This window comes from Blastomyces dermatitidis (genome assembly GCF_000003525.1).
Source record: "Blastomyces dermatitidis ER-3 genomic scaffold supercont1.6, whole genome shotgun sequence".
Taxonomy (NCBI): Eukaryota; Fungi; Ascomycota; class Eurotiomycetes; order Onygenales; family Ajellomycetaceae; genus Blastomyces; species Blastomyces dermatitidis.
In genome coordinates, this window is record NW_025544779.1 from 4,719,263 (window position 1) to 4,789,670 (window position 70,408).

General features: G+C 41.1%; 10 protein-coding genes across 11 annotated transcripts; 3 read left to right on the plus strand and 7 right to left on the minus strand.

Moving 5' to 3' along the window:
• Positions 1–8,410: 8,410 nt before the first annotated feature.
• Positions 8,411–10,263, minus strand: BDCG_06430 (uncharacterized protein; the record flags this gene model as incomplete). Its single annotated transcript, XM_045422164.1, has 4 exons — positions 10,094–10,263; positions 9,343–9,885; positions 8,928–9,287; positions 8,411–8,838 (listed from the first exon to the last, which is right to left on the minus strand). Exons 1-4 carry the CDS (start codon positions 10,152–10,154, stop codon positions 8,411–8,413), a joined length of 1,392 nt encoding a protein of 463 aa, XP_045277867.1. The 5' UTR covers positions 10,155–10,263.
• A 707-nt stretch (positions 10,264–10,970) lies between these two features.
• Positions 10,971–13,585, plus strand: BDCG_06431 (uncharacterized protein; the record flags this gene model as incomplete). The annotated part of the gene is made up of 6 exons (XM_045422165.1): positions 10,971–11,046; positions 11,186–11,256; positions 11,335–11,807; positions 11,862–12,252; positions 12,510–12,740; positions 12,770–13,585. 6 exons carry the CDS (start codon positions 10,971–10,973, stop codon positions 13,583–13,585), a joined length of 2,058 nt encoding a protein of 685 aa, XP_045277868.1.
• Positions 13,586–13,756: 171 nt separating this feature from the next.
• On the minus strand, positions 13,757–14,304 carry BDCG_17313 (uncharacterized protein; the record flags this gene model as incomplete). The annotated part of the gene is made up of 2 exons (XM_045426455.1): positions 13,757–14,059; positions 14,137–14,304. The coding sequence occupies 2 exons, from the start codon at positions 14,302–14,304 to the stop codon at positions 13,757–13,759; spliced, it is 471 nt and encodes a 156-aa protein (XP_045281687.1).
• An 861-nt stretch (positions 14,305–15,165) lies between these two features.
• Positions 15,166–27,413, minus strand: BDCG_06432 (alpha-1,3-glucan synthase). The gene is made up of 8 exons (XM_045422166.1): positions 23,178–27,413; positions 22,939–23,114; positions 16,902–22,871; positions 16,609–16,814; positions 16,461–16,547; positions 16,348–16,410; positions 15,919–16,279; positions 15,166–15,834 (listed from the first exon to the last, which is right to left on the minus strand). The coding sequence occupies exons 1-8, from the start codon at positions 23,529–23,531 to the stop codon at positions 15,786–15,788; spliced, it is 7,266 nt and encodes a 2,421-aa protein (XP_045277869.1). The 5' UTR covers positions 23,532–27,413; the 3' UTR covers positions 15,166–15,785.
• On the plus strand, positions 26,610–26,861 carry BDCG_17314 (uncharacterized protein; the record flags this gene model as incomplete). Its single annotated transcript, XM_045426456.1, has 1 exon — positions 26,610–26,861. One exon carries the CDS (start codon positions 26,610–26,612, stop codon positions 26,859–26,861), a length of 252 nt encoding a protein of 83 aa, XP_045281688.1.
• Positions 27,414–27,893: 480 nt separating the features above from the next.
• On the minus strand, positions 27,894–31,821 carry BDCG_06433 (3-isopropylmalate dehydratase). The gene is made up of 4 exons (XM_045422167.1): positions 31,399–31,821; positions 31,298–31,329; positions 31,151–31,225; positions 27,894–31,086 (listed from the first exon to the last, which is right to left on the minus strand). Exons 1-4 carry the CDS (start codon positions 31,496–31,498, stop codon positions 28,972–28,974), a joined length of 2,322 nt encoding a protein of 773 aa, XP_045277870.1. The 5' UTR covers positions 31,499–31,821; the 3' UTR covers positions 27,894–28,971.
• A 9-nt stretch (positions 31,822–31,830) lies between these two features.
• BDCG_06434 (UDP-N-acetylglucosamine-dolichyl-phosphate N-acetylglucosaminephosphotransferase) lies at positions 31,831–33,677 on the minus strand. The gene is made up of 3 exons (XM_045422168.1): positions 33,295–33,677; positions 33,037–33,217; positions 31,831–32,966 (listed from the first exon to the last, which is right to left on the minus strand). The coding sequence occupies exons 1-3, from the start codon at positions 33,525–33,527 to the stop codon at positions 32,004–32,006; spliced, it is 1,377 nt and encodes a 458-aa protein (XP_045277871.1). The 5' UTR covers positions 33,528–33,677; the 3' UTR covers positions 31,831–32,003.
• Positions 33,376–36,127, plus strand: BDCG_06435 (nuclear pore protein). The gene is made up of 4 exons (XM_045422169.1): positions 33,376–34,092; positions 34,285–35,128; positions 35,234–35,336; positions 35,402–36,127. Exons 1-4 carry the CDS (start codon positions 33,802–33,804, stop codon positions 35,403–35,405), a joined length of 1,242 nt encoding a protein of 413 aa, XP_045277872.1. The 5' UTR covers positions 33,376–33,801; the 3' UTR covers positions 35,406–36,127.
• Positions 36,128–36,964: 837 nt separating this feature from the next.
• On the minus strand, positions 36,965–43,278 carry BDCG_06436. Of its 2 annotated transcripts, XM_045422171.1 has the most exons (5): positions 42,146–42,425; positions 39,109–42,055; positions 38,932–39,052; positions 37,854–38,873; positions 36,965–37,767 (listed from the first exon to the last, which is right to left on the minus strand). In XM_045422171.1, the coding sequence occupies exons 2-5, from the start codon at positions 39,985–39,987 to the stop codon at positions 37,592–37,594; spliced, it is 2,196 nt and encodes a 731-aa protein (XP_045281690.1). In that variant the 5' UTR covers positions 39,988–42,055; positions 42,146–42,425; the 3' UTR covers positions 36,965–37,591. The 2 variants fall into 2 exon arrangements, with proteins under 2 accessions (XP_045281690.1, XP_045281689.1); XM_045422170.1 differs by having other exon boundaries at positions 39,109–43,278.
• Positions 43,279–44,790: 1,512 nt separating this feature from the next.
• On the minus strand, positions 44,791–46,001 carry BDCG_17315 (uncharacterized protein; the record flags this gene model as incomplete). Its single annotated transcript, XM_045426457.1, has 2 exons — positions 44,791–44,940; positions 45,546–46,001. 2 exons carry the CDS (start codon positions 45,999–46,001, stop codon positions 44,791–44,793), a joined length of 606 nt encoding a protein of 201 aa, XP_045281691.1.
• Between the last annotated feature and the right edge of the window lie 24,407 nt (positions 46,002–70,408).

A 70,408-nucleotide genomic window follows, 5' to 3' on the forward strand; every position in this document is an offset into this window, starting at 1 on the left:
ACATAGAAAAAACCCTGAGAACTAAAGTTCTCAGGTAGATGTCATAGTCTCTAACTGCATACATCTATAATTGAAGAATAATAATAATAATAATAATAATAATAATAATAAAGATTAAATCATTTTCATCTATATCACTATCTTTGATAGTGTTATCTCTGTTCACATTCACAGTCTTCTTGAACTCTGACATACTTGTCTTAAATAGCAGATTGTCAGCATTTTTTCCAAATCTGTATCAGCTACAACAATTTAAAGAACAGCAGATACTCTTATTATCTTACTAGCAGTTGATATAAGTATCATATCTCTGCTGAGTTCAGTTGTTATCTGAAGAAGTAATTATACACTCTTTAAATCCCTCATAACTCACTGTACAAGACTGATAAGATATGAAGACTACTTCTCTACAAGTTTGAAGAATAATAACATTCTGATTGACTGAATCTTTGAAATTGACTATTCTCAGAATAATCAAGTCATCATTTATTATCTATCACTGCAACTTTCATTGTATGAGTATTCATCTCAGCTGTTTAATTAACTGCTGACTGAGTAGAATAAAAAATTTATAATTTATAAACAGCATTTTCTCACTATATTCTGTAAGTCTTTTAATAATTAATACAGTATCTGCAAGTTCTTCTACAGTCAGATTCTGTATTATTAATACACTCAGCTGAGCTGGCTTCTCATTCTTCTGAAAGTGTAGATCAGTTTTATCATCATAATGCAGACAGTATATACAAGTCATGTCTCACAGTCAAGATATCTGATTATCTTTAATAATTCTCTTTCACTCTGTTCTCTCTGATATATTATTCTCTAATATGCTATATTACTTCTGACTATTTCTTTATCACTGTTTATCTGCTTCAGTCAGCTTCAGTTTCTCTTTATCTTTCTTCTTATAAATATCTTTCATCACTGACTTCACTTTCACTTCTATCTAAGCTACTGACTTTATCTTATCTTCAGTCACTGTCTTCACATCTGTATCTCTGTCAGAGAACTCATATATATTTGAAGATTATAACTTCTTCAGCTTAGTGAATAATGTAATAAACTTCTGTTTAAATCTCTCTACAGTTATATCTGAATCTTTTAAGCTTTTACTCTCAGATTTCTTCACTAACTCATCTGCAGCTTTCTGATCATATAATCTAGCTGATCAATGACAAGATGCAACTGTCTTTTTCTCATCACTTCTTGAAACTATCTTAGATATTGAAGAATGAGATTCTGACTCTTCAATTTCATTTATCTTCTCTGCAGTCTCAAGAAGAGCATTACACTCTTTCTAACTCAATGACTGAAATAATCTTTTCAACACTCTTCTTATATCATTTCTGTCAAGATAATTGATCTGATCAATCACTTCTCTCACATCTGATGTTCTGAATATCTTTCTTGAACTCATTACTACAAGTTCTCTAGATTTCAATGAAAATTTTTTATAATAATAGAAATGATGATGAAAAGATAATAAGAAAGAGAAAAGAAAAATAAGAAGAGAGAGATAACTGATTACATTATATACTTATGAATTATTCACTTATATTACTTTCAGTCTTCTGATAGAAGATCTGTTTCTTTATTATTCTTAATTCTCTTATTCTCTTTCACTTATATTCACTTTGAATTTTACAGTTCTTCATCTTTCATCTATTTGTTCATTCTTATGACTTTTATTATCTTATTATCTCAGACTCTTTATCTCATTTATAGTTATTGTTTCATTATTATCTCATTGTATCTGTATAATATCTGTGAAAGACAAACATTCTCTATAATATCTATTATCTTATTATCTTAGATTCTTTATCATTGTGTTATTATTATCTTATTATTTCAACCTCTTTCTTTACCCGCTTCTCACACAAGAAGAATATTAATCTGCATCTGAAAAATGAGTTAGATTTAGCTTTTTTTTCCTGCTATCTCATTTTCAGATATCTGTCTCTTTTCAGACAGAGAGACTGTGATATTTACTCTTACTACTTCTCAAAGCTTTCACTTCTTTCTTTCTAAGACTTTTACTTCTTTCTTCTTTCACTCTATTCTTATTTCTCTATCTGATACTTCTCAGAGCTTTTATCTCTTTCTGAGACTTTTATCTCTTTCTTTCTGAGACTTCTATCTCTTTCTTTCTGAGACTTTCACTTCTTTCTTCTGTAAAAGTCAATCACAATAAACAAACAAGCATGTATATATATATATATAGAGGTGTCCGCTCATCTTCATCTTAAAGAATAAGACAAGATTTATCTTTTTACATGTATGATACGTAATCAGTGTGGTTCGGAAGAACGTACGACCGTCGGATAATAACGCGGCCGCTTCCGAACTACTAGCGTACGCGTACGAATGTAAAGGGGGCCCTAGCGGCCACTAATTAATTTAGCGTACGAGATTCAATATATAAGAAGCCGGCGTACGCCTGTAATCGTACGCTGGCTTAAGCAACCTTTGAATCACATCTGGTAGCATGTCTAAAAACCGGTGAGGAGCGCAGGCTCCTCCAGGGCGTGATAATTCCGCCTACGAAGTGATTCGTAGTTATCATGCCAGAGTGGTCCTAGAACGCCTCAAAAGATAGCGTACGAAGGGCGGTGAGCGGAAGAGCATCCGATTGATGCTGCTGCTTCGCTTGTTGGGGGAAAACTCCACGCCCAGGCGAATGCCACGTATGCGAACGGATGGGGTGTGAGAAAAGGGATGGGAGCGGTGAACCAGATTCAAAGGAGTCCGCTCCCTACCCAAAAGAAGGATAAAAGGGGGGGTGGCCACCACCGGAGTCGTACGATGATAACAGAAATCATATAACGATATAGCGATAGAACGATATAGCGATATAACGATACAGCGATATAGCGATATAATGATAGACATTGTACGATCAACCAGAAACCACCGAAATGGATACCTCCCCTAGCCGATACGAACAACACCCTTCTCTGCTACCTGAACCGGAAGGTATGCAGAACCTCCCAGAGGGTTTACTCGAAGCAGTAAGAAAAGCGGCTGAAACCGCTGAACTGGAATCGAAGCTCCGTACGCGTACAAGGATTCTAAACGAGATCAAGGCCTTGCGTACGCAGTGGCAGGCCGAGGCGGAGGTCAAACAACAATTGGCATTCGCTGCGGACCAAGCATCCACTATGAAGAGCTTCGCCGACGCAATCGCCACCATCAATAAGGATAGAGAAAACCAGATCTTAGGCCTGCAGCAGGAGATCGAATGTTTACGCAGACAGGCGACTACGCCGAACCTGGAGGTCCCACCACGATCGTTCACGACCTCTCCAGGAGCGTACACACCATCGGAGACCGCTGCGCAGGATGAGAATCCGAGCATGGGATATATCAAGCCGGGAGATCTGCCGGAGCCACCAAGCTTCAATGGCGACCGAAAAAATGATGCTGCAATCAGCTGGCTAAGTCAGATGCGATCATATTATTGGATCGAACGTGAACTCACAGGCAGGCAGCCAACAGAATTCCAACAAGTCTTAAGATCTGCCGCGTTCCTACGCGGAAAAGCGAAGTCATTATGGATGACTGGTGAAAAGATGAACCTCGCAGACCCGGAGCGATATCCATTCCCACGAACATGGAATGAGTTTTCCAAGTGGATCTTGCACAACTTTGAGGAAGTGAACACGCGAGACAAGCGTTATGAATGCTTCACTGGGTGTAGACAAGTGGGCGATCTTACATCGTACTTCACACACTTCAGCTTACACTATCTCGCGTTGGATGAAGAGCTTCCAACACCTTTCTGTTTACAGATCTTCATCCATGGTCTTACACCCGAGTTGAGAGCGGAATGGAAATGCTTAACCTCACAGCCAGGCACAGTGGAGGAAGCATACAACATCCTCATCGTACGGGAACAAGCGAGCCAATTGCGACAGAAAATACTGCAATCGAGTATGCCCCAGCGGAGAACGGGTAATCAGACTCCTACGACACAAGCCACACACCCGGACGCGATGGATCTAGATCTGAATGCCATCGCTAAAGCGCCGAATCCCCCGAAAAAGGGATCCCCTGGGTGGAAACCTTGGTGTCGCGAGCATCGAGCTTGCTTCAACTGCGGACGCCAAAATCATGGTGCAAAAGATTGCACCCAGCGTGCGCAGTCAAGAGAAGCAAGGGAGTCAAAAAACTAGCAGGATCAGTGAGCTCGGAGGCACTCGCTGATATCCTATGGAAAGCCTCCAAAGTGAAAGAGATGCCCGCGTTAGATGACCCTCTGGATCCTGTGAATGCAAAGAAGAAGCAGGCTCCTGAATGGGGTGCGGGCGAGGATGATGAAGTGGACGCCCACCTCAATGCCTTGGGGCCCGAAATGTTAATGTATAGGGGGCACTTGGGTAAGAATCGAGAGGTGGCTGCAAAAGTGTTAGCGGACACAGGAGCTTCTACGCAATATATTGGTGATCATATGATCTGAAGATTGAAAGGGATCCGCTGAGTGGAGGATCCCCGACGCATAAGATTACCTGATAACTGATATTTGATATCACCTGCAAGAGTAAGAGTTCCCTTGCACTTCGGAGGATGGTCTTGCTATATTTGGGCGCGAGAGCTGCAGAACGTGGAATACAACCTTATTCTCGGACTTGATTGGTTCCAAAGGTTCAACCCGCAGATCCAATGGCATACATGCCATATGCAGTTGACCGATAGGAAGAAAATGGTTCATACGATCCTACCAACTGATATGAGAAGGACATTCCACGCCCCTGGTATAGAAGGGTTAAATCTGCTTACGCACCAACAAGCGAAGAGAACGATTCGCAAGACCTCATCCGAAAGCATCCTGTATGTCATACGGGACCCGGAAGCGGAGGAAACCAAGATAAAAGATATGCGGGAGGATAAGCGTATGAAGGAGCTTCTGGAGAAGCATGGGAAGGTCTTCTGAACAGATCTTCCACCGGAATTGCCGCCGGAACGAGGATTCGTACATGAGATTGACACGGGGGACGCAAAACCAGTCAACCAGAACGCGTACCCCCTGTCACAAACGCACCTCGAAGAACAGAAGCGTCAGATCACCGACCTTCTAGAACGTGGTCTCATACGACCTTCATCAAGCGCGTGGGGCTTTCCAGTCCTATTCGTGAAAAAGGCGGGTGGAGAGTGGCGGATGTGTATCGATTATCAAGCACTCAACAAGCTTACGATCAAGAATGGATATCCACTGCCACGGATCCAACAACAGTTGGATACGGTCGGAAACGCCCGATATCTATCAAAGATCGATCTTCTCTCAGGATACTGGCAGATCCGCGTAGGCGAACTGTCAGTCCCGCGAACCGCGTTTAATACACAATGGGAGAAGTTCGAATTCCTAGCAATGCCATTCGGTCTGACAAATGCGCCCGCCACCTTCCAAACAATGATGAATACAATCCTTCATAAACAGAATGGAACCTCATGCCTCGTATACCTTGATGACATCCTAGTCTTTTCAAACTCATACGACGAACATCTGAAGCACCTCGATGAAGTGCTTACAACTCTGGCAGAGCATAAGCTCTACGCCAAACCAACCAAGTGTGTGTTTGGAACAGAAGAGTTGGAGTTCGTGGGACATGTAGTGGGTGGTGGCTGTATACGCCCCATCCCGGAGAAATTGGATGTCATAGCGAATTGGCCGCGGCCGAGGAACATACACCATGTACGACAGTTCCTTGGGTTGGCCTCATATTACCGCAGGTTCATCAAGGATTTCACACGAATATCTGCACCACTCTCGGATCTCTTAAGAGAAACAGATGCAAATCTGCGAAAGAAGAAGTTTCATTCAATCATCTGGAATGCCGCGTGCGAAGAGGCTTTTCTCACACTGAGAGAATGCGTAACAACATCCCCAGTGCTTATTCAACCAGATCGTGATAAACCTTTCTACATTGAGACGGACGCATCCGAATGGGCTATCGGAGGCGCCCTTCTACAGATGGGCAAGGACGGCAAGCTGCACCCGGTGGCGTACAATGGTAGGAAACTATCGGGCGCCGAGCTCAATTACCCAGTGCATGAAAAGGAATTGCTAGCGATCAAGCACGCGCTGGCGTTGTGAGATAGATATATCGACAACGGGCATACGACAACGGTGATCACGGATCACGAAAGCCTCGTCTACCTACAATCAACAACAAAACCTTCCAAACGTTTAGCACGTTGGATCTCGGAGTTCCAAGCGTACGATCTCCATATCAAATACCGAAAGGGATCGGACGCAGTGGTGCCGGACGCAATCAGTCACAGACCCGATTTCATGGGTGAGGGTCCTGCGAACCAGGCACAAGGGACATTCACATTAAACGCGCTGAGGGGATGCAAGGAATCAGAATGGGTGGACGCCATGATCTCTCGCTTGGAGGATGGCAAGGTGTCAGATGACAAGCGTCTCGCGAAAGTAGTAGAAGAGATGCTTCTGAACTTCAAGCTGGGGAAATTGGAAAACGACGTTGTGCTTTACCGCGATCTAGGATACGCAGAAGCTCCCTATCTAGAACCTCCATTTCGTCGCGACTTGATGGCTCACATGCACAAGGAATTCGGCCACTTAGGAAGCCCTGGACTCATGGGCGTACTCAAACCAAGAGCGTACTGGCCAAGCATGGCCGAGGACATCCAGGCGTACACTCACGAGTGCCCGAATTGCCAGGTCGCGAAAGGATCTAAGAAAGGGTTAGAACGCGAGAAAGCACAACATCAGGTGGAGTGTACGATACAACCATTCGAACGATGGGGGGTGGACCTCATAGGCATATTGCCGCGAACGCCAAATGGAAATCGATGGATAATCACTGCTATTGACTACGCTACTGGCTGGCCAGTCGCGAAAGCAGTTCCAGAGGCGACAGAGGAGGTGGTGGCGAAGTTCCTACATGATGAGATCTATGTCAACTATGGAATGCCGCGCGAGATCCTAACTGATAACAGTGCAAACCTCATGGGAGGAGCAGTGAGGCATTTCGTGGGCCAGTTACAGACAAGACATCGTAGAACAACGCCATATCATCCGCGGACGAACGGGAAGGTGGAACGCTTGAATGGAATCTTGGGCAACATGCTGACGAAATATCTAGTGGGCAAGCCTACGAGACTATGGGATGAATATCTCGGGCAGGCGCTGTTGGCCACGCAGATTCGACAGCATGCAGTCTCCAAGCATTCACCATTCTACCTGTTGTATGGATTGCATCCGCGCATCCCGGAGGATGCTTCAGAAAAGGTGGGGGAGGGAGCAGTTGCGGACGCAGCAGGAACAACAGTTGCGGACGCAGCAGGAATAGCAGTTGCGGACGCAACAGTCGCGGACGCGGAACCAAGATTGAAAGAGATCAGCCACACACGCGCAAAAGCTAACGAGTTACTCCTGAACCGAGCAATCCAATCGAAAAGAATACGAGACTCACTTGTTAAGGAATCGAGTCTCAAGGTGGGAACGTGGGTTCTCGTACGCAATGAGGGTCCTGAGAAGTTCCAACCTAGGTGGTTTGGGCCATATAAGATACTCAAATCACATCCTCTGGGAACGTACGCATTGGAAGAACCAGAGGGACGGGTCTTATGCAACTTAATCAATGATTCACAACTTGTGGAAGCAAAGGTGCAAGACCTGAGCGGATTATGGTCATCCGCAGCACTATTGTCAGTGTTGAAAAAGAAGGGGCTTACAATTGAAAAGCCTCACGAAGTAAGAGAAATCATAGACGCTTACGAACCAGATGATCTCACTTATTCCGACCTTTCCACGATTACAAGGAAAGAATGGGAAGAAATGGAGAAATCAGGCGAACGCCACACTCCAATAAGTGATGAGACTGTAGCCGGTCGTACGATAACGCGCCGCAGACAGCGGGTGCAACACGGCAAAGGGCAGTCTCAAAGTGGCAGACTTGCACGTGGGTCAGGTCGCAGAAGAAAAAGGAATCCAGAGTTGGATTCGACTGTTTACACCAGTTCAATCGCGGAGACCACAGAGGACGAACTATCTGAAACATCCGCGGACGCGTGGGACCAAGCCATCTCGACCCCTGGGGACGCTCAGAGGTCGGGCGAGGTTAGTTTCGATGGGCCGTTCGCTGTAGTGGTCTGAGCGGGCGAAGAGAGACAGTATAATGCGCGAGGCAGAATCACAAAGGTGGAAGCTGCCGAACCTAGTCACCGAACGCTGTACCATATAGAGGTCGCGTAAGAGTAGTGGCTAGCAGATAAAGGAAAAGCGTAAGAAAAAGGAAAGGGATAATGGATTGGTCACCAACCGTAAGGGTCGGCCGCAAAAAGACAAATGTTATCATACACACCCCATCCATTTTCATACGCCACACGTTTAATCTATTTCCAACACCACGCCACCCGAAAAACGCCAAAAACAAAGGAAATCTCAAAACTCGAGGTCCGCAAGGGATTCGAGGGCCGCAAGCCGCTCTCGCAACAACACCGCGCACGCCTCCGATTCCTCTACCGCTCTGCGTACGACATTAATGTCATTTATCGCAAGATTGGCTGGAATGCCAATATAGGAATGCGTACGCGTACGCGTAGAGAAATTGGAGGAGAGCGCGGGACCCGCAGGACCAGGAGCCAGGGCAGGGGGGGCGGAGGCGGAAGAAACAGAAGGAGGAGGCGCAGGACCGGACGAACGACGGCGGGAGCCACCCGGGGCCGAACGCTTACGACCCGGTGTGCGCACAACCTTCTCCGCAGGGGAGGGAGAGGAAGCGACGGGAGGAGCTTGGGGGCGGGAGGGGGTAGTCTCAGCGGCGTTGTCATCTTCGATTAAAATGGCCTCTGGCGCCGGAGCACTAATAACTATTGTTAGCGTACGAAACCGCAGAATCAGGGGTGGGAACAGTTACTGAACGAACACCCGCTGGCCTTAGTAGTGTACGCGCAATTACAACACGCACGAGGCTCCTCAGGAAGAGAGAGGGGGACACGGGGGAATGCAGGAAGCAGAACGCAGCGTGCGAACGGCCCATTCCCACGACGACATCCCAGACAAGGCGTACGAGCCTCACGCCCGCGGGTGTAAAAGAGAACGACATCCGCGTTCCCGTTCCCGAAAACACGGATATCTTTTGCCTGCACCACGAAGTCGGACGACAGACGCCAGAGGATAGGCCGATACGGATCTATCATCCCGAAAGAATTCGCCAGAGCGGATGTCCCCGCGATGTTGAACTTTACGGTCGTAAAAAGCTCCTTGGTGTCTGTGGACGCCACGACTTCGTGCACAGCAAAACCCATAACGATTTCCCCTAAGAACAGGAAAATCAGCGTCAGAAGAAAAAGATGAAAAATGAAAAGACTTACGATCTAGACGCTGTTGGGGGGGGGGGTGATTCTCTGGTACAAATGGACGATTGCCCCACCACGAATATTTAAAACGAACGTAATAATCGGCGTCCGCGACCGAGCTCCAGATAGTCGTGTCGTACGCCGCCTTCGTGCAATAAATCGTTCTAGGAGTCGGCAAGAAGGGCGGGAGCGTACGCGCTGGGAGACGTGGTTCACCGAGTCTACGCAACATCTCCTTGAAACGGGGAGAGCTAGTAACGAAGGCAGAGGCGGCAAAACCAGGAGTAGCGGGAGTAGGGGTCGCGGGAACAGGGGTAGCGGGAGCGGGAGAACCAGACACAGGGGCAAGTGTAGGAGATTGGGGAGCGGCAGAGGAAGGAACAGAGGGGGGAGCAGCAGAGGAAGGAGCGGCAGAAGGGGCAGGGGGGGACGCTGGAGACCCGGCCACACATGACACGGGCAATTCCTCCATTATCGCGTCCTCCAAGTTCTCGACCAATGATTCAACACTGGGTTCACTATCATCGGCGGACGCGGATCTGTCAACGCGTGAAGATTCTACGCGAATAAAAAAACAAACATCAGCATCTGCGTCCACGCAAAATCGTGCCAGGAAACACGATCAGAAACCCGCTGAGAAGAAGAAACGGTCGAGGGCGTACGAGGAGGTGGAGAAGGTGTGTCATCATCCATGGTAATACGTCGTTCTGGCGATCGTTAGAAGATAAACAAGTCCTGACCACGTTCCACAACGCGTTACACTTACTGCTAACGAACTGCCCGGTATGGGCACTACGATGACGCTTGTTGTGGGAACGGGGGGCCATTGTCAGGAACGCGTACGATGTGATAGGTGGACAGATGGAAAGAGTTGGACAGGAGGAGGGGTAGGAATCTTGGATGAGATAGTGGCGTTCGATGATGATGATGATGGAGAAGATGGTTGGAGGATGGGAAAAGTTAGTGGATGAGTGGTGTAATATAGTGGAAGTTTCTTTGTGAGGGCGTACGCGGGACGCTAGCCGAATCAGGGATAGGCCACACGATCGCGAAACGCTAGTGGCGAGCTAATCCGCATGAAGCTAGGGCGTACGACATGGTCACGTGGGCGTGACCGAATCTGGTGGGGGAGGATGTGGTTCGGAAGAACGTACGACCGTCGGATAATAACGCGGCCGCTTCCGAACTACTAGCGTACGCGTACGCTTCCGAACTACTAGCGTACGCGTACGAATGTAAAGGGGGCCCTAGCGGCCACTAATTAATTTAGCGTACGAGATTCAATATATAAGAAGCCGGCGTACGCCTGTAATCGTACGCTGGCTTAAGCAACCTTTGAATCACATCAGTATACACTACAGATAATATATACTGCAGTTTTAATAAAACTTATATTAAGAAATATATAAAATTAGATTAAATAAGATTAAATATGAAATTTATAATTCTATCAGTCAGTCTATACATGTTGACCACAGCAGGGCTGACACTTAACAGTCTTATAACCTGTAGAATAGTTAAAGGTTGTATTAATAGATCTATCTACAAAGAGCTTAATATAAGTGGTGGGTCACGTGATCTAGGGAGATCGCTAGCCGCAACGGCCGTAACGGCCAAAAGAAGGGAAGCCGCGCCAAGCCTTGATGACTAATCCAGGCCCCATGCTTCAATTCCGTGCAGGACAGCTGCGGGGCCTGCGACACACCGCGTCCAAGTCGGGTCCGAACTCCTCGCCCCCATAGACCGTTGGTGGACGGTGGACCTGTACCTGAACGGTGGACCTGTACCTTGGACGGTAGGATTTCTACCGCCCACTGGTTTCATCGCCTGTGACGCTGATCACTTCATCTGTATGCAGATGTCAGCGACGACCTCCAGACGGCCCTCATAGAGGAGTACGCGAACCAGAAAAAGCCCACAGACGGGGAGGTATACCGAAAGATCTGTCAGTATGAGGGGGAGCACAACGAAGTGTTTCAGCAGCGATAGATTGCATGTTTATCAAAGAGCAATCGAGAGCGCCTTGAGCAGCTGAACAGCCCCAGGAACCGCCAACTCCGTCAGGTGTTTGATGCGTTGCTGGTCATCCCGGGACTCTGGAATGGTGGAATGCGGATCAGTATGGTCCATCAGTTGGTTGCTATCAACTGCATTGAGATACGTCCCCATGACCTGGTGGTATCACCTTCTGACATTCGCCAGCATATAGTCGCCTACCTTGGATTCGTGAAGGAGACTTGGTCAGCTTGGGTCAACCATGACGTCGGCGCGATGGAAAAGATAAGCCAGGATGATGTGGAGAGACTAGAGTTGATGGCACCCGGCGCATCTCGCGTCGACGCGAAAGCGGCGTGTGAGCTTGTGCTGAGCAGCCAGGCCTTTGCAGGCTTCAGTGAAAGCGAGCGAATGGCCATCTGGACTCAAATGAAAGTGTTCGGTGGACTGGTGCCATCCCTGTACATGTTCTTTGAGGACTTCAAGTACTTGGAAAGCTGTGCCCACTGCGTGAAATAACTCTGCGGGCATCTGGAAAGCTCCATCTGGAGCATCATGCGGCATATGTTCATTACGCCCCCCGAGATGCAGGCGGATTGTCCCATTCAAACATCGGAGTTCATCTTCCGGCAAACGCGCACGGGAAGCAAGGAATGTCTTGATCTGGCATACCGACAGGTCTGGCTGTATGCGATGCCGCACTACCCTTTGATGCCGCCCGATCTAAAGAGTGAAGATGAGCTGTTAGCCAAACCAAACCGTGTCAAAGCTGACGAGTGTGCGGTCTATGAGATGGCTGAACTGGCATATCAGCTGGGATTCCGCTCTTCAGAGATCACAGTGTTGATGAACCAGTCTCCTGACCAGCAAATTGCGCGAGCCGCCCTGTTGCAGGCCAGGAAACCAGCACACTTCAAATATGCCGCTCGCGTTCTTGATACACTCATTGACTGAATTGTCAACTGCTTCTCAGCTGCAGTCCCTGACCAACCTGACCAGGCATGTGAGCTCCTCGCTGATAGTACTGTGAAACACCGGGCACGGTGCGGCATACCACGAATGAGAACCCACAAGCAAGATACTTTCTTCCTATTCCTCGATCATTTACATGCTGACGCAGTGCCAGTTGCTGATAACATCACACATTCTTCATCCGCCGCTGTGTTTATTTGGCCTTCTTTGAAAAGTTTTTGCCATCCCAATCCAATGATGATGATCTCTCCGATGTTCCTATCCCACCATTGTTCATTCTAGATGGTAGTTCTGAGCGGGAGCTACCAGGACGAGAGCAGGTTCGGGAACTGGACAGAGAGGAAACAGAACTACGGAGAGCAGAGCGTGGCGTGCAACAGCTAGAAGGTACCCCCCCGGCACCTCTAGACCCACCCGAGCCGGAGCAGATGGCCATGTGGTCTTGGGTAAGCCGCCAGAGCCAGAATTGTCCTAGGGGCAGCCGCTTGCTGAGCCGGACTCATCCAGTGGACAGCCAGCTATGAGTGATGAGATGAGCGCGGGAACTCCTGATGACGAACCAGAGACCGGTGTCGAAGATCTACAAATTGATCAGCAACTTGAGACATCACAACCAGCGGAAGTAGAAGAGGATGTGCTGGAACAAGGTGAAGAGGAATGCCTCCGGCAGGAAGAGCATGACCGCAGGCAGTCATTACTTGCCCGACTTGAGTGTTCTCGCGAAGAACAAGAGAGGCTGGATGAAGAGTGGGAGCAGGAGCAGCTCAAACAGGAGTTGAACCAACCGGCCGGGCCCTGGCTGGAAACCCCTCAGAGACATCCACCAGCAAGGGACCTCTCAGAACGGCCAGTGACCCAGCTAGATCTTGGTAACATATCAATGCCTGATCAGAATGACCGTAGCAGCGATACTCCACCGCCCAGTGACCGGCCAACAGTAGAAGCCGAAATTCCTTTGCCCCGTAGAGTTAAAATCTCCTTCTGGTCCTTAACGCGTGGCCAGTGGAGACGAACTGAGTGTCTTGAAGTAGATCCCTTGGACCACTCCCCGGTTGAACGAGCTGCATCAGAGAACACATGTAAGAAGTTTTCCTTGTATGATATGAACATACAGAGCCTCAGCCCTGCCCAGTGCTTCCGGGCAGCAACTGCGGACGGAAATAACAGAATTTTCCTGCTCTCTGAGGAGGAGGGAAGGAAGTTAACCGCTGAGAGGAGACTCATCCCTGACAAAAAGCTTCTAGACTCTATACGGGATATTGATCGACTAGCAAAGAAGCGACGTAGATGAGATATTTCTAGCATTACACTCTCAAGTCCGTTGTTTTCACAAATTAAGTTTGGCCACTAAAGAATGTATATTTAGAGAGTCTCTCCTGTCACACTCTTTTGAGAGTCTCCCGGTTGACGGAATGAATAGACCCGATCCGACAGCATGAGGCTGGTGTTCCATCCGGACCGCTCAAGCGGCTGACTCCAGCAGTCTGTCTGATGATGGTTGGCCAATCGCTTCTGCCTTGTGGGCGATCAGTTTCGGTGTGGTTGGCTTGGGGCTGGAGCCACAGCCACGCCGATGGCAGATGGGGCCTTCCTCAACACTGCAGTATGCAGAGATCGCGTGGATGGCCCTGATCCATTGTTGTAGTTCTACTGCTGAAGTGGTTGATGACAACATCAGGACTGCATCAATCATTATCATTAGCTCAGGTGACATGTACTGCTCCAGTTCACTTCTAATATACTCATCAATCATCTTTTCACATAGCTGTCACTCACTGTTAATCACTGGCTGTTTCTGTCAGAACTGATTCAGAATCTCATACTTGAGCAGTGTTCTCACACACTGCTTTGCACTGTGGAGTCAGTGAATGACTTTGTGATGCCTTTGATTCCATCTCTTGTACTCCTCAACTCAGTATCTGTATCTCTTCTCTCATCAGTCATTGATCTCAGTCTTTCATCAGTACCTCTGTCTGATTCTGTCATGAAGCCAGCTTGCAGCAGAGTCATGATGTTTCTTCAGATATTCAACTCTTCAAGAGATCTTCAGAATGTGAGACAGATTGTTCACTGATCTCAACTGCTTCAGTGTCAGCTTTCATAAACAGCAGGGATCAATGAATCAGCTCATTGAGTACATCATTCTCATTAGCACTTTCTGCAGCTCAAGATCATGATAGATGCTGAGAACATCAGCAGTGATGTTTCAATCCAGATAGTGTTTGATAAATGTATTAATACTGATATACTGAAGTATCAGATTTTGAAGAAAATCACTTATATCTGCTATCTGACAATGTCAACATTAACACATCACTTCAGAAGTGATAAGTGAGATAGAGAGAAGAGTGATCAGAAGAATAAGAGAATAGATGAATACTCACAGCTCTTGTTATAAGTCTTCACAGCTCTGTCACAGAGGATATACAGCTTTGTGACCTGATCAAAGCCTGTGATCTCATCACTCTTTCTCATCTGATTTCACAGTGATGATGTGATCAGTCATCTCTCATGTGTAATTCAGACATCATCTCCCTCACAGACCATCATGCAGATAATGAACTTGTTCAGTAAATCATTCTGCAGAGACAGTTCCTGCTGATTGAGCTCATTCAGAATGCTCAGGCTGTACAGCTGCTCCGTGGTTTTGATGCTCAGTGACTTGAACAACTGGATGTGGAACAGCATCCCCAGGAGAAAGATATGTGGACTGAGTACCAGGGTGGGATTGTAGATGATCTCCGGAAGGCAAAATGTGTTACTGAACAGAGAGTTAGTTGGCTCATGAAGAAACAAGGCAGCCATGAAGCATGGGTGAAAACTTACATATCCTTCATGCCCAGGTGTGTCTTGATGAAGTGGGCGGTCAGGCCCACACACAGACATGGTGTGCTGGAATGGGGGTCTCAGACTAGTGTGAGCATGAGGTTGTGACAGCGAAGCTAGATCAAGGCATCAGGCCAGTTGCCTGTAACGCCCGCGAGCTGGGTGTAGATGTACTGTGTGTTCTTTCAATTCATGACGCAGTTATTTTTACTTTCGTAGCAAATATTTAACATACTTACAATACATTTTTCTCGTCTACAGTCAGGTTTTAAAAACGGGCACAGAGCAGGAGCGGGACTATAAACGTCAACTACTAGGGAAGCAGAACCCATAGATCAACATTGGAGCAGACCCTTTTTTCTCCGTGCATAGATAATTGGACATCAGAATCATATCAGAATCATTAAAGTAAATAGGCCAACAAGTAGTTATTGCAGCACAAAATAAATAAAATCTATTAGACAGATATCAAACCCGTTCCGTACGCCTTGAAAATATCACCGCGCCAAACATTAGAAGCCCATTAAAAAGAAAACAGCATAAGTTACAGTCACTGGCATATTAACCCCCAAAACCAGTGGTCAGATGCATAAACATATATCAGATAAGAAGTAATAGAAGACTTTTCAAGGGAAACCATAACGCGAAAACGATTAAGATATTAATTAAGGTTTACTGAGCTGTTCTTTTCGGAAGAACAAGTAAAATCCAGCACTAGAGAAATAATGTTAAAACACACTTACACTAAGTGACCTTGCTTAGGGCCAGAAATGCCCCCGGGGGGGAGGGGGGGCTTACCATATGGCTAATTGACAAAAGAGACATATCCAAAACCAAGCATTCTCAATAGCGCTGATTCCTCCAGATATGTCAGGATGAATATCACCGGGACCAATCTTGTTGGGCGCAAAGGTGCGGGCGCAAATAGTTGCGATGGAACCTAGAACTTGGGCTGCAAGGAGGGTAAAACAGATATGGAGTCGGGTCAACGTTTGTAGAAGGATCATGCCGAATCCAACACCTTGCATCGCGTCAAGAACTCCCAGCCAAAGCCATAGGCTTCTTGATATCAATGCTCCTGAGATATAGCCGCCTGCCCAGGGGACGTGTTGGCCGATGCCACTTGTGCCCCACCATATTTGTGCCCATCGAGGAGCGCCTAAATAAATTGTGAGTGATGGGTTTTAACATGAATTCGTTATAACTGTATCATAGTTATCAACCTACCAAGTCCAATTGCAAAGAGAGGTAATATCCAACTATGATCCTTAGATAGGTAACCCAGGACCGCTGTAGAGACGTTAGTTATGCTTGGCCAGAAGGTAGAAATGAAACCTTACCAAGCAGTACAGCCCACACCACGATGAAAAAGAGCAAGATAAGTAGTACAATATGCCATGGCTTAGCATGCTTGGAACTCCATAGGACTGAGGTACATATATAGATTAGCAAGAGATCACCAACCATGCACAGTGGAAGATGACTTACAGGCCCAGTTTCGACCGTAGGGTGCGCTGAGGAAAAAATTCTGAACGACGACAGTAACGAAAAACCATATCACGATCTTTCGACGGAAGAGGGACTTGTAAAAGGAGGGGACTTTTCCGGGGGTTTGGCGATAGTAATTGGGAAGGCCAAAGAATAGTAACAGCCCGATTGTCCAAAGGAAAAGCCCAATTGGGATTGCAATTGCGCTGCATCTCAGTTAGCAGTGATGTTTTCGAGGAATTCATGCTTTTAAGGGGACCCGATGTGTAAATATGTGATAAGAATAAACTTACGTCAGCTTCCATGAAGACGCGATAGGATCGGCTTCAATAACGCCCTCAGCAATATTTTTCGTCAACGTTGATCCCCAGTACCAAAGGGCAACCACATATATCTGCTGGGTGCCTTGGATGACACAAGCTCGAAAAACCCAGTCTTTAACAGGTGCCCCGCTTTCGTCACCGAAGTTGAGTGCGAAAAAGATAGAACCGCTGGATGATGCCGTAGCGTACAACCCGGATCCGATGTTCCGGATCCAACCCACCCCATTCTCGGTCCCAGCGAAGCGAGCAACCCCAATAAACATGAACGCCAGACCATAAAAGAAGAACGGAAGAGACAGAGGGATAACGGATTTGAACCAGCGGAAAATGAACCACCAGATGATCGAGGTGATGAGATACGTGGTCGCGATGGCATATAGTTTGGTGGCACTCTGGCCGACCTCACCCGTGAGCAACGTGATCTGGTAAGAGTTCGCAGCAATTATTTGACCAAAGGCAAGAAAGAAAGAGTAAGCCGGCCAATCGCCGATTCGAAGCTGCATCCATTTTTCTAGGCCAGTTGGAGGTATGTAGTCGTTACCCAGCAGGAATTCATCGCCGTCCTTCCCATAATCGCTAGCCCGAGACTCGAGATCTTCACCGTACTCAGAGGGAGCCGGGGAAACACCACTCCCGCGTTTGGTACGAAACAATGACGGGGGATTGTCGGAATTGGTATTGCGCCCCAAACGAGCATTTCTAAATCGATTGAACCATTTCTTTTCGCTTTTCACCAAGTAGCCCTCGATGCATAGATCGGTTTCTGAATTTTCGCTATTAAGGTCTTCCAGTTTCTTCTCGAATGCCCTATAAAATTCACCATTGCTGTCGGTGAAGAATGGATCTACTTTCTGCAACTTAAAATCTTTCTTACTACCAACAACAGATCCCAAAGAGAGAACGGAGGTAGAACTGGGGAAGTTTCCAGAGTAAGGCAAGGGACGACTTGGCGGCAGGAAGCCATCTGCAGAGGAGGGCGAGGGCGGTCTTGATGTCCCTGGGGTCCTCTGTTCATTGAAATCGGCATTATGAAAGTTCCGACTTAACAAACCCAATTGGTTTCCTCGACCTGCCTCTGCTTGTTCCCGCGTCAGCGTGTATTCATCATCATCACCAAAATAGTGTGCTGCAGTGTCATCATCGCTCTCCTCGTCGATATCGGCGGTCACAGCCACACCAACGGGTTCCGGTTCGTTTTCAGGTTCGTTCTCCGGTACGCCCACTGGGGCATTATTTTTTCGTAATTTCCGTGGCACGTGAGATTCACCTCCCATATGGCCAGGACCAGACCGCACACCAAGTGAGAGATTCCTGCTGAGACCAGCTGGAATTTCATTATCAGTATCGGGACCAGGGCTGGAGTCCTGGTGGTAAATGACGGTATTTCTTGCTTGTGGCCCAAAAGCGCTCAATCTGTGGCCCGCTGCGTAACTATGATTCCGCGACCCTGGCGTAGCGGGGCTCATGCTTCCAGGGCCAAGTGGGGAGCCCGGGATGCCAGGTGTATTGTATCCAGAAGGAGTATGAGGTTGTCCAGTTGACTTGGCAGATTCTTTGTTATGGATCCTAATTGCTGTACTTTGGAGGATTTCGAGGTCTTCCACCCACTGGGCAACAGGAAACCTCTGTGTTGCGGACCTCGCACGCATCATGGCTCTCACCTCAGGTTTCGAATTCAGTGCACTGTCGATCGCCAATTTGAACTGATTAAGGAGATGGCTAGTGGTGGTAGATTCAACGGTATACCACCAACCTGGCATTTGCCCAAGACCACCAACCCTTGCACCGATGCCGAGAGCGCCTTTCCGACCAAACTCGACAGCTACCAATCCGAAAGGCTCATCTCTAGATGGAATCAATGCAAACTCAGCTCCGCTAAAGATATACGGTGGGAGAGCTGTAAATTCAGGTCTAGAGAAAACACGGCCAGGATAAAGCTTCATCATCTTCTCGAGCTTCAAAGCAGCAAATTTTCCATAAAGGTCGATCACTGGCCCGATACATATTAACTGAACATTCTCGCGTGCTTCCAGGACAGCAGGGAAAACATCAGCGATGAGGTCAACCCCTTTCTGCATCGACCAACGCCCGACAAATACTAGCAAATCTGCATCCGGATTTTGGTCCAGACCTGCCCATTCCTGAGCTTGCCTTTTAAGCTCTGCTCGTTTAGCTTCAAATTCTGGGTCGACAGTAATATCAGAGTCCTTGGGCAGCTGTTTGTTCCATTCGCCAGTGTCTGATGGATCGGGATTGGGTAGGTTGCCGACTTTCTTCAGTCCCCAGAAGATCGGATATCGTGCATACGAGCGTTTTCCGTATTTCCTCGAGACGCCCACTGCCCCAAAGCCCTGCTGGTGAACACGTAGATAGCTTGCGCCAGCGTGAAGTAAATTGAACACTTCGCCAAACTGGACATAGCGGGATGCAACATCTAGTGGAAGGTTGAAAACAGCACATACTTCTTCCTTTTCTGTCTGTGTACGCATAGGCCATAGGCCCTGGAATTCAGCGTTGTGCAAGGAAAGACAAGCCGGAATCGTTTGAGGTAGGAGATACAATGGCGCAGCTGAACCGTGATAATCGTTAATATGGTACAAATCAACTGGGAATCTTCTAATCGCCAAAGCAATACACTGGTTCCAGGCGGAGTAGTAAATAGCACTGTCGAGATCATCCATGCGGGCTGGATATGGCTCAGCGGTGGACTGCTGCCGAAAAACAGGTGCGTCGAGAAGAACGTAGGTGATATTGTTAAGAATATGGTATTGAACCTTGACTTCGTACGCATTCCCAAGGATAGTCACTGTCATTGGCTCGGCAACTTGGTCAACTGGGTAATCAACTCCGCCAACGCAGGGGATGACCCAGATCAGGTCCTGATGTCCAAGATTCTCTCCCATTAGCTGAGCCATCACACCCAGACCTCCAATCTTGATTTTGATTTTCCAATCTGGAATGTAATACTCAAGGGTGGCAATTAGAGTGGTACGTCTTTTGCCCGAATGATCGACAAGCGCAGAAGTCGACTGTACAAATTTCGACTTGTTTGCGAGTTTCATTAGCGGTTTCATCGTGTGAGATTCTTCGAGAGCTTGCCTCCGAAATTTCCGTCTGATAGCGAGAGGAACAAATCCCCCCTTATCGCTAATTCCGACCTGATTAAATTTGACCCGGTAAAAGGATTTCATGAACACATAGATACCAATAGCAGAGGTCAAAATAGGTATAACCCAGAGGAGGATGTATAGAATCAATTGGTGGTAATGGTTACCGACAGGGTGCAATTGGAAACGAAGGGTACCGTCGTTCAAGGAAAACAGCCAGGCAAGATGAGGCGCAGGAGGGGGTTGCGTAATGTTTATGATAGTTTTCGCAAGCGAAGATGGCGGTAAGCGATCCAATACAGAATCGCCATCTATGTCACCAAATACAAATGTTTGATCTGGCTTACCATCCGGGTTAATTCCCCAAACATTGACTTGAGCTAATGCAGGCCATTCTGTCATAAATATGAACTTCCATATTCCGTCATCATCCTGCACCATGTGGTTTTTGAGACCAGCGTCATAGCCATATTGGTTATAAGGACCGTTCCAAAAGAGATGCGGAAATCTTCGTGGTTTGCTGCTAGGCCAATCAAGGTCGCCATGTTGGACATGAGAGCTACTCCCAGTCATACGATTCCAGTATTCAATTGAAACATGCTCGCCTTCCCATCTTTGCAGTTTGGTGCCAGACCAATGCTGGCGCTCGAGAGTAGTATTACCGCCCTCGTAAGGTAACCAATCTGAAAACGATGAACCCCAAGTCAAGGAGTACCGATAAAGGTCTGCTCCAGCAGCGTGATGAGTTACATATAGGTCACCTTTGTTGTTCTTATGTAGCAAATTCGATGAATAATTTGCAGCCCGGGTGAAAACCATAGGGTTGTCTGGTTGCCCAATACGGAAAAGGAAATGATCTACCGAAGTCGTATTGGTAAGGCCATCATTGCTGGGGGCATTCGAGATTGTTACCCTGTGTACCCCATTGTAGACACCAACGAGATTGGCAGACCATTTCCATGAATGTGGAACTTGACCGATATATTTCGGAGGTTCGGGGTTCACCGTTGTACACTTGACACTACTTGCGTCAATAGATGGCTTTTTACCATTGTCTGTAGTTGAATTGAACGTAATGCTCCTAGTTACGCCATCGCAGCTCATCGCTTCGGAATAATATAGTTCAATGGGAACTGTTTCATCTTGATCGGGAGAAACTGTCGACTGCAGGCGAGCATCGTGTCCTGGAACGAATTTTGTGACCATAGGTCGTGGTCGAATGAACCTGTCCTTGGGAACGTAGGCTCTGAAATCCCATGGTTTCAACTCGAGGCTATCAAGACACCCATTAAACTCGGCAGATTGATCAAACCCTAGCTTCTTGGGACCTTCTTTCAATGTAAGTTCATCGAAGGGATAGAACAAATTTTTGACAGTGGTACCACTATCAAAGCTAGATATGAGTGCCGTATCATTATCCGAGCAGTCGAACTCATACTTGTGGGTTTTGTTGTAGTTTTGATACACAAGCCAAACTGGGAGATTCCCTTCCCTGCCGAAGTCTTGGACGGCCTCAAAACGACTACGGTGGATGGACCACATTCCAGTTTCCGTTGGTGTATTATTGGAACCGGGGAGGAAAACCTGCCACGTTTGATTTGAAAGGTGCTGAACGAACCACCCATCATTTAGCGTCGGGTAGTGCTCCCTCATTTGATACATGGTTTTCAAAACATTCCGTACTGGGTGTGATGGATCTCTATGGTCGTAGCTCACAGTCTCGTCATGGCAGGCATATTTACCAGACTCAATGGGCCATTGATAGTACTGCTCAGAGCCAAGGCTGTAACAGCCGTGGGTTTGCCAAGCTGTTGCTGGTGACATGGCCTGCCGCCCGAAGATATAATTCCGAGCAGTATTGTCCAAGACGTAGAATGCTTGTTCTTCGCCCCAAAGTAGCAAGGGGATACCAGGTAGGTGAAGCGTGGTAATATAGAAGGCTAATAGCATTCTCTCTGTCCCTTCCCTAATGGTCGGCCAGCGAAAAACATCCTGATTCGTTGCTCCGAACATATGGCGTGGATCAAACTTCCCATTGGCATTGACGAAGTCATTTGTGAGGAGGAACTCGTACCAAGTGTCCACCCAGTTAACGGGGGTATCATATCCGGCAGCAAGGTTACCGTCCATACCAAGGAACCGGGTCAAAGAACGATAGATCGAGTAGTGGAATGCACCAGCATCCAGAGCAGATTTGCCTGGTTCGCGGATGAAATATTTTTCGCTCGAAGTGTTCGTCAGCTTCACGGCGTCCTCCAACGTCTCGGGTAACATGTTCGGTTGACGTCCTCGACCAATATAAATAGATCCAAGAGTATTTCCACCCGTGATTTCACCAGGCAGAAAGAAGTTATGTTTCCCAACACTTTTGGCGCATTCACGATAGTGCTCACTTATATCCGCGAACGCATCGACTGTCGCCTGTAAGGCCTTATCATATCGGAAGCCATCAATATCAAGTTGTCGAATCATCAGGCACGAGTGCCTCATGAGTCGCTGCCTGACAGAAGGAACCCATTCACGTAGACGGTCTTGCACGGAAGCAAATTTTGCAAGCTGGCGCTGCCAATCTGGGTAGACTCCAAAAGCTTCGATATCACCATATTGATCAAAATCACTATCATAGCAGCCCTTCAGTTGGTCTGTGACATCATTGCCAACAGGGTAACCGTTTTCCCAATAAAACCTTGGATAATCGCACGTCTCATTGTAGTTGTTGCCGATATCGAAATCCACATAACGACGATTTGTCTTCCATACTGCCTCATGTTCGTTGACATCAAACGGTGTTGTTGTATTCAAATATCCTTTGAAGCCGATAAGGTCGCCCATTCTATTGCGATTGATCAGTATACCCTGTTTATTTGCGGTAAGAGACAGTAATGCCGATAGCTACTTACGTTGCCAAGGTGTTATCCATAAGGACATACATGCCCCGCTTATGTATTTCTGTAATAGCATATCTGAATTCTTGGATATTACCGTAATGTCGATCGAGAAGGGTAGTGTCAAGCACCGAGTAACCATCCGCGCCCGAAGGCGCGTTCATCAAAACAGTTCCAGCGAGATAGATACCCTTCATGAGCACGCGTTAGCAAATTTTCCAGATTGAGCAAGAAAGGCTGAGACCCAAACACACCTTTATTCCCATACCCTGGAGATAATCTAACGTATCCACCAGACCACTTATGTCGCCCCCGTGACGCATCTGATTCGAGTTCAGATCATGTTCGAAGAACGTGCCGTTAATGTTGTCATTCCTCGGGTCTCCATTCACAAATCGATCGAGGAACAAGCTGTAGAATGGAAAGCGCCAATTCTCCGGCGACGGGAAGTACTCATGATTCTCCCATTCTCCGTAATAGTCTGCGGGATTTGTAGCTGTCTTATTTTCGTTGAGGTTATATCCCTCAAACTCCGGGTCGTATGGCCAACTCGTCGCTCCTGTAGCGAGAAGCGCCAGCGACACTCCCACCAACCACCGCCGCATCATCAATAATGACTAGAAATTATGCCGCTATGTACTTCGAACATAGGCTGCGGCGATACCCAAGGTGTGAAACGAGTGGAATGGTGGTAGGAAAGTGGAAGTATTACCTGACCAATAAACCAATATATTGCATCAAGCTCCTCGCTTCCAGCACTGATATAAAGCTGAGGCTTGAGGATTTAGAACGATAGACTGATTTAAAAAAGAATAAGAAACGACCGTAAATGGTAATGCAACCAAAGTATTAAAGAAACTGTTCATTAGAAAATATCAGGACATGAGAGAAGCAAAGAACAAGAATGTCAAATAAAGAGACAAGGTCGGCCCGGGTAGAATCTACCAAGTAGTAAGTTCTGGGTGGGGGCTGGGGCGAATATGACTTCTTCCGGCTTCAAAAAGAGAAAAAAAGGTCCCACCCGGGTACCCCGGTATCGATGAATTTTCATTCAGCCTCCATTACTCATCGCATTATTGTGGCACTGGCAGACGCTTTGCATCTAGCCAGCTGAAAATGTATGAAGCGAGATTCTAGCTTGGCAGATACATTGCTATTTTCGGTGTCGGACGACTACGCAGCGTAGTCAAAGTCTCAGATCACAGGGAAAGATACAGGCGCTAGTAATGCATGAGAGGATCATACGCTGCCTGAAATAGTCTCTTAGGGCCATTCGTCCTGAGCGTGACGGGAAAATTTCAGACACGACCTCCCTCGGTCACCGGAAGGAAGAATGCTCTTTCGACATGAAGTAGCAAATCCAAGGAAATATAAAACTAGGTCCTCATCCATTCTCCCAATTCTTTACCTTCTCATCTTCTTCAAGGATTTTTGATTTTGCTTCCCAAGTCGAACACTTGCTATTTTGGCTTGGGCTTTCACCGGAGCTTTCTAGGTTTAGTAGAAAACAACATGACTGGTGTTGGGATACAAACATAGTCTCTGCTGGCGATGGTGAAACGAGGTCAAGGCAAGCCCAAGAGCGGAGTTTCCCAGCCAGGAAGAATAATGAACTTCAAAGATCATGTTTCGCCTTTTTTTTTTTTTTTTTTTTTTTTTGGATCGCTCTCCTTATTCCATCATTTTCGCCCGCAACTTGTGTGAAGCATCCGCAGGCTGTTCCATGAGATATCACCGATATGCGACATCACGTCTTGACGTCGACCATGCAAGAGTGTATCGAAAACGCCAGCACGAATTCAGGCACCGGTGGGGGGAGTGTTCCCTTGTTTGGTATTCTGTGGCTCAGGAACGGTTGGTATTGGAGCCGAGTTACTGATTGTCCAAGTCAGGCACCAACCAGAGCCGGAAAGCAGGCAAGTCCCGAAGTTGCTATCAGCTCTCTTCGTCCTTGCGGCTCGTTGGATTCAAACGAATAATAATACTGGCAATAATAATGATGATGGTGATATTTAATTTAACAGCCACCGGAATCCTCGAATCCTAGCCGTATCATATCGTGCGTGTCCACGTCGTCGATGTTGTCGACTCGAGGAGGTGGAGTCAAATTTGAGTTGTGCTTGGGTGTGGCAGCGCCAGCCGGGTGTCCGACTTGGGACTAGCTGCATCTCGCCCAGCCTTGGCGCTTGAGCCGCAGTCGACGAGCCATGATTATTCTTATTATTTATTGTCCATTTTCCAGGTGCATCCGACAAAAGAGAATACGCGAAAAGAAATAAATACAGATCCCGCTGATGAATTCTTCGGTTTGCTGGAGACTCCCGATGTGGTGCCTTTTGCGCCTCGGAGATGGGTGCTGACAAGCCTTGGCGAGTCAGCTTTGATGTATTTTCTTTTTTTTTTTATGCTTTCCATTATTTGAGCGGGATCGCTTGAACAAATCCTAAAAATATTATTCTCGAATCCACCGAAGCAGCCATTCATCTGTCATTGGCTGCCGAAGTTCTCGATACGATCCATACCCACAGCCACGTGTAAGCGTATTGGAAAGGTTGTTCTTGGTGAGTAATGTTTCATATTTTTAAGCTTAGCAACTCAGACAACGCAACTGCTGGGAACCTAGGCTGCTATGCTGTCGCCAGTTTCGGAACTGAGGGGGAGCACATCCTTCGGGGTTCAGGGCCTGTTAATAATATGGGATAAACGGTGATAAAGATGATTTTTTTTTTTCTTTTTCTTTTCTTTTCTTTTTGATTTGCTTTTTGAGGGCTGGTGGGGGCTGGTGGGGCCGGTGGACGTAAAGCTGGATAGCTGTATTTGACGGAAGAGAACTTCAAATGGATATTTGGTATTACTATGATTTGATCCCTGGATCGCACCCATCTCTGGCATGGTTCTCCTTGAAACACAGCCGTTACTTATCCTCTTATTCAACACGAGTATGACAAAGGCACAGCAACTGTCGTGGTCTTCAAGATATGTGGGTGTATTCATCCTCGCTAGAACAAAGTGCATGTTTGAACGAAGGAATTTCGACCGAAAACTCTTCTGGTATTTTTGTCCTGGCAACATTCATCAATGGGTATCCAAGAGGACAATGTCAGAAGGCCAAGCTTTGAAGATGAAGACACTTTCTATCCAGGCGAAACATGCAACTCATTGCAAGAGACAACTGGATGGGATGTCATCCTCTTTTGCACGTTCCTTTCCTTTCTCTTTTCTTCTTCTTTCCATCGTTGTTTTTGGATCGCCACCTTTCGCTTCTGGTTTGTTGAGACATATTCCGAGAAAAGTGAAAAGTGGAGCTTGGATATCGAATAGGCGCACTCTGATAACGACTTCGCCAATTGTGCTGCAGAGGAGTCTTCGAGCTGAGCAGTGGGGCTCGGCGTAACCCAGCTCCAAGTCCTTCAAGAACTAGTTGTCGGTCGAAAGGCCAAGGGGCATTCAAGGTCAATCAGAAATGCAAGAACTGACACACACCCCAACTCAAACCAGGTCTAGATCAAACCGGAACGGACCAGAAAACTGGAGACTTCATGCCATCGTATCCATCTTGAGTTGGCGTGGATGAATAATAAATAATAATGAGAATAAATAATATGACGGGCCCCCGAAAGAGTCCACGAAGAGTAAAATGAATAGTTAATCTTGACAAATCTGCCTCGTAATTATTACCAACCCCTATGAGACCAAAGTCCGACTGCCGAGAGATGCTTGAGAGGCCATCTGGTCGGAAAATTTGCTCAAGAGCGCCCGATCCCAACCATCAGGATTCAGCCCTGATTAGCGCCGGCACCGTGGCCATTATTAAACAGAGCCTCGATTTCTGGATCGCGCCCTACCGATGCGACCATCGATCGTTGCTTCAAGCAACGGCCAGCAAGCATGCCATCGTCATTGGCTTCCGTAGCCAGGTTGTGGCCCGTGTGGGCTGAGAGTGTTCCGAAGTCTGAAGGAGGAGCCAAAAGCCCATTATTATTATTATTAATAACAAACTAAGCACGGGGAACAGGGTTTGGTAAGATCCTGTCGAAGCTACGAAACAAGACCACAGAGAAGTCAAGGATATGTGGGGGGCGTTCCACTTCGCTCTTGTTGTTCCTCACTCCGTATCGGATGATAGTTCGTTTAAAATATTTACTGAGACAAATGATGACACCTGAAAAACTGAACAACGGTGAAGAAAATGACAGTGACAAGCCAACAAGGGAAAAAAAAGGGAAAAAAAAAAAAAAAAAAAAAAAAAAAACAAACTATGAATAACTTATCTAACAGCTTCGCCACATTGCACATGTTACCTGTTGTACCTACCTAGGTGATTTTAAGTGCGTTTACTTGCCTGATGCCCTTGTTTCCATCTTTGGCTTTTGAATCTACAGATCATCTCACAGGGCTCCCGAAGAGACAGGTGGATGACGAGCAGAGAATAGACATGGTACTGTACTCCGCACTCCAAAGAGATCGCAGGCGTGGAGACCTAAGTTATGGAAATTACAAAATAGTAAACATAATTTTAGAATTTCTACGTGGTTGACCGCAAGAGTCATGTCAACATCTAAATCAACAGCGTCATCCATGTTCAGGCAACTATTTTAACGCGCTCCACTCTGCATTGTGATCCTTGCGACGGCCGCTTACGCATACGCAGTAGTAAGGCTTAAGGCTTACTGCGGACACAGTACTCCGTACGCACGCTGCCTATCTCGGGAGATCACTCAGATCAGATCGTCCTGGTAGGCTTGTCGTCCGCCCAGCTTCACCTACGCTGTACTGTGTGGATCACATACTATTATTATTATGATACTAAGCGACAAATCCTTCGAATAACCAGCTATCCCAAACAAACGTGCATGTTTCTTTCAAATAATAATACTATCCGGCTGGCAGCGAATATTACATACAACCAGTCATCTCCAATTGGACTAATTCATCAGCTTGCTAGAAGGATCAGAACTCATGTCCAGGACCAGCATCGGGCGTAATAATAACTAATGACAGATGCAGAGCAATTCTATGGAAGCGCCGATTATTCCATGTCTGATATTTTGACTTGAACCGGCCCAAGCAACCCCTACCACGTCTTCAGCTGACATACAGAATCTAGAAAGGAAGGGCATAGGGATATCCAAATCCAGACACAGCTTGACCTATTAATACCATCGGCTTTCTATTCTTTCCAATATCGAAATGCCAACATGCACACCCAATCGTTACAGATGCTACCTATACTGTTGCTAAATCTAGTCGGCGGAGTGGTGTGGGGAATGTGTGATGATCTACTGCGCAGAGCTTAAATAAACGTACATTACAAATGATACTCTCTTTGCAGGCAACATGGATATGTTCGAACGAGCACAGTTATTAATCCCCGAACCAGGGAGGATCGGACTCCGGAGTAGATAGAGACCGCGGACGATTGTAATGTCCTTCCTTACAAGTGCTCTTCCTTTTCAAAGGTAGGCGATAGAGGGAAATGAAACGTAAATCTGTTAGGTTAGAGGAAAAAAGTAGTCTCCTTAAGAAATGGAATTATTTTTCTCCCCTTTCAGCCGGTTTGAAATCTAGCCTTGTTAAAGTCAGGCCAGGGGGTTAGGTTAGCCTATGTAGGAGTAAGGGAAATTAAGGGGGAGTAGTTGGGGCACTGTCTGCATAAACAGCTATAAAGAGAGAGAGCAGTGGTGTGCACAAGAATGGGGATGGATACATCTACAGGCATTCACAAAAGGGATCGAAATTTTCATTCAACTAGCTATAAAACCTAGCCCGGTGAAGGGCTTCAATCGAAGTCCCTTTTTCTTAGCTTTTTCCTTCTAAAGAGCATGCATGGACTGAGCCGAAAGTGAAAAGTAAATATTAAACAACGGATAAGCGAACTATAATTGTGTTTTGAGAGAAAGAGGAGAAGAAAAAAATGCTATCTCAGCAAGGAAAAAACAGATAGATCTGATCAAATATAGAATTAATCTCCCTTTCCAGCATTAGATGCGCTTGTCCTTTTCAAAAAAGAAACCTACGAAACTCCATTCCCGACAATCAAAATTCTCCTCACCACTCCAATGGTTCCCCCTTTACTTCACCCCTATTCGTTTTCGGAACAGCGGCAGCTGAAACCATTACTGGGCCTTTCTTCCCATTGCCGCGTTTCAGATATCCCGTGCCGTCCAGCCATGGAGTCTCCAACGAGCGAACAGCCTCGAACTGCTTAATCTTCTGCTCCATCTGCATCGTGAGTCCAATGTCATCCAGACCATTGACAAGGCAATGTTTCCTGAATTGCTCAACGTCGAAGTCCGCCAGCTTGTTTCCTGAGGCGTCGTTGACACGTTGGTTGGGGAGATCGATTTCCAACTCATTCCCAGCACGAGCTTCCGCGAAGATATTCTGGTATGCAGTGCTATCGGTGATGATGATGGGCAACATGCCATTCTTGAATGTGTTGTTGAAGAATATGTCTGCGTATGAAGGAGCGATTATACATTTTATGCCGAAATCGAGGAGAGCCCATGGAGCGTGTTCTCGGGAGCTACCGCAGCCAAAGTTCACGCCTGTTACGAGGACTTTGGCGTTGCGGTATGGTTCTTGGTTGAGAATGAAATCTGGTTTCTCAGAACCGTCTTCAGCGAATCTCAAGGAGTAGAAAAGGGCGCTTCCTAGACCGGTGCGCTTGATGGTTTTGAGGAATTGTTTGGGGATGATGGCATCTGTGTCCACATTCGCACGGTCTAGTGGTGCTGCAATGCCTTTAAGCGTCGTGAACTTTGGCAGACCAGCTGACGTATGGGGTGTAGAGCTATTAGTGTGCGGTTCATTGTCTTCAGGGAAGTCGAGGATGCGTTCCAGGTCATCTTCGGTATCGATCTCGTCAACGACGGCTTCGACATCAACCTTTGGCGCGACCCTCTTTTGGGTCAGTGGATGGGCAGTTTCGATTTTTCGGACATCAGCAAGCTTGCCGACGATAGCGGCAGCAGCAGCCATTACCGGGGACATGAGATGTGTCCGCCCGTAAGCCCCCTGACGACCTTCGAAGTTTCGGTTAGATGTACTGGCACATCGCTCGCGTGGGGAGAGGATATCTGGGTTCATGCCGAGGCACATAGAACAACCAGCTTCTCTCCATTCAAATCCAGCAGCAGTGAAGATCTTGTCTAGACCCTCAGCTTCTGCTTGTTGCTTGACCAGACCCGATCCCGGGACAATCATCGCCCGTTTGATGTTTGGAGCTACTTTCTTACCCTCAACCACGTGAGCAGCAGCGCGCAGGTCTTCGATGCGGGAGTTGGTACAAGATCCAATGAATACCTTGTCGACGACGATATCTTGCATTGGCGTGCCGGGAGTGAGTCCCATGTATTCCAAAGCGCGCTTTGCGCTCGCCTTCTTATCCTCATCTGTAAAGTCATCTGGCCCGGGGACAACTCCAGTGATTGGTACGACATCCTGCGGGGAGGTACCCCAAGAAACGCTTGGGACGATATCCTTTGTATCGATGAAAACTTCTTTATCATATACAGCACCTTCGTCGGACTTCAGACTCGACCAATACTTCACAGCCTTCTTCCACTCAGGGCTATCGTATTTTGGCGCCAAGGGCCTTCCTTTCAAGTATTCGAATGTAGTCTCGTCTGGTGCAACCATGCCAGCCCTAGCGCCAGCCTCGATACTCATGTTGCAAATAGACATACGCGCCTCCATGCTAAGCCCTCTGATAGCGGAACCGCAAAATTCAATGACAGAGCCATTACCACCAGCAGTTCCAATCACACCAATCACGTGGAGAATAATATCCTTGCTGCTAACACCTGGTAGAAGCTCACCGTCAACTTGAACACGCATGTTCTTGCTGCGCTTGGTGATGAGTGTCTGCGTGGCCAGCACATGTTCGACCTCGCTGGTGCCAATCCCAAATGCCAAGGCGCCAAAAGCGCCATGCGTCGATGTGTGGGAGTCACCGCAGACTACGGTTGTGCCTGGAAGTGTGAACCCCTGTTCCGGACCGATGACGTGCACGATTCCCTGCCTCTTGTCCCCCAAGCCAAAGTATGTGAGCCCGAAATCCTTCACATTCTCCTCCAGGGTCATACATTGCAGCCTCGAGTCCATCTCTTGCACGAAATTCTCGACATTTTTAAACGTCTTGCGAGATGTGGTGGGGATATTCTGTAGAGAGAGAGTTAGACAAGCGTAAAATAAATTTACGAGCCTTGGGAAAATGGTAACGTACATGGTCTACTGTGGCCAAAGTACAATCTGGTCTCCGTACCTTCCGCCCAGCATTCTTAAGCCCCTCAAACGCTTGCTATTCAACGACATAGTTAGATATGTGTACGCTGATTGGGTATAATTAACTTATTACTAGGGAGTAACTTACAGGTGACGTGACTTCGTGGACGAGATGTCTATCTATTGAACTGGTTAACACTTGCGCAGTCCGTGGCAAAGCTCTTCATGCAAAACGGGAGCCAGGCATACCAATATAGAGCAAGATAGTTCCATCCTCCTGCTCATTCACAACATGGTCCTGGAAGACCTTGTCATAGAGAGTCTTAGGTTTCTTCTCTGCGGCAGGCATGATTCCGTCCTCCTGCTGGTTAAAGAGGCGGGCAAGCTAGGTAGCTCAATTGTTCGTTGTCTTTGCGTTTGTAGTGATCGGGAGGAAAGATATTGATTAGAGGCAAAGCACAAAAGATCTCAGTTTGAACAGATGAGAGATGAAGGAGGAATATCAGAACAGAAAGCTGTGTACGGAGTATATAAAGGATGAAGCCGCCTTCAAGTAGCTCCAGAGAGCTTTGCGCCAGAGGGAGGGGTCGGCGCCGATGTCGGCGGTAAGCAGATCAGGAAGCAGCGTGATTGGCCGCGCTGCATGACTCGGTTTGCAGCGGTTATCGGCCCGGGGACGGAGAAATGCCAAGACCTTCGGTCCCTTATCGGAACGCGGAGCCGCAGCGATGACGGCTACACCAACAGGAGGAGTCAATAAATAAGACGAACTACCAGGATATAACAATAATTATTCGACTGTCTAAAACTACTCTATCATATATGTACATGCAATCCCTTCCAGTTAATACAAATCACCGATTGTCTTCCGAAAATACCCATAGCGCAAGCTTGTGCCTGACCAGCAAGCCGGCAACTCCGCAGACAACCTGGACCATTACAATATGTGTGGCAAGCTTGTCTTCTCTCAACGGGCCGAACCATACCAGCCACAGATTTAAAATCGTCAGATTGGTAGACTCGATGATTTCTCTGGCCTCGTTCTTCCGTATTCGCACGAGTCGGAGCTGGTGGAGTAGCTCGAGAGCGGTTGAAACGACAAACATGGGGGGACGCGGCCATTCCGTTACTGAAGGCTCAAGTAATCCCGTGCGCGCGTTGAAACGTGGCAGTCGGTGTCTCGGGCAAGGAATAAGATGGAACAATTGAGGAGTAGAGTAGAGGAAATTAAATATTTGCGGGACGAACAGCAGCAAAAGCGTCTTGCTGAAATGGCCAAGAATGGCCACAACCGCGAATACCATTCCGGCAAAATAGCAGTAGGAATCGCCTACGAAGACTTTGGCCGGATACCAATTATGCAGCCAGAGCGCAAAGGAGACCGCGATAAATGGCAATAGAAGATATATCGAGAAAAGGTGGGAGTCCATGGCTGGATGAGGATAAGGCGTGAAGGGTGTAAGGTACAATGCGTCATTTATAAGTAGCAAGATCGCAATGACTAGAGACTGAGATACCTCAATCCCGTTGATCCCAGCAAGCATGTTGATGCTGTTAGGGCAGAATATGGCAACAGCGGCCATATACACATAATATAACCAACCCAGGTCTATGAATGGGCCGAGATATGGCCGCAATGGAACCGGAACAACCACGAGCGTGACTCCAAAATCAACGAAGTATACTATAAGCATTGGAATTGAAGCGAGCGCAGGGATAAGCACTTTGTGTCTCCATCGGATATCAAGCATGTCGTCCCCGATACCGAGAATCAGGATTGCCTGGAGCGATAAAAGGCCAGAGAGGTAGGACGCAAGCTACACACTCATATAAACATTAGCAAAGATCACAGCGCCACTTTAGGGGACATCCAGATTGTTCTCCTACCTTACTATGAGGGAATCGATGAAGAAAACGTCCCGTTTCGACATGTTGCGCCTCTAACACTACATCTCGATTCCCACCCCCTGAAGTCGCAGCTACAATATCTTTGTAAAATGGGAATGGTATGAAAACTATCAGTAGTAGTATATAAACAACCGCGCAAACAGCTCCCATCGCTTCCGGTCTGTCAAATAAGTAATTGTCAGTGATATTAGCTAGTTTAACACTGGGGACTCCGCCTCCTTCTGATGCAGTCCATACATCTCACTGTGTCGCAACTTCGCCATGTCCCTCCCTTTCAATCCTGCTTTGACAAAAACTTCCCCCAGCCATCGTATTAGACTAAAAGTGGCTGCGAAAGCTATGCCGCTGAGAGCAAGAGACGCGATCAAGGGTTCACCGTCACCCTGGAATGTATTGGTTATGACCCCCAGACAGGCGACAACCAGTGCCAGTAAGCTCCAGGTCTCATTGCGGGTGAGGGTACCCTTCATCTTAAAAAGAAACAGCTAACACGCTCCACGAAATCATGAATAAATCCAAACCGCGCCGGACCGCGGGGAATCCCAAACGCATCATTGAGTTGTAACAAGTAAACAAACCATAACCTTCTGCCACCTGTCATCACGGTGGCCACTTCGTGTGTGGATTCGGTAGAGATGCTTGGACATATTATGCCGCCTGTCACCGCCTTACTAGTGGAATATTTCCACAACAAGGTTATCGTAAGCTTTCCATTCACGTGATATCCAAACGTCATTTATATAGATGGGCGGATGCAGCCGCTGGTCGGCTGAAGATATAGGACGCAGTAACCCGGAGGGACAAGAGGGACAAGAGGGACAATTGCCCACTGCGACTGTGAATATCTGCGATATGACTGCTTTTACTGACTTTGATGCTGGCCACCGCGATCTGGTAACAGTCACGAAGTTCAACTTCTACGGCAACCGCATCCTAACCGCGTCTTCCGATCATCGGATCAAGATCTGGGATCAAAAGGATGAAGGCTGGGAGCTTATAGATACATGGCGCGCCCATGATGCGGAGATTCGCGACGTAAGTTTTGGATTTCTCGTCTGAAAGAAAAGGGAAAAGGAAAGGAAAGCAAGAAAATTTTATTATTTCCTTCCTTCACGGGGGAATGTTAACATGCATCGCAATTTAATGTGTATACATATATATGCACTCAAGCAAAAACTTCTTCGGCTAACTTTCCGCGCATTTTTTCTTTGTTTTCCGTGTTTACAGGCAGCATGGAATGGCCCTTTTACGGGCCAGCATATCGGGAGTGTAGGGGAGGATATGAGGTTCAAGATCTGGCAGGAGGACGTTACCCAGCCTCCAAATTCCGGACGCCGTTTTCGGAATATCTTTCGCCTTACGTCCCCCGTTCGCGCTCCTTATGTCTCGCTCGACTTCCGTAATATTGCCCTCGATTCTTACCTCGCCCTGATCACACGCGATGGACTTCTCACCGTTCTCGAGCCTGTCAGCCCTGATAGTTTGGCAGAATGGCAACAGGTCGATCAGTTCAGGGTCTGCACAGAACCGTCCCGCGGTGAGGAAACCAGCTTCAAAGTACAATTCTACCATGACCCCATGGATATCACGCAAATTATTTTGCCCGGCTGGGATAGCAAGTGCCTGTCCCTCGTCGTCGCGGCCATGGATACCGTGAAAATCTATCGGACAGATGCGAACCGGCGATTTTATCATGCCATAGAGCTTGGAGGGCATGGCGGCTTGGTGCGCGATATATCATGGGCTAACGGTTCCGTGCGCGGTTGCGACTTGATTGCTAGCGGGTCGAAAGACGGCGTGGTGAAAGTATTTGAAGTCTACACGGCCGTGACCAATTCTACAAATAACCCAGCGAACGGTAATAGCCGGCAGGCAGTTGTTTCGTCTCATTCATCTACTAGTCGTGCATCTACTCCGTCAGGTATTGGTACGGCTCTTGCCAACCGCTCACCTGCTCCGCTGATGAATCGACAAGGAGGTGGAGACGCACTTTTTACCCACACATACAAAGAAGTCGCATCCATTAATAGCAAGCATTTGGACGTGTGGCAGGTGGAATTTTCCCAGGCAGGTGAGTGGTATCACCCGTTCCTGTGGTCTGTAAAAAGCCCTACTAGAGTCATGGTCGTACTTTGACCATGTGAAGTGTTCTTCCAACTTCTAACTGATCCAACAGGAGATTGCCTCCTCTCGTCCGGTGATGACGGCGCGGTTCGATTCTGGAAACGGTCCATATCTGGGAAATGGCTAGAGTTTGCAGAAATGGATATGACTGATGAGTACGTTTCCAATATATATATTATTATAAGAATTCGCAAAGCTCATCCTCTGATATTTTATCCAGATGAGGCCCTTGTACCGCAGGGCGTTGAACCTATCAGACAGTAGCCAATCAAACCTGTTCGCCTTACTTTTATCTTTCCCAGGCTTTGGTTATATCTCCTCACATCCAGATTGAGGTTTCCGCTTCACCTTCGTTTTCGCTTTGATTTTCGTTGGGAGTACGAGATCTCTTGGGCATCTGCATCGGCAGCTATTTTACCTTTCTTTCCTTTTTTTTCTCCATAAGATACCCCGTCATATATTCTCTTGTTTTCGTGTCTTGGCTCTCATGCATCATTATGTGCTTTTAAATATGGATATATAATAGAGGGGGAGACAATTCAGCGTCAATCTCACAATAATATATTTTTTCTTTATTCCAGGTGACGGAATGATGAAATTACGGCTAAGGAGTCCACTGACAACATGGGCATTGAGCCGCAGCCTGTTTTTCATCAGGCTTTGATCTCATAGAACATCTCACAACGTTCTTCGCACAACGGTTAAAACAGCGCGACAAAAAAACTAACGCTAGAGGCTACCTAGGTACTTTCGGCCAATATTCATACAATCGATACGGTAATTATCGGCAATTTAGTTATCAAGTCATATCTGTAAAGTCTCCGTTGTTAAACAGGTAGATATGTCAGGGCAGCAGGTGACTCCAAGTCGACCATATGCTATGAACACACAAAGTGAGCATAACGGTCGCGAAGCCAAAAAATGCCCGTGGTTCACTCGAGTACGCCAATATGACCTAGCCATCCTATCGAGGGTTCTCTGAAAGAAGAAAACCAGAAACTGGAGGTTGATTATGCGTTCAGAGGTATTGTTATAAAAGTGTGATGAGGAAGCAAAAAAAGAAAAAAGACCAGCTTGTCGTCAAAATGGGCGAGTTTCGCTAGGTTGAATTTGGAATTCACGTGATATTCGGAAATACTTTCGGGCCGGCGAATCAAGCTAGGCAAAGTGTTTAAAACCTCTTCCTCTTCGGTTCTGCTTCTGTTCAACAATTTTTTATTTTTATTTTCTTTATCCTTGACTTTCTGAGTATTGTATTCCCTGCCTCATGGAGGCCAGTAATGATTCTGATGACGATTCTCAGGTTTAATGATATTGCCTGACTATTTTATGCATTTTCAAATACCCATCTCATTCCATTCCATTCCATTCTCCTCCCGCAGCTGGTTGCTCAATTTTTGTTCATTTTCGTTCCTTATTCATTCCCCTTCCACAGCAATTCTCAATACGATTACGGCGCTAACTCCCGGGGGAAAATGACACGGGGTTGATTAAATGCCATCCTAAGAAATGGAGCAGCTCGCCAGGAAATGTTGAGGGGATGAAAAAAAGAAAAAAAAAGAAAAAAAAGAAAAAAAAGTAAACAAACAAAATATCCCCACCCATCACACTCAAAAACCACAGCATTGCCAGCATCATGTTGCCTCTCAATGGCCATCGCATGCATACTTCGTTTTTTAATAAATCACGTGGAAGATCAAGCCTATAACAGTTTTTTAGCAGAGACTGTCGTCTACTCCACCCTTCCGCTCCAGTACTCATGGGGCGGCGAGGACTATCTAATATGATGGACATTTCTTTTTACATATGACATGTACTATGCGTACGTCAGGCAGCGTGCTGTCTTATTATTTCGATTAGATGTGGTGTTTCAGAATATCTACCCTTTCCTCAAGAATATAGTATTCTGTCTATATTTGTTTATGATGAATACTATGTAATTCCTTTGAAGTGCAGGACGCTATACGCTAGACGCTTTGAACAGCAGACGGCTCTTCTCCCCCTCAAACATAACTATCTATCCAATAACAAAAATGCTCAATTATACATTATGAGGCTATCTATAAAGCAAGAAATCTGACGGGTAAATTATTCAGACAATCTGTGTAAAGTCAAGATGTCCAAAACAAACAGGGGGCGAGAAAGCTCTCATTACATCACGACTTACGAAAGGCGGACAGCAACGATCCAAGCCACCTTTAAAAACAACATTTGGAGAACGGCAAGATAGGATAGGAATCCCTCTTCCTAATACTGTCTACAGAGTACTCATCCAGTTGGAAACTGCAAATACATCGCCGTAGGGAAAGGGAAACGGGATGTGCCAGGCGTTCAGGCTGAATGCACCTAGAATCGGAGGTTACAGTAATTTTCTTTTGGAATCAGTTGGGTTGTGAATTCCCAAGTTCCCTTAATTCCGACTCTTGCGTTTGCGGGAGTTTTCGGGCAACAAAGGACCCCATAGGCCATAAAATAACCTATCACTGTTGAATTGAGCAATATCCCCCGGTACACTATTTCCAAGTGCAAGGTCCTGGATATGCTCCATACTTTCAAACTCCAGGTCGTCCATATTACTTGTATTCTCTAAGGAGGTGCCATTAGTTCTAGCTAGAATGGAGAGGTGGAAGGAGAGGAAAAAAACAAAGCCAAGATTGTTCATATGAACTCACCCTTTAATGCACGAATTTCCTTCGAGAGGCTATCCACTAATTTTTGAGTTTTTACGTCTAGACCTCTATATCGTTGTTCTTCCCTGATGCGTTCGATTTTGCATCGCCGGTGGAAAAGGCACCTTAGTTTAGAAAATAGAGATTCCAGTTCGGAGATTTCATGCTTTACTTGCGCAAACACCACGGCCCCATCAGTGCCCCGTGTCGTGCGACAAAGGTCCACTAATGAAAGTTGCGTAGAACTCATTGCGGTGGCGAGAAGAGTAACGATGCAGCCTACATGACCTTCTGGTATGCCTTTTTGGCCCAGCAGCTTATCAAGCCCAAGAAGTGCATGATATATGTGGAACTCCTCGATTTTATAAACCGCAAGCTTAAACGCTTTGTTCACTAAGTGTGGTATTGTCCGCATTCGAGATAGTTCATCAGGATGCATTTGAAAGATCTCCTGGAGACTCTCGAAGCTCTCGGGGGCAATCTTTAAGCATGTAGAAAGTACAGTCGCAAGGATAGCCGCTTTCAAAGCGTGGCGCAGAGTAGCGTTAGGATCGACTCTAGATTCTCGATCCTCCGCAGAGAGCCCTAGCGAGGCCCGTGGAGCGAAGTCGTCGGCTCCGCACTCAACAAAGTAACGGCAAATCGCGAGCAATACCTGACAGCTCGCACGACTGTGAATTTTGTTCTTCTGAGTTGCAGAAATCCAGGAACCTAAATCTGGCCTTTGGACCATATTATGCACCCAAGATCTGATGTTGTTATAGAAATCGTTCAACTTACCCCCTGGACGAATCGGGAGGACTTCTTCAGAAGCGACGGTTGAGCTTCCATTGTCGGTTTTTATTGTTCGTGTCCTTACGAGCACTTCTCGCTGTGCGTCAATCCTCCATCCACGGGTCTGAATAGGCTCGCCAAACCCAACACTAATCAGGAGAGTAAATCTTCCAGGGAATGGATTATTTTGAAAGTGAGTTATATGCTCAGGATGCCAACTATGGGGCAATATCTGACCACTCAGGGTGTCTAATCAATATTAAACCGGTGCTCTTATCGCATTCAGTTCGAGGGGGGTTTGACATACCTGGAAAAAGTGCGCCACTAAATTCTTCCAGCCCATTTCTAAAACATGGGACTATATAGCGATAAGGTCCTTTGCGTCCCTTTATGTCTTCGCAATTACGACAAGGGGTCCCGCCGGCACACTACGGCAGAAATTAGTCTTAAGGGGCGGATGCTTCGAGTACCATGGATCAAATACCTTTTCATGTTTGAACCGACATTGCCAGCAACTTTTCTGCTTCGAGTCACCCTGTATATCACCCGTGCGCTCATTCGGATTGGCAGTTTGCAGGTTTGTCCTTCCGTCCATCGGTTCACACGAAACAGGCAACACATCCAAACCTTGCTGCCCATTGTTGGGTATCTGAGTGTCCTGTTGCTCAACCAAACCAGAAGCAACATGAGAATCGTATCTCACGAGAGCGTCGTTCGTGGCTCCACAATGCTCTAGTAAATCGCAGACATCACGACAGGTAGAGGAAATCCTACTATATTGGTGCGACGGCACCAAATTCGACTTGTCCGGTAGATAACCGGGCTCCGTTAGAAACCTTGCAGATTGGTCTTGATGTGAGTAGCTAACCTCTAACTCTCTTATACCGCCGTCTGAGGCCACAAAACCACCTGTAAACTCTGAGGCTCCCGGGTTGATGGTATCAAGGTTCTCTGCGGAAGTATACATGGACAGCATGGCGTCAAAATCGTAGCTCCATTGGTCCCAAGGTTCAGCTGTTCGCGACTCAGCACATTGTGCTGTTCCGGTAGTGGCGCCAGACCCAAAATTTGGAGCAGCTGGAGAAGGTTTCAAAGTGACTTCCCAATGTTCCTCTAGTCGTCGGAGTTGTGTACCCTGTACCTCCCCTAACCCAGACGAAATGGGGGGGTTGGAGTCACGTTGCGCATAGGTGAGGAATTCCGAGTCATAGCTCTCGCTTTCAGTGGGTTGGACGCCTCGTAAATCGTGGGATAGATCCGATGGAAGAACCGGTTCCTGGATCCCCCGCTCAACTAAATCATACTGGTTTTGGGAAACATCGGCATCGGGATAATTTAAACTCAAATGATGGTTGAGTGCCATGTTAGGGGTGCCAGCTCAGTGTTCCTGGCTTGGGTAGGCGATTCTGTGGAGCAAATGATGAGTTCTAAGATTTCATACCAGGTCAAAGTGTATCAATACCGCAAAGTAGTGTTGGGAAATCGAGATCAGCTCAATCGGTACTGAGTAAACTGAGTAAAATACGCAGAGATGCAATAGCAAAGACCAGAAGCGAAAAGGAGCACAGAAAAAAGGTGGAGGAAACAAGGGACGAGGGACAGGGAGATCTGAGAATAGGGAAAAAGGCCGCAGTCAAGAAAGTCTCCTTCCTCAAGTCGCAAATGGAAGCATTTTCATAAGATGGAAAGTCAGTTCAGTCGTCAACTCATCGAGTAAGGCGAGAAAACCGACTCTGCTCATCAACAGAAGGCATCCTAGCAGTATTCCGGAAAAACTGTCAGCGGCCAGGCAGGTATAGAGTGACGATTTGAACCCCAGGGGAGGAGGGCGCGAACAAGTCAATCCACCCCATTGATAGGGCGTACGTGCACAAAACGGGCCCGCCAAACCTATCAAAAGTTATTCCGGCGTGAGGCTTCAATCGATGTGGAGCATTTTGCTGGCAAGGCAAAAGCTACTGTGGAGACGTTCAGCATACTATGTAGGTCGTAAATCCTCTGTGGCATTTCCTCCAAGATTAGCATTTGGCGCAAAGGATTGGCGCTCCATGAGCCTCCGTGTGAGGCTTGACTTCGACGCTTCAAATGGCAGCCCTATTTCCTGCTCATCCATTTTGTCCGAAGGCAAACCCATTTGATTTTTGCGGAGTGTTTTCACATCTGGCAACCAGCTGTCGTTCTGTCATCCGCCCACGTACTCTTTCCCGGTTTTTCAGCACCCCGCTCATTATTTAGCAGTTGATGGGGATAGCCATTCTTTGTTAATAGTAGTTGTGTTTTGCTGGGTTCCTCAATAATATTATGTCAGGTGAGGGTGAGGCCCCAGGCTAGCAAGCAACTGGCGGTCATGCCCTACCGTTTAACCAGGAAATTCTCAAGTAGAAATAAGCCTCACCAAGAAACAAACGGGGTTGAAGTCCGGATGAATTGGGCGTTTGGCGTGAATATAATCCTTTTCCCTCACTGCCTGACCAAATATATGTGAAGCGGAAACAGGGCGGCGCTCGACGCTTCAGGCCCGGTTACATCGTATCGCTTCAGACTCTAACCTCCCCCCAGGCCCAGGTGGTTGGAAATTTCCCAGCAGGGGACTAGCGGCTTTTCTGTTGGCAGTATTGAGCAGTTGCTGGTCCATTAACCTAGTTAATTAAGCATCCTCGAACAGTTCTGCTTCGAAACACTGCGCATGTCCTCCGATCCGTCCATGAAAACTGTGCCACGCCATCGAGCGAGGTGAATTCTACTCAAATCCTGTTTGTATTGTGCATACAATTTCTGCACGTCAGCCACGACTAAATGTTGCCAATAATGTCATATCAGTACCTCAAGCCACCCATGGCACTAGAGCCAGAGCCTGATGCAAGGCGAGGAGGCCCTGGCAAGGCACCCTTAGAGACAACAACGTTGCTCGCACCCGGCCAAGCCTCCCTCCACGTCCTCAAGTTTCCAGGAAACGCCGAGGTCGGAGCTTGACTTTTCACAGATACCTGAGCTCGCCTCAAGGGCTGCATCGATCAACCTGCTCTGGATTTACTGCAACCCCCAAAAGATTGCTGCTCCCGATTCAGCATGTTGAGCAGCCAGAGAAACTCAGTCCCTCACAGCTTGTTTGGGTCCTGCCTACATGGATTCGGCCTCGTCGGTATCGAAACCGGTAGCAGCCCGGCTGGGCAGGAGATCGTGAGCCTAGAAGGACACTCCCACAGCACTTTGAATTGCAATGTTTTAACTCACCATTCACATTTCTGAAGCCCCTGCCAGGAGGTTTGGAGATATGAAGTTGGCGTAAGCTTTTGGATGGGGCCGCGCTTAGCTGAAGCTCCACAAACGGTAGCGTACAGGCCATAGGCCTCGAGCCAATCCCCACTGCCCAGGGGACTCGTTGTGATTCCTCCATAGTGATAGGACATCACTTTGCCCACGAACTTCTTCTGCCTTAGGGCAATGACGTTAATATGAGCTCTGAGCCTCGATACTGCGAGGGGGGAAGAAGACGCGATTTGGGGTGCCTGGATGCTCACATCGCGGTAAAATATTCGGCTGACAGGTGTACGATGAAAAACAACTAGACCTGATACACAGTCCTAATAAGTGTTGCTCGTTTGGATAGCAGCGCAAAGAGAATGTTTGGGAGGAGGACTCTGGTTCGAGAAAAGCCATTCGTGGGGTATCAATAGGCTTGGGCCGAAATGTGGAGCCCAAAGGTCATAGGAGGATGTAGGTGCTTACTTACATACCTATAGGTATATGCAGCGATATAGGGGCGGAGAGTGAAGGGGCGTGTTGCTAGAGAGATATACTGAGTTTTGAATCTTCCTCAGACTATATCAACCTTGGGCAGTTTACAGGCATTACTTTGATGCCGATGAGGTAGTTTGTAGACGTGTTCAGTAACAATAATAATATTTTCTTATCTCTAATACTCAGCAATGACCTGGTGGAAGGATATCCCCGTTGATAATAGGGGTGATATATATATAATAAGGGTGAATGTTGATAATCACTTCCCACACATCACAAAAATAGAACTTCTCTTCATCTCGACTGTCTTTCCTTCAAAATTGACACATTTTTTTATCTGAAACCGGAATATTTCCATAAGCCCTAGCTAGTTTAGGGGAGGTTACCAAAGTAGGGACAGGGAGAAGAGGCTGTTCAAGATATTAAACCAGTACATTAAAAGGCACCCATCTTCATCAGCACACTTCGCCTCAAGGTGATGAACTTAGTGAAAAACAGAAGAACCTGAAAATTAAGTGGTAGTGGAATTGAACATTGCGGTTCTTTCTACAACCGTATAAGTTACGCTTTGTCTCGCTCAAGCAATAGTCTCCATAGATAATAATAACTATATCTTGAATAAACTTTTCAATATCTCATCATTTCGCACATAGATCTCTTCCTAATCCCCCTCCGGCCCCCAAATGAGTTCACCACAACAGCTCTCACCTCCCTTTCTGCTTCCAGCGGGATGCTCACCAGCCAGGACAATGATGTATTCCGCGGGACTGGTCTTGTTCGAGGCCACGTCGAGCGACAATTCTCGCAGTAATCATCGGGAAAAGACCAGATTTAAATCGGGAATAATGAGTATGCTTCCACCTGAAATAGAACCGTTCGCTCAAGCTGATTGATGGTAGGTCCCGAGGCTACAGCTAACTAAGAGGATCTAAAGCTGCGATACGGAGTACCAAGTGGCCGACTGGCCTGTCTGGCCGACTCGCTTGTAGACTAAAAGTTAAGTTACTTAGTAGTTACTCCGTACTTGAGTATCTTTTGTGCCGGTTAGCGGGGCGCCCAGCCCACCGCGCGCCCTCGCCATTGGTCCGCCGCGCGCGCGAGGCCCGATGCAGCAGCACTGACTGCTCTCTCACCACTTTTGCACCTTCTCATGCTGCTTCAACAGATGCTGTGATCTATAAAAACCTGTCTCATGCCCCCTCACAATGATCACACTCTCTTCTTCCTTCCTTCTTCATTTCTCTTTCTCACTCATCCTTGCCCTGGGCTCTGGCTCTGGCGCTCACTCTCGCGTGCACTGCCTCCTTCTTCATTTCCCCCCCTGCCAGGGATGGTGCTGTCTTATTCAGCCCTCATCTGTCTTGGATCCTGCGCCTGCGGAGTCGTCGAGCTGCTGTTCTGATATCACCTGGTTGGCCTCTGAGCCCTCCACATTGCGTCTTCATGATGCTACCCTGCTTGACTCTGGGATTGAGGCTGCTGGGGCGTCCGCACCCCCTGTTTTTCTGCAAGTGTGCCTTTCACTGTGCTGTGTGATCAGTGATTCCCAGCAGCAGAAATTTCTACTCCCCGGTTGATTTATTCTTCTATTTTCAATTTTCATTTTCATCTTCCAAGTTTTTTCTATTTTAACTTGTTGGAAGGTCTTCTTTTCAAGACTCGGCTTGTCTTGAAACCCCTTCCATTGGTGGGATTGCGTGTGAAGATGGAGGAGGCGGCAGCCGATCGAGCGTGTTGGGATGGCCGGTGGGCTGGTGTCCGGGGACCGGGGCTCAGAGTGCTTGCTGGGCCTGAGCGATGTGGGTTGCATCTCTCTTTGAGTCACCAAGGCTGACTGTCATTGTCACAATTTCTTTCCGTGGGCTAATAGCAAAAATGCTGCATTTCATTTGCACTGGTGTGCATCTGCAGGTCAGATGAGGACCAAGGCAGGCAGGGCAGTGTCAGGATTGCATGCTCTGGACATGTGAAGACTGTAAGTGATGAATGATCAAATGTGATTGAAGCAGGTCACTGGTTATCAGGCTTCAGGTGGCTTTTTGACCAGTATGGGACATGTCAGCAGTCTCAGGGGGGGGGTTCAGGGATCAGAGGAATTCACCTCTTCACTCTGTCCGCTCAATCTTCAATGAGAGATGTGAGACTGTGCAGCAATGAAGTCTCTGTGCTGAGAGAAGCTATAAGGGGTGGCTGAGCCTCCTACAGAATCTTCAAGATACTGGCACTTTGCAATCTGTTTTTCTCACCCCGTGCACGCCCTTCTCTCTGGCTCAATTCCTGCTTTCCTTCCTGCTCCTCTGATCGCTCCTGACTCAAAATCCCTTAAAATCTTCCCTCTCAAATCCCCAATCCTCTATCCAGATGGCTCTCGCGTTTTTTCATGTGAACAACTTCAAGCCGTGGGCGCCGCGGCGTCCGCGGCACCTCAAGCCATTCTCACTGTGCAAATGCCCCCATTCTCGCGCTCTAGAGGCCAGAAGCCCCCTTCCCCCTCCCCCTCCCTCAGCCCCACGTTGTGATGCCTCTGCCCGCGCTCTGCTACCTCACAAGCATGGCCTTCCTCTGAAGCCGCTGGCTGAAGTCTGTGTGCTCATCAGCAGTGATGTTCAGCTGTGTTTACTGTTGAGCTTTCTCTCTCAATCAAGAAAGATGTCTATATCATCACTGAGTTCAAAGAATTCTCAGTATAATGTATCATCTCTTCATGAACCTGTACATCATATCTCAAATTTACATTCAGCTTTATCTTATGATGTCTGAGATAATATCTCTAATACACTGATTGAGCTGTCTTCTCTTGAGAGAGATATCACAGAGACTGATCTATTATTACTCAGTGTAATCAGCTCAGATAATAGCTCAAAAGATTTCTTCAGACTTTCAGATCTTCAGAACAACATTCTCATTGACTTAGTAATTCTTACTAATAATATGTTCTGAGACACTAGTAATCTTTACTAATCTGCCTGACAAAGTAATAATCTTACAAGCTCAAAGATTACTTATTTATATTCTGAATCTTCTCTGTCTATGTACTGTAACACTTTCAATCATTATTAAGAATTCAGAGAGAGGCTTAACAGCTGAAATAGAAATTTTTAAATAAATAATAACACTTATATTCTGAATCATTGACAGATTTATCTTACTCATTACAGTATTAATATTAATATATCTTACTTCTATAGTATAAGTGATGACTTTCTCAGTAATACATAGATTAGAAGACAACCGCTCCACCACGAACTCGCTCGATTTTTCGAATAAGAACCCGCCGATAGATCCATCGAAAAGCCCTCGATCATACGAGCATTTTGACCCCATCGCCGACCGCATACCCCGTGTGGTGGTGGAGTTATCCAGCCAAACGTGAACCGGACGTTGTTCGAAGCTCCTGTGTGGGATTATCCCCCGTTCTCCCCTACCACACCACAACCCCGGGCCAGAGTGCCATACAAATTGTAAGGTGAAGTGACCTAGCCATATGCACCAATCTTCTCGATTTTGGAAGACCCCCGACCTGTAGTTGTGGAGATATCCGAGGAGCGACCTCCGCGAAAACCCTGTCCATCTTTGATGTTCCAAAACACCAACGCCAAGTCTCACCCTCGTACCGCCCTTCCCAATCTGGCCCATCCCCGGCAGAAAAATACAAAAAGATACCTCGGCGATAATATCAAGCACATAATCAACGGACTCTTCTGGAGTGCAATCTCCACGGTCCGCCGCCAGTGTATCTAGACTTCAACACCAAGTCTCACCCCTGTACTACCCCTCTCAATCTGGCCCATCCCCAGCAGAACGATACAAAAAGATACCTCGGCAACAGTATTCAATACATAACCAGTGGACAACGAGTCAACAGCACATCAACAACTATAAAATCAGTATACCCCAAGATCTGACTGAGCCTTTGATCCCTGCACAGTGAGATATATTAAATCTAGTTTTAATATCTCAATATTCAATAGATTCTGCAAGGGATTGAGAACAGCAACACTAGGTTTCTATTGAATTTGAGAATTAACTCTATATTGATATAATCATTGACAAAGTCTTCTATTTTGAGATATAAATAATCAGTTCCTCTACATCCCGCTGGCAATATTTATATTATCATATAGAAACAGACTTATATTCTCTATAATATCAAGACTCTGAAGAGAGAAAGTCTTGGTAGAGGGTATACAGTAGTGCATATCTTAGCAGTTTCTATCTCATTCTTCTGCAGCAGTTAATGCAAAAAAAAAAAAAGATCTTAGAAATAGTTTTTTACTTCTCTTGAAAAAGTAAGGTGTTTTTCTCTGAGTTTTACACAATATTCTTACAAAGAATTAAAAACAGAGTTGTTTTCTGTCATAATTTCATATTCTTTTAAGTAAGAATTACTATTTCAGTGGCTGAAGAGCTTTCATTAATACTTAATTCTTTGTTACACTCTTTATTAACTGATTTGAGTTGCACACTTGTTGTGTGAGGAGAATTGGATGATTTAGAATAAAATTGAATAGTTTTAATCAATTTCTCTGCAAAAAATTGATTTATTTTTTGTCAGTTTTTCTCTTAAAAACTGTCATATCATCTGATTTATTATCAATTGATATCATACTTTTCCTCACTGTATCCCAAGAAAGAGATTGTAAAGATTTTATTGATTTATCTTAAAAATCAATTTTAGTTTATTAGATTCTCTTCAAAAATCTAACCTAGTTACTGAACTAGTGTGAAAAAAATCAGGTGTTTTATACATAAAAGTCTTTTATTCTTCTTTTGAAACAGTCTGACCAACTTTTCAATTGAAAACAGACTTAGAAATATCTCAATTGAAACAGTCTGACCAACTTTTCATTGAGTGAAAACAATGAGTTCAAAAATACGCTCAGTTGATGTGGAAAAAGATGCTTTCTCAAATGCTATTCCTGAGATTGAAATTCTGAAGAGAAGAAAGAAAGAAGAAATAGAGAAATAACAAGTTCTTGAAATACAGGAACTTGAAAAAGCAAGCAAGATTCTTGGAAAGCAGTGTCTGAGTGAGATGAATGAAGAAGTTCTGTTAATTCTTCATGCTCAGGTCAGACAACTACAGAAGATGATCAAGTTCAAACTTGAAATCTCAAACACAGTTCAAAAAACCTTGAAAATTCCTAGTACAATCACTGACTCTTCATCTTACTCTTCTTCTTTCTTTCTTCCTACTTCTTCTTCTACATATGCTCAAGCAGCTGAATCTGCTGTCTCTAAACCTGCTGTCTCTAAACCTACTGTCTCAAAATCTGCTCAAAATTCTGAGAAAACTGAGAAGAATACTGCTCATGCCTCTATTCATAGAAAAGTGGAAAAGAAAATGCAAAAAGAGAAAAACTTCCAAATCTCCAGAAATAGAAGACTTATTCTCAAAGTCTCAAATCAGGACATTCTGCAAAGAAAGAAGCTAAACTCAAATCTCATTTTCAGAATCAGAAATGAAATTAATCAGCAGTTCTTTTCTCAGTTGATGACTGATATTGAAGTTCAAAAACCAGTTATAGCTTCAATTGAGCCATCATTCTTTGAAAACTCTATCATTCTGACTATAATGCCTGAATTCAGTGCTGAATTCCTTATTCAGAATGAGAATCTCTGAAAGTCAGCAGTAGAATCTTTGTTAAACACAACAATTCTATCTGAAAGAGATGAAAAGTGGGACAAATTCATTCTTCATGATATTTCAGTTGAAATTTTTGACTGTGAAGAAGGAATGCTACTTCTCAAAAATGAATTGAAAGAATACAACTCCATTCAACTGAGAAAGGAGCCTGTATGACTAAATTCAATTGAGTTCAGACAAAGCAGGAGAAATGCCTCTGTTCTAGTATATACAAAAACACTTGAACAGTCAAAGATCTCTGAAGTAAGAGTAGCAGGTTTGAAAATGAGAGTTCATGAATACAAAGACTCAAGGATGAACCTCAAAGCTCAAACACAGTGTTCAAACTGTTAAAGATATGAACACTTTGCAATCTCATGTTTTAGAGACTCAAAATATGCATTCTGTGCCAGAGATCACAAAACTAGTGAGTATAAATGTGAAACATGCTCAAAAAGAGATGAAATTTGTCAATATACTCTGCTTAAGTGCTCTAATTGCAAAGAAAAACATGCATCTAGCTCTAAAGAATGTATGTTTGCTTCTAGAACTCAAAAGAACTGGAGAAAAGATAAAGCTCAAAGTCAATCTAGAACTGAAGAGAAGAGTCAAGCCAGTAAACTCACAACTGCAAGCTCAAAAAGAAGAAACTCTCAATTATCTAAGTCTTCAAACTTCAATTCTTCAGCAAAATGTAAACAGAATTTGAATCCTCAAACTCCTGTTAAGATTAGAGAATTGAGAAATAACTCTGGTGATAAACTAGATATAATGCAAGCAGTTGAGATTCCTACTTTTCAGAACAGTTATAATCTACTATCTGATAGTAGTGATTAGATTCTTCTCTACTCTCTTTTAGTATGAATATACAACAAAAACAACAAAAAAAGTTTAAAAACTCTTCAAAAATCACATTTATTCAAAATAATGTGGATAGAAACTCAAATTGCATTTATTCTTGTCTTCAAATTACATTTGAACAAAAAGTTGATTTTATACTGCTTCAGGAGCCGAATTTTGATGCTGAGCAAAAATATGTCATTTCTCATTCAAGCTACTACTGCTTTTTACCTCAAAAGTCTGAGATAAAGTCAAGAGTAGTGATCTATGGAAGAAAGAGATCAAGATATCAATTTAATCTAAGATTTGATATCATGTCTGACCCTGATATTCTGGTGGGTGATATTATAGATAAAGAAAATGAGTTTGATACTATACAGCTCATAAATATCTATAATGAAAAGTCATTGAAGGAAAATAACAATATCTGGATAATTGATAGAGGATTTCTGAATATAACTTCATCAAGAAACTCTATAATTGCAGGAGATTTCAATGCACATCATCCCTGATGAAATTCAGAATGCAAGAGAGCAGTGAGAGCTGATAATCTGGTTGAATGAACCTTTGAGCATTCAATAGATTTGGTTAATAAGTCTGATCAACAAACATTCTTTAGAAAAGGCATGAAACAGAAGTCTATTATAGATCTAACATTCATGTCACAAAATCTAATGGAAAGAAGACTTGTAAACTGGTTTATTGATTCAAATAAGACATCAGGATCAGGTCATGAGATTATTCAATTTGATATTGAACTGAGTGAAAAACAAATGAGTGAAAATTCTCTTCTCTCTAATCAGTATAACTTTGAAAAAGCTGATTGAAAAGCAGTTGAAGAAAGCATAAAACTGTTAAAATCTGAAAGACAGAATGAGCTATATTGGAATTCTGGTCAAGATATCTCAAATGAAATGCTTGAGAATAGAGTGAAGCTTATTACATCTATCATTCTAACAAGTGTTAGAGATAATATTTCAAAAAGAAAATCTTCTGAGTATTCAAAACCTTGGTGGAATGAGAATATCTCATCTAAAAGAAAAGAATTAGCTACTGCTAGAAGAGATTGAAAGAATGATGTAATATCTGATGAAGAGTTCAAAACTGTCAGAAATGAATATTTTTCAGATATTAAAAGAGCTAAAACAGACTGCTGGAATAAATTTCTTGAAGAAGTACAAGAGAAGGAAGTTTTTAAAGCTTTTAACTATACTAAAACAAGAAGTGTAGCAAAACTTCCAGCTCTAGAATATGAGTTTCAGAATGAATCATATACAGCAAACTCTTTTGAGGAAAAATGTCAAGCTTTCATGAGAATTCTCTTTCAGAACTCACCAGATTCAGATTCAGATTCAGAGAAAGAGAATATATCACTTCTCAACTACATTGATGAAAATGACTGGGAATGGCCTGATCTTACACAAGATGAATTAGAGTCAGCTATCTTCTCAAGTTCTGTTAAAACTGCTGCAGGTCCAGATTCAATTAATCACTTGATTATTCAAAATACATATTCCTACTTAAAGAATGAATATTTTGAGCTCTTTTTCAATCTCTTGAAAAATGGATATCATCCTGAATGCTGGAGAGAAGCCACTGGAGTGATTCTTGCAAAACCTAATAGAAAAACTTCAATTTCTAAGTCATATAGAGTAATATCTCTATTGAACTGTTTAGAAAAGGTTTTAGAAAAGATAATAGCTACTTGACTATCTTTTATAAGCTCTATAGATGATTCTCTTTTATTCAGTGAACAAATGAGAGATAGAAAACAGTGTTCTGCAATTGACACTGTTCTCTCAGTTGTTCATGATATTCAAATAGCAAAGCATGAGGGTCTGGTCTCAACTGCAGTTTTTATTGATATAAAAGGAGCATTTGATCATGTTTCAAAGTCAAAGTTAATTCAGACATTGAAGATATTAAAACTGCCACTTTCCCTAATAAAATGGATTAACTGTTTTATGTCTAAAAGAATTATACAACTCTTCTTTGATGGAATGAAACAAGACAAGACTGAGATAAAAATAGAAGTATCACAGGGGTCTTCAATCTCACTCATTTTATTTGCAATATACACTGCATATCTATTCAAAAATAGAAATATGAGAATAGTGTGATCTCTGAGTTATGTGGATGATATTGGTCTAGTCTACAGCTCAAAAACTATCAAAGAGAATTTGAAAGTAATTGAAGAAGCTGCAAAGGAAATCTTTGTTAGAGTAGATATCAATCAAATTCAATTTGATATGGATAAAACTGAGTTAATTCATTTCTTTTCTAGATTCAATGAGAAAGAACTATCTCTAACTCTTTTAAATAGAGAGATTAAACCCAGTGTAAATGTCAAATGGTTAGAAGTATGGTTAAACTCCAAGTTGAATTTTAAATATCACATTCAACAAAGAACTGTCAAGGCAGAAAGACTATTGAACAACATAATCAGACTATCAAATACAGAGAGGGGTCTATCCTTCCAGGCTATGAGACAGTTATATATAGCCTGTATTACATCAGTAGCTGATTATGGAGTTCAAGTTTGGTGGAATAATCAAGGGAATTTCACTGAACTCTTTCAAAGTCTGCAAAACAGAGCCTTGAGAAGAATTCTAGGAGCATTTAAATCATCTTCTATTAAAGCAATGGAAATTGAAGCTTCAATTCCTTCTCCTACTATTAGATTTGAAAAGGCCTGTATGAACTATGCTCTGAGAGTTGTAAAGATGAGCTCAAATCATATAATCAGAGAAAGAGTCTCTTCTTCATTTTCATCAACTAACTCTGGAAATGAACTGGATTGGAATAGATTTCTTGATTGAAATGAAAATAATTCTTCAAAGAAAATGCCTTCTCAACTGTACAGACTATGCTCTCTGATTAAAAATCAATTTTCTTCTTTAAATGTTGAAAAAGTTGATCATGAGAAGTTATCTCCCTGGAGAAAAAAGCTTGAATCTCTTATAGACTTACAAATAAGTGAACTATCAAAAGAGAAAGAATATGAACAGCATTTGAAGAGAATTTCTACAATCAATATAAAAGACTCTATTCTGATTTATTCAGATGACTCAAAAAATGAGAACTTGAACAGATTGAGCGCAGGCATTGCTTATACTGAAGATAATATTAATTTTATCTCAGATTTCTGGAATCTAGGCTCTGAATGTGAAGTCTTTGATGCTGAACTATTTGCAATAGTGAAAGCTTTCAAACTCATTGAAATAAAATCTCATAAAAGAGGAAATTGTTTGAAAGAGGCATGGATATTCTCTGATAGTCAAGCTGCTTTAAAAAGACTTAGAAATAGTCAGATTTATAATGATCAAATGAATCTTGAACTGATCTTAAACTCTGTTTTGAAAATTCAAAAGAGAAGAACATCAAAGCTGATAATTCATCTACATTAAGTTCCTGCTCACATGAATATTCATGATAATGAATTGGCTGATTCAGCTGCAAAAAAGAGTGCAGAATTAAGCAGATCTATTCAAAAAATTATATTCTGATCTTTTATAAAGAGAAAAATAAAAGAATCTTGTTTAGACAAGTGAAATGAAAGCTGGCAGAAACAAAAGAAGAGTATACATTATTCAAGATTTGAAATAAAATCTAAGTGGAAATCTTGTTTAATTAAATGTAAAAAGAAAATATTCTCATCTATAATACAGCTGAAACTAGGACATGGCTATTTCAAATCTTATATACAAAGATTTGATGATAGATTTGACTCAATAGAATGCTCATTCTGCAATACAAATGAGAATCCTGAGTATATTATAATGCACTGTGCATTATACAATAGTCTCAGAGCCAGATTGAAAGAGAAGTATGATCTAAATCAATTAAATATGAGATTCTTATTCTCAACTGAGACAGGAATTAAATACTTAATAGACTTTCTATCAGAAACTCAAGCAGCTATAAGAAAATGGCTAAATTCAGAATTATCTGAATATGAAGAGGAGGAAATCAATCAGATATAGTCTGTTAAAACAGCTATACACTCTCTTTTAAGAATTTGTTTTATTATAGTCTCTCTTTACTTTTTCTTTTTCTGTATCTTTTTCTTTCAATTTCTTTCTATCTATCTATTTAATGTGTCTATCTTTGAGACTGTGTTCTTTCTCTCTTTTCTTTTGTCATGATATTGTCAAATGATTACAAAGTATCAAAAGATGTTAAAACACTGCAATTTGTAAACAGTTTTTGTATTCTGGGCTGGAATTTTCTGATTTTGCATATCTGAAATTGATGAATGTACAATAGTTAACTTTACAGACATAGAAAAAACCCTGAGAACTAAAGTTCTCAGGTAGATGTCATAGTCTCTGACTGCATACATCTATAATTGAAGAATAATAATAATAATAATAATAGATTAGAAGATATAAGTAAGAGTTATAGTAGTTAGAAAAATCAGCTGTAAAACAGTTTTATATTATCTTTATATTATCTATAAAAGATTTCTTCACAGATCTTTACTTTCATTTTCTATTACTGTAGCTTAATAAGTATCTGCAGTTTCTTTCTTAACTATTTAAAGATACTTTGATAAGTTGTATATCTGACTCAGTACTGATAATATGAAGAGATAAGAGTATGTAATCAGTCAGTCACTCTGCTTCTCACAAGATCAGAGAAACTCAGTGTGAGTGTGATAAGAAGAGAAAGAGTCACAGAGACAAGCTATAATAATAACTTTCTGAGAAGAATGTACAGCTTCTAAGTATAGTGAAGAAGCACTGACTCTGATCAGAGATAAAGAGATGTTTTTTAGCAAGAACAGAATTAGTACTGTGTCAGTAAGTATCTATACTTCAGAAATAAGAGAGAGAAATGTATACAGTTAAATCTACTGATATTATAATAGTATCTATAGCTCTGAAGAGTGAGATGTAATACTTATTCATGTATATAAAAGTGATATTATAATTAATTATAAAAGACAGTCTGTCTCTTCAAGCTATTTATCAACAGTTTTTAATAAACAGTTGAAAATAATCTTATCTGACTACACTCTTATCTTTCTCTTCAGAGAGTTAACTGTACAAAGCTATAGTTGAATAATACTCACTCTCTTATCACTTCTCTCTCTTAATAGTAATTTGTATACAACAGTCATGAAAGAGATGCTGTTACTGCATAAGTTCTATTTTCAGATTTTATTCTCAGATATTATTAAATGCTGCACTATGCTTCAATGTCTGAAGAGTGTAATCTGAGATGAGTATTTTGTAACAGTCTTTTATATTCTGATGTATATAGAGAACTCTCTTCTCTCTTGAATTCATCTTTCTTTCAATTTCTTTTCTACTTCTCATCTTACACTGCTGTGAGACTGAAACTCACTGAGAGATTCTTATTAACTCAAAGATAACTGAGTGAGATTAAAAAATTTATTTCTCTCTCACTGAAGCTCTTCAGAGTTCTTTCTTTTTCTACTCACAGTCTTGAATCTGAAGTCACCTTCTTGCAGCATGAGCTGTTTCTAGTGAGCTGTATTTTTAGAATATAATTATTCTTCAATTATAATGTCAGCTGATAGTCTCTGTGATAAGCTTTGTAGTATCATTATCATCAGTTCAGATACAGAGATGAATAAATATCAGCTCTCAGTATAAAAGCTGTGAAGAAAGAGACTCTGCACAGACTACAGCTATTCAGTGTATGAGACTTTATTTAATAATTCAGTATTCTCTGAAATGAGACAGTCACTGAAAAAATATAAAATTTCTAACTTACTCAACTTAGACACAGTTTTAATAAGACTCTTTCTTATATAGTATATAATAAGGTCTTTTTCTTTACTGATATTAAGATAGAAAACTGTGATTCAAAGGTTGCTTAAGTCAGCATATAATTAACGGCGTACGCCGGCTTCTTATATATTATACACTAAATTAATTGATGGCTGCTATGACCTGTTTACATTTGTAAGCAAGTTCAGAAGCAGCTGTGTTATTATTCAATAGTTGTACATTCTTTCAAATTACATTCTTTCTCATCAGATTCAGTCACACTCATATAATCATGTTATATACTCTAGCTTCATGTGAATTAGTACACTACTAGTGTTCACAATTATGTGATCTATCTCTGATTCAGCTAGTATTCTGTGTATACTCTTACAAAGAAACTTTCACTATATTATATCACTCATTTACTAACTTTTTTCATTCTTCAATTATCTTCTTCATTATTATCATTATTGAATATTATTATTTCATTCAAGATTTCTATTTTTTCTTCTGTTACTTCTTCTATCTGTTATTCATTTATTACATTATATAATTTTCTGGCAATGATCTTCTGTTCTTACAACTAGACTGGCCGCTGAGATTATGAATTTCATGTTTGATCTCATTTGATCTAATCTCATACATTTCTTGGCGTGAATCCCGCTGGGACTGGCTATCAAAAAAACAGGTAAAGTGACTATATATCAGATCTTAAAATGAAATCATGACTTGAAAAAAATGAGAAAGTGATTTCATTTGATCTCATTTAGTTTCATTCTTGACATAAAGTTACTATTTTTAGACATTTTAAGGTTTTTTTTAGACTATTTTTAATTTTTTAAAAAGTAACACTTTTTGATAATGCTCAAATGAGATTTAAAGTCATTTAAAGCAATAAAAATAATTTAAATTGAGAAGTGAAAATCATGATCTTATTTGAAAAATGTGATAAGAGTAGACAGTAAGTCTTACTGAGACAGTATGAAACTACTATCTAATGTTAAAACTGTGTAATGAGGTCAGTCAAATTGATAATAAGACTATTAAAAAATCTGATTCTGGTCTCAGACACGGTCACACGGTCAGTCTACTTATAACAAGCATTCTCATAGTGTCTATATCAGGCAGTTTATTAGCAGTAAGTGTAATGTATTGTAAAAAATGATCAGACCTTGTTTATCTTCTAACAATTATTAGAATATACTATTATGAATAATATATCTTCTTTATTTTCTTATACATCTCTAACTCTCTCTTCTTCAGCAGGTATCTGATAATGTTTTTCTGATTATTTTATATAACAGCAGATACTAATATATTTATTTTAATTTATATAAAATCTTCACATGTTAACAGATCTGTGTCTGCTAATAATCATGATCTCAATGTTAAAGAATTAATTGAGAACTTGAAGAATGTAATAATAAAGAAATTACTTATATCATGTGTGACTAGACTGACTGTGTGACCGTGTCTGAGATCAGAATCAAACTTTATAGTTATTATATTGTTTAAAAGTATTACTTCTGATTATAATTTGTATTCATTATATTGATTTCAAATCACATTATTTCAAATATTAAAGATCTCAGATTCACTTTTTAAATAAAAATCTAGTTCTGAATAAAGAATATATTTGAATTCTTAGTTATATTTTCATTCTGATTTCATTATTGAGAATGACATTAAATAAGACTATAAAATCACTTCTCACTTATATAATATCATAATATAGTGCTTATTTATTGAAAATTCAATAGAAAGTATTATTAAATATTATTACTTTTCTGAACACAGATTATAATTTATATAATTTTAATTATAAAAAAAATATAAAATATAAAAAAAAAATAAAAAACAAAAAATAAAATAAAAATAAGAAAAAATCAGAATGAATAAAAAAAAAGAGAAAGAAAAAAAAAGAAAAGAAAAATAAAAAAATAAAAAATAAAAATAAAAAAAATCAAGATCACAGAGTCACAGTACTTTTAAAATACTTACTTCTTATAATATTTATTATTAATCATGTATTTCTCATAGTAAGAGTAACACAGCTGTAAAAAGTCATTATTTTAACATCATCTAATAAATAATCAGTATATATCTGTATAAATGTGAATATTTAGAAAATATACACTTAAAAAGTGTGATCAGAGTGAACTCTGCTGTCACTTAAATAATATCAAGAACAGAATGCTGAAATCAATGATTTCTCTCATCTCAGTGACTGAATGATTAATGCGGCCACCTGATAGCACCTTGACATGAGAAACCAAGGTGTGTGGGTTTGAAACCCGCAGGGGATACATTAAATCCGGAACTCAAGCACCTCAGGTTTCTAATAAATACAGAGGTGTATAAATCACTTCAATAAAATCACTCTATGTTTCTGAGCTGAGAAGTTATTATCGCATGTATCTAATTATCACTTCTTTGTATTTCGTATGTTCTTGTTATCTTGACATGGTCTCAACACCTGTATTTTCTCCTATATAACCAACACTTGGCCTGTATTTAACATCATGCAAGAACTCATTATAAGCTCCACTTGTATATGAGTATAATGAAAGAATAATAATAATAATGATAATAATTTCTCTCATTAATTTCACAGATAAGACAGATGAAGATAGTCTTAAGAAATATAAGATTCTCTGACTTCTGATAAAAACAGATCTCACAGAGAGACTCTATTTTCATAATATCAGAGACTGAGTATTATTAAAAAGTATTATTTTCATACAATACACATGCACTTACTGTAATAATTTATTCTCTATGTATATAGCTGAGAGTTACAGCTTTCTCACACTGTACAGCTCTTTCTGAGATACTGATACTAATTTATAATCTACACAGTCTCTCAGTTCAGCATGTACTGTGTATATACAGCTCTATATACTGAGGTTATATTGATTATTATAGTCTGATATGATACTTACTTTTCACAGATCATATTTTATTTGAGAGAGAGAAAAAAAAGACATGACTGTGATTTTATTAAGAGAGAGATAAATAGTTAGTAATATTAAATATAATTTAATTCTTCTGTATTTAAAATTTAATTAGTCTATACTCTTTAATTTGAGAATTTCTAAGAGTGTTTTAATAGTTTTCATATTAGCTTGAACTTAGTAATGAGTTAAAGAAGAAGAAAAAAAAGAGAAGAAAGAAATAAGAATAACTTATCTTTATAATATAAAAACAGAGAATTACTGCAATTATTCTCTCTAGTAATAAAGATCTGTTTTCTACATATATCTCTGATATAGATTATATAATAACTACATACAAAGAATATTAACACTGTATATATTAAATAAAGATAATATTACTATGAAACACTGTAGCTGTTTCTATATATCTCTGAAAGCTGTTAATATTTTCTTTATCTCTTTATATTTAATAAGTTAGTAATATATTTCAATGCACTTCTTCTTTTATTATTATTATCATTATTATCATCACTATCATTATTATTATCAACATTATCACTATTATCATTATTATTATTATCATCATCATCATCATTATCATTATTATTATTATATTATTTCTGACTGTCATCAGTGTGACTCAGTTAATAAGACTGGTAATCAAGGCCGCACACATTAGAGATGCGTGGGTTCGAATCCCATCACTGGCACCTGTCACTTCTTACTCATGAAAGCTCTCATGTAATAGAGACTGAGCCTAATTAGTAAGACTTGGTGTGGGGTAGAACACTCTACTGCAAGCCAAGTCACTAGTTAAGCAAGATTCTGCAAACACTCATCAGAGCTGATATGAGATGTCAATGTCTCACTATTCTACTGTGCACCTGTCAAGGTTCTAACAATATAGAGCCAAGCCTAATGTAGTGATTATACACTACTTAAGTGAGTCTCTAACTAGAGCTGTCATCAGAGCCTAGCTTCTTCTCAAATACAGAGAATGATTTTGAAAATCATCTGACTAGCAGGTCTAGACACATATCTAGGCTCTAGACAGAGCACTCTGATAGACTAGAGTCTGCAAGCTCTCTGTCAAGCTCTAATACTGACAGAGAGGACTGCAGTCATCAAGTCTATGATTAGTCTCTAACACAGGGCGAGGCTACAACAGCTGATTGATAGGTCTATGAACATCTAATGAGGCTGAGATCAGCAACCGGAAGCTTGGTATGTACTAAGTGAGCAGTGGCAGCCACTAACTAACGCCCCTGGAAATTAGTGGCTGGCCCGAGAGGATGGACGCGGTGGTCGGTTAATTATAGAGGGTTAAATGTAATTAGCTTAAGATGCATCCTGCGGGTGACTGGCGCCCGTAGTCAAATGAAATACTTGAGAATAGAGTGAAGCTTATTACATCTATTATTCTAACAAGTGTTAGAGATAATATTTCAAAAAGAAAATCTTCTAAGTATTCAAAACCTTGATGAAATGAGAATATCTCATTTAAAAGGAAAGAATTAGCTACTGCTAGAAGAGATTGAAAGAATGATGTAATATCTGATGAAGAGTTCAAAGCTGTCAGAAATGAATATTTTTCAGATATTAAAAGAGCTAAAACAGACTGCTGGAATAAATTTCTTGAAGAAGCATAAGAGAAGAAAGTTTTTAAAGCTTTTAACTATACTAAAATAAGAAGTGTAGCAAAACTTTCAGCTCTAGAATATAAGTTTCAGAATGAATTATATACAGCAAACTCTTTTAAGAAAAAATGTCAAGCTTTTATAAGAATTCTCTTTCAGAACTCATCAGATTCAGATTCAGATTCAGAGGAAGAGAATATATTACTTCTTAACTACATTGATGAAAATGACTGAGAATGGTCTGATCTTACATAAGATGAATTAGAGTCAGCTATCTTCTCAAGTTCTGTTAAAACTGCTGCAGGTTCTGATTCAATTAATCACTTAATTATTCAAAATATATATTCCTACTTAAAGAATGAATATTTTAAGCTCTTTTTCAATCTCTTGAAAAATGAATATCATTCTGAATACTGAAGAGAAGCCACTGAAGTGATTCTTGCAAAACCTAATAGAAAAACTTCAATTTCTAAGTCATATAGAGTAATATCTCTATTGAACTGCCTAGAAAAGGTTTTAGAAAAGATAATAGCTACTCAACTATCTTTTATAAGCTCTATAGATGATTCTCTTTTATTCAGTGAATAAATGAGAGATAGAAAACAGTGTTCTGCAATTGACACTGTTCTCTCAGTTGTTCATAATATTTAAATAGCAAAGTATGAGAGTCTGGTCTCAACTGCAGTTTTTATTAATATAAAAGAAGCATTTGATCATGTTTCAAAGTCAAAGTTAATTCAGACATTGAAGATATTAAAACTGTCACTTTCTCTAATAAAATGAGTTAACTGTTTTATATCTAAAAGAATTATACAACTCTTCTTTAATGAAATGAAATAAGACAAGACTGAGATAAAAATAGAAGTATCACAGGGGTCTTCAATCTCACTCATTTTATTTGCAATATACACTGCATATCTATTCAAGAATAGAAATATGAGAATAGTGTGATCTCTGAGTTATGTGAATGATATTGATCTAGTCTACAGCTCAAAAACTATCAAAGAGAATTTGAAAGTAATTAAAGAAGCTGCAAAGAAAATCTTTGTTAGAGCAGATATTAATTAAATTCAATTTGATATGAATAAAACTGAGTTAATTCATTTCTTTTCTAGATTCAATGAGAAAGAACTATCTCTAACTCTTTTAAATAGAGAGATTAAACCCAGTGTAAATGTCAAATAATTAGAAGTATGGTTAAACTTCAAGTTGAATTTTAAATATCATATTCAACAAAGAACTGTCAAGGCAGAAAGACTATTGAATAATATAATCAGACTATCAAATACAGAGAGAGGTCTATTCTTCCAGGCTATGAGACAGTTATATATAGCCTGTATTACATCAGTAGCTGATTATGAAGTTCAAGTTTGATGAAATAATCAAGGGAATTTCACTGAACTCTTTCAAAGTCTGTAAAACAGAGCCTTGAGAAGAATTCTGAGAGTATTTAAATCATCTTCTATTAAAGCAATGAAAATTGAAGCTTCAATTCCTTCTCCTGCTATTAGATTTGAAAAGGCCTGTATAAACTATGCTCTGAGAGTTGTAAAGATGAGCTCAAATTATATAATCAGAGAAAGAGTCTCTTCTTCATTTTCATCAATTAACTCTGGAAATGAACTGGATTGAAATAGATTTCTTGATTGAAATGAAAATAATTCTTCAAAGAAAATGTCTTCTCAACTGTACAGACTATGCTCTCTGATTAAAAATCAATTTTCTTCTTTAAATGTTGAAAAAGTTGATCATGAGAAGTTATCTCTCTGGAGAAAAAAGCTTGAATCTCTTATAGACTTACAAATAAGTGAACTATCAAAAGAGAAAGAATATGAACAGCATTTGAAGAGAATTTCTACAATCAATATAAAAGACTCTATTCTGATTTATTCAGATGACTCAAAAAATGAGAACTTGAATAGATTAGACACAGACATTGCTTATACTGAAGATAATATTAATTTTATCTCAGATTTCTGGAATCTAGGCTCTGAATGTGAAGTCTTTGATGCTGAACTATTTGTAATAGTGAAAGCTTTCAAACTCATTGAAATAAAATCTCATAAAAGAGGAAATTGTTTGAAAGAGACATGGATATTCTCTGATAGTCAAGCTGCTTTAAAAAGACTTAGAAATAGTCAGATTTATAATGATCAAATGAATCTTGAACTGATCTTAAACTCTGTTTTAAAAATTCAAAAGAGAAGAACATTAAAGCTGAGAATTCATCTGCAATAAGTTCCTGCTCATATGAATATTCATGGCAATGAATTGGCTGATTCAGCTGTAAAAAAGGGTGCAGAATTAAGCAGATCTATTCAAAAAATTGTGTCCTGGTCTTTTATAAAGAGAAAAATAAAAGAATCTTGTTTAGATAAGTGGAATGAAAGCTGGCAGAAACAAAAGAAGAGTATACATTATTCAAGATTTGAAACAAAATCCAAGTGGAAATCTTGTTCAATTAAATGTAAAAAGAAAATATTCTCATCTATAATACAGCTGAAACTAGGACATGGCTATTTCAAATCTTATATACAAAGATTTGATGATAGATTTGACTCAATAGAATGCTCATTCTGCAATACAAATGAGAATCCTGAGCATATTATAATGCACTGTGCATTATACAATAGTCTCAGAGCCAGATTGAAAGAGAAGTATGATTTAAATCAATTAAATATGAGATTCTTATTCTCAACTGAGACAGGAATTAAATACTTAATAGACTTTCTATCAGAAACTCAAGCAGCTATAAGAAAATGGCTAAATTCAGAATTATCTGAATATGAAGAGGAGGTAATCAATCAGATATAGTCTGTTAAAACAGCTATACACTCTCTTTTAATAATTTGTTTTATTATAGTCTCTCTTTACTTTATCTTTTTCTGTATCTTTTCCTTTCAGTTTCTTTCTATCTATCTATTTAATGTGTCTATCTTTGAGACTGTGTTCTTTCTCTCTTTTCTTTTGTCATGATATTGTCAAATGGTTTCAAAGTATCAAAAGATGTTAAAACACTGCAATTTGTAAACAGTTTTTGTATTCTGGGCTGGAATTTTCTGATTTTGCATATCTGAAATTGATGAATGTACAATAGGTAACTTTACAGACATAGAAAAAACCCTGAGAACTAAAGTTCTCAGGTAGATGTCATAGTCTCTGACTGCATACATCTATAATTGAAGAATAATAATAATAATAATTTCTGACTGTCTCTTCTGTCTTCATCTCTCTTCAACACTTATTGAAATTAATTATATTATCTCTCTTTAAATATTCTGCAGTTCTGCAGATCATCAAGACGCGTGAGTACTAATACAGATTGAAGAAAGAGAAGAAGAAGATGTTTAAGTAAGAAAAGACAGATCATAAAACATATTATAATGTCTTGAAGAGGCTCTGTAAGAGAGTAGAATAATAACAATTTTAAGTAACACTTCTGATAGATTTAGACTGAACTAAGTATAGAAATAATACAGATGACATCATCTGTAAGAGATTGAAGAAGAAGACAGTGAAGAGTCTTATACAGTAGCAGTAAGATTAGAAGAAGTTCTGAGAATGATTTGAATTCAAGATAAAGAGAGAGAGAGAGAAGAAGAGTATTACTATAAATAAACAGTAGTAGAAGAAGATTAAGAGAGTGTTAAAGTAGAAGATAAAGAAGTCAAAACTGATAAGTTTTTTATTTATTAAGAGATAATAATTTTTAATAATACTTCTATTCTCTAATTGATTAGCAGAAGCTGGCAGAGAAGAAGAGAATTAAAATCTTGTTCAGATCTTGAATATACTTCATGATTTAGAATATTGAGAAAGTAGCTCTACTCTCTGAGCATGTTAATCTGCTTATCACTGAAGTGAAATCTGAGACAGCAGATCAGAAAATGTGAGATTTTGAAGCACAGATTAATCTGACTGAGAGAGAGCAGTGAGAAATCTTTTCTGAGAAGATAGTGAAGAGAGATTTTAAGATGATTATTATCTCATATAAGAAGAAGAAGAAGAAGAAGAAGAATAAGAAGTGAATTATGAAAAATGATAAGAAGAATGAGAAAGAGAAAAAGTAGATTTTTTTCTTTTTATATTAGTTAGTTATAAGTTTAAGTTCATAATTATTAATAATTAAAATTGATTTTAAGTTTTCAAAAATTATTGTACAAGTTGTAATCAAGTCAGAAATGATATATATATATATATATATTTAACTATCATGATTCACAAATCACTATAATGTATAAGTATCAATATTTTTTCAATATTGATATTTATAATATTAATATATTTTTAATGATATTATCTGATAATGTAATTTGATAACACTCTCTTTCATAATATTAATATATTTCAAGAAATATAACAGAGATTAATCAAGATTGTTTATTTACTTTTATACATCAATGATATTCAATCTGAGTTAGTACTAAAATTATAACTAAGTTAAGAAATAAGATTATTTTCTCTTATATTAATTCTTCTTACACACATCAGTGATCAGTTATTGAAAATAAATTATTATCTTTCTTAAATTATTATCATATCTTCTGAATTCACTTCTTTCACTTCTTTTACTTCTATTGAAGATTCATAAACACTTCAAGAAATCACTGTGAATCACAAAGTCTATATTATTTATAATTCAACACAGAATACTCTCTTTCAATTATAATGAATAATCACTTCATTCTTCACATCTGATTTCAGGTCAGAAAATTTATGAAAAACTTAACACAAATATCAAGATGAACTATGAAATAATTATTAACAGATTGTATTGCAGATTACTGAAGAGTTATCTCTCTACTATAATCACTGCAACTTCATTCAGAAACATTTATTATAAACTAATTATAACTCTGAAGAAATTTTCTGACATCTGAAGTCATCAGAATACAGATAATAAAAGAAAAATAATCAGAAGATTACTACTGAGCTGATAAGTTACTCTATCAGATAATGATTTTTAATAATACTAACTTTCTAATTTGAAGAAAATTATGTAAAAATGATTATATATCAGCACTCTGATTTTACAACTCTTATCTGATAACTTTCATGAATAATTACTTTGTATATGTATATCTCTGAATCTTTCTCTTTGATCAATTGAAAACCCTGAATTCTGAACACTTCTTTAAATACTTAATTTAAATCTTTATATTTTATATTGATTCTGTCTTCAGTTCAATCTTAAGATATACTACAAAGTTAATATACAATATCTAGAATCAGAGTTGAAGAATCATCAAAGAGTGTCTCTCACAGTCAATACATGAACTAGTATAAGTAATCTTGCATTTATAAGAGTTATATGTTATTATATTGATGAGAACTGAACTTATCAAGAGACATTAATTAAATTTAAATTATTAATCAGTAATTATACTGAGAATTATATAGTAGAGATATTAATGACTGTGATTAAAAATGACTATTAAGATATTAGTCTCAGTCTTCTTACAATTATAACTGATAATACTGTGAATAACTATACTATAATGAAGAGCTTGAAGCAAAAATTGACTTTGCATTTCTGAAATAATAAATAAGGTTATATTCTCTACATTACTTATATGATTCAACTTATAATGCAAACACTGATAAAGAATCTTAATATTAAAACAAAGAATAATAAGATGACTGATTCTTGAGATAAGAATGAGATGAAAGTGATTACTCAAGTAACTTTTATATTCACTTTATAAAAGATTATGTTTTTTAATAATACTTTTTAATATTACTTTTTAATAACACTTTTTAATAATACTACTGTTAATTTTGAATAGATTGACTAATAATTTAAATATCACAGATTTAAAATATTGCTAATACAATTTATATCTTCTCTAAATAATAATAATAATTTCATAATATTCAATAAATAAACAAATCAGTCACATCACTGAATATAATACAGAATATTAGAATATGATAGAGTTCAATATATAAGATAACTATTCAGACTCTTCAATTGTGTCAGATAATTGATTATTAAGTGCAACACTCTGATCAGAAAAAGATTCAGATATTAAAACTTTCTGTGACGGGCTGCGCCCGATCAATCATATAGACTATTTCATTACACTCTATAGGTTCTTTCATTCCCGATCGCCGATCCGCGGCCGCTACGAACGCGCGTAGCGTACGCTCCGATTCTCAGCCATTCCTGATCACCAATCCGCGGCCGCTACGAATGCGCGTAGTGTATGCTTCAATTCTCAGCCATTCCTGATCACTGATTCTCAGCCGCTACGAACGCGTGTATATTCTTCTGCCTCAAAGCTCCACCACATACACCACTACATACATGTATAAATATCCATCTTGATTGCTGATTCTCACACTTTCTCTTTCTTTTCTTCTCTAACATTTTTATCTTTATTATATAAGATCTATCTATTATATCAATCTATTCAGCGTAGGCCTCTTACACTATAAAAATGTTCATTGTCTTCTTATTAGAAATGATTATTTATCAAGAGATATTCAAACACATAACAATGTGTAAGAAATAGAGAAACAGTTACATAGTTAAGCAGACACTGAGTTCTCAGATAGAAGCTTGCTCATCAGTCACTCTGACTCTGCAACAAGATCTTATAAAGAGAATAAGATCTTATAAGAGAATATCAGTGAAAGATCTGAGAGTTCTGACACTCAGACATATAAGAATACAATTACACTTCTTCAGATTTCACAGATATTATACATCTGACAATTGATATAATCATGTCTAATGATAATATGAAACTCTTAAACATAAGCATAGACACAGTGCTACAGTGACTCTGAGCAATATTGAAACTATAACAATAACAAATAGCTGATATGTATACAACTCAATAATACTAATATAAAGAGATTCAATGATTATCATAACAAGAAACTCATGCAATTTCAATATTTACAGAATTGAATACAAAAGTACTGAAAGAATACTTAGATACTTCTGTATATTTCAATACTTCTGATCTCACTCTCTACTCATCATGAAGAATGAAAATGCTTACAAAACTGAGTATAGATGAAAATGTCATTGATTCATTAATTAATCAAGATTGATATATCAATGAATGATTGAAAGATTGTGTGAAACAGAAGTTTTATTCATAAATAAAAGCATGTGAATCAGTGTTGTGAACATCTGATAATATTATGAAATATCTTGATATTCTGTTCTGAGACACTGTCATACAACAGAAAGTATTAGATTGATTATAGAGTATCTGACAGAGAAACACTTCTCTTACAACATTTATTTCTGACTTCAATATCAAGATTCTAGAAGCAGGTGATCAGTCTTGAAAGAATTGAATGAAGATTAGCATACTTAAGAAGACATTGACTTTTAAACTCTTACAGACTCTTGTGAGTGCAGATGAAGATCTAACTTATGAAGACTTCTGCACACAGCTCTGAACAATGAATGACTGTCTTACTAAGCTCAAGAATATACAGAATAGTGATAGAAGATGTTACATCTCAGCAACTCATACACTCACACTGAGGAATAACAATGATACAGATGTCATGAATTGAATAGACTTGAATATCTACACATAAGAAAGAGTCTCTGCTGTTCAAACAGGCTTCTGAGTCTCTGAGATCACTTCTGAAGAAGTTGCTGATTGATATTAACATAGAGTATACATCAACTGTAACTGATCAGAACACATTGCTTTCAACTACTAATTGATCTATGTATCTTCATATTCAAGAGAAGAATCAGTGTCTTCTTATTCAAAGAAGAGATCAGTGTCTGTTTATATCAATCACATTGCATTAGAGAAAGATTCAGAGAATAACTATGAGAATACTCTGATGAAACAGGAAAAAGATTAGCTTCTGTTCAAATTTACAAACAGAAGCTTGAAGAGATTGAATGACAATGATTTGAAGAGAAGATGACAATGAATGCAATTCTTATATTCACTGTAGTTAATAACATATATAATATGAAGACCATGATAGACAGTGGTCTATATCACTATACAATGATAAAATCTTCAGTCATAAGATATTATAACCTTCAGTGTATCTCTCTATCAAAACCCTGACTCCTCACAGAATTTGATGATTCAAAAGACATTTGTATCTATTACATGATAAAGCTGATCATAGATGTAGAAGAACATCAATGTGAAGATGTCTATGCATATGAAGTTGATAATCTTGATTATAATCTTATATTAGAACTTGTCTGACTATCTGAACAAGGCATCTTGTTGAATACTTGAAACAGAAGCTTGATATTCTCTAACAATAATAGAGTTCATGAAGATGATATTCACAAGATCATGAATCTGACACAGATCTCTATCAATGTGTATGAAATACTCTGAAAAAGAAGTCATTATCAAAATCACTGACAGAGTCATTAACAGTAAGATCATGTGTCAATCTATTTCATCAGTCTGGCTGATATTAAAAAGGCTCTAGAAAAGTTATTCTATATTATAATAACAGATTCTTGTATGAAACTCTCTCAACAATATCATGAATATCTAGATGTCTTCTAATAAGACAATATTATAAATATACCTCTCTTATGAGATTCTGAAGTGAATCACAGTATCAAGTTAGAGAAAAAGAATGATAAGAACTCTGAACTGTTATGAGACTCTCTTTATAACATATTCTGAGATGAACTTCTTCTCCTTTGAAAGACACTCAATAATCTGTTAAATAAAGAATTCATACACATTAGTAACTCTTTCACTACAGCCTCTATTCTCTTTGCAAAGAAACCAGATGAAGAACTCTGATTCTGTGTGAACTATCAAGATCTGAACAGATTGACAAAGAAAGATTGATATCTCTTATCTCTCATCAATGAAACTCTAGCACAGATCAGACAAGCTCAATAGTTTATAAAACTAGATATTATCATCACATTTCATAAGATTCATATCACTGAAGAAGATGAATGACTTACAGTATTCTGAACATATTATAATCTCTTTGAATGAATAGTCACACTCTTTGAACTGATTAATGCTCTCAGTACATTTCAGAAGTATATTAACTGAGTACTCTGAGATTTTCTTAATGAGTTTACATCTGCTTATTTAGATGACATTCTCATCTTCACTGATGAATTCAGAAAAGAATATTAAGAATATGTATAAAAGATATTACAACAGCTATAAGAAGCAGAACTACTAATAGATATTGATAAGTATGATTTTGAAGTCAAGAGTACTAAGTATCTGAGTTTTATTATAGAAGCTAGTAAGAGAATTTGAATGAATTCTGAGAAAGTCTTCATCATTCTTGAATGAGAAGCTCTGTGTACTGTGAAAGATGTACAAAGCTTCATCAGATTTACTAACTTCTATTGATGATTTATACAAAACTTCTCAGATATCATGAAATCACTTACAGATCTCACTAAGAAAGACTCAGTATTTCAATGATCAGTGAATACTGAAGCTGTATTTATATAGATGAAGAAGATATTCATTAATATCTCTCTACTGATAACATTTGATTCTGATTATGAGACAGTTATTGAAGCTGATTTCTCTGACTATGTGACAGAAGAAGTGATATTGTAATATGATAATAAAGATGTTCTATGACTATATATCTTTATATCTAAGAAACTGAGTCTCACTGAATGCAATTATGAGATCTATGATAAGAAACTTCTTATGATTATACACTGTTTAGAAGAATGAGACTCTGAACTCTGAAGTGTCTTCAAATTTGAGATAGTCATAGATTATAAGAACCTTAAATACTTTATAACTATCTGTAAACTTACTGAATGATAGATATGATAATCTGAGTTTCTAAGCTGCTTTCATTTTATAATATACTATCATTCTGACAGTCAGAACTTGATAATAGATGTTCTCTTATAATGAGAGTAAGATATGCTATCTAATGTAACAGATACTCACTGAATGAACTGAGAGCATCAGCTCTTGAATCTGAAGATATTAATTGATTAAGATAGAACAGCTCACAGCATCATATATACTTCTCTGATTAGAACTGATATCAATATCTTCACTTTCTCTACACTGAATAAACTATGATATACAGTAGCTCAGACTGATGAACTTCTTCAGACTCTCACTGAAGCAGTATATTAAGAAGCATCTCAATTTTTCTCAGAACTATGTATCAGAATCAATATCTCAGAATACTCAATTAATGATAATAATACTCTACAATTCTGTGAATAATACTGAGTCTCTCACTCTGAACTCTTACACACTTGAATAATACAAGAGATGCATAATTTGTATATGATCAGTTATTCAGGCTGTGAATAACTGTATAGAATGATCTTCTAAGAATTCTACTGATCTGAGATATTAAACAGTATCAGATACTTTATCTGAAACTGTAATCACTATTCTTCTATTATCTTATGAAAGAACTGTAGAAAAGATCTACTGAAATCACTTGATATCTCTAATAGAATCTGATGAGATGTAGTAATTGACTTCACTATTAACCTATCTGAGAGTAAGAGCTGTAGAAACATTCTAGTCATTGTTGACTGACTAAGTAAGAATGTAATATTGAAATCTTGTAATAAGATGAACACTGAACAAGTCACTGAAGCCTTCTTACAGAGTTCATTCTATTGAATGCATGAATTGCTGAGATTAATAGTATTAAATTAGAGCTGTCAATTCATGAGTGCTCTCTGAACAAGAATCTGTCAAGTTCTCAAGATTATACACTGTCTGTTAACTGTCTATCACTCTGAGACTGATGATGTATTAGAATGAATAATTCAGACTGTAAAGAATTATCTTCATAAGTTCTGTAATCACTTATAAGATGATTAATATAATCTTCTTCTACATGCAGAGATCACTATCAACAGTTGAGATACTGTTTTAACAGATATAAGCCTGTTCTTTCTTACACACAGATATCACATGAAAGTGTTGAATCTTCTAGAGACTACACAGTTCATACTGAACTCTTACAGTTCAATTCAGATCACTGATAATATAGTAACAAAGCTCTGAGACATCTGCAACTGAGCAGAGGTCTTCATAACAACTGTAAAACAAGATCAAGAAGATCAAATCAATATCTGACAAGATTCTGCAGAGCAGTATAAGATAGAAGACCTTGTATAATTGAATCTCAAGAATATACAAATCATATATTCATCTTGTATGCTAGACTACTGTCACATCAGATATAAAGTGATAGAAGTTCTAGATAGTCACAACTACTGCCTTGACACATCATCAGAGATTCATGATGTATTTCATACAAGCTTGCTCTGTCACAC

Excerpts from the sequence above, each read along its gene's own strand:
- BDCG_06432 (XM_045422166.1), bottom strand. The coding sequence starts at position 23,531 with ATGATGCGGCGGTGGTTGGTGGGAGTGTCGCTGGCGCTTCTCGCTACA. Across the intron at positions 22,872-22,938 it reads ATGGATAACACCTTGGCAAC|AATGGGCGACCTTATCGGCT; the intron begins GTAAGTAGCTAT and ends CAATCGCAATAG. Across the intron at positions 16,411-16,460 it reads GGTGTGGGCTGTACTGCTTG|CGGTCCTGGGTTACCTATCT; the intron begins GTAAGGTTTCAT and ends ACGTCTCTACAG.
- BDCG_06433 (XM_045422167.1), bottom strand. The coding sequence starts at position 31,498 with ATGCCTGCCGCAGAGAAGAAACCTAAGACTCTCTATGACAAGGTCTTC. Across the intron at positions 31,330-31,398 it reads AACTATCTTGCTCTATATTG|ATAGACATCTCGTCCACGAA; the intron begins GTATGCCTGGCT and ends CCAGTTCAATAG. Across the intron at positions 31,087-31,150 it reads CTTTGGCCACAGTAGACCAT|AATATCCCCACCACATCTCG; the intron begins GTACGTTACCAT and ends CTCTCTCTACAG.
- BDCG_06434 (XM_045422168.1), bottom strand. The coding sequence starts at position 33,527 with ATGAAGGGTACCCTCACCCGCAATGAGACCTGGAGCTTACTGGCACTG. Across the intron at positions 33,218-33,294 it reads AAGTTGCGACACAGTGAGAT|ACCGGAAGCGATGGGAGCTG; the intron begins GTATGGACTGCA and ends CTTATTTGACAG. Across the intron at positions 32,967-33,036 it reads ATCGATTCCCTCATAGTAAG|CTTGCGTCCTACCTCTCTGG; the intron begins GTAGGAGAACAA and ends ATGAGTGTGTAG.
- BDCG_06435 (XM_045422169.1), top strand. The coding sequence starts at position 33,802 with ATGGGCGGATGCAGCCGCTGGTCGGCTGAAGATATAGGACGCAGTAAC. Across the intron at positions 34,093-34,284 it reads ATGATGCGGAGATTCGCGAC|GCAGCATGGAATGGCCCTTT; the intron begins GTAAGTTTTGGA and ends CCGTGTTTACAG. Across the intron at positions 35,129-35,233 it reads GGTGGAATTTTCCCAGGCAG|GAGATTGCCTCCTCTCGTCC; the intron begins GTGAGTGGTATC and ends CTGATCCAACAG.
- BDCG_06436 (XM_045422170.1), bottom strand. The coding sequence starts at position 39,987 with ATGGCACTCAACCATCATTTGAGTTTAAATTATCCCGATGCCGATGTT. Across the intron at positions 39,053-39,108 it reads GTCGGTTCAAACATGAAAAG|TGTGCCGGCGGGACCCCTTG; the intron begins GTATTTGATCCA and ends TTTCTGCCGTAG. Across the intron at positions 37,768-37,853 it reads GGAAATTCGTGCATTAAAGG|AGAATACAAGTAATATGGAC; the intron begins GTGAGTTCATAT and ends GCACCTCCTTAG.